This window comes from Rhyacophila brunnea, unplaced genomic scaffold (genome assembly GCF_057557595.1).
Source record: "Rhyacophila brunnea isolate RB1 unplaced genomic scaffold, BYU_Rbru_1.0 scaffold_23, whole genome shotgun sequence".
Lineage (NCBI taxonomy): Eukaryota > Metazoa > Arthropoda > Insecta > Trichoptera > Rhyacophilidae > Rhyacophila > Rhyacophila brunnea.
In genome coordinates, this window is record NW_028232893.1 from 25,776,361 (window position 1) to 25,848,449 (window position 72,089).

The window sequence follows — 72,089 nt, forward strand, 5'->3', positions numbered from 1 at the left end:
TCAATATATTTGCATTTTAGCAGCACATAACTTATAATTCATTTTCAAAAACGTAAACGAGTGTGCTTTCTTAATTTCGAAAATTCCGTTATTTTAGATTTTTAAAACCGGTATTTTGGTATTGATAAATACTGGAATACCGGTTTTGAAATACCGGTGTTGCAATCCGTAATATCTACTGATATTTTGAGTGAGAAATTTAACCACTGTTATAAGTATATCTAATAGTTTTCTATCCAATTATCGAGAATATTCAACGGTTCACGCCATATGACGACCGCAAGATGGACTATTAACAAAACGAGGACAATGTTTGAAACCCTTGTTATTAGATAATCCCTTTCATGTGTAATTTCTTGTATGGAACATAGCCAAAGCTTTCACGGGAGTAAAAACAAGACATTTCGGTTTTATGTTTTCTGATATTGAACCCTTATGGATAAGGGTCAATGACAAAAGTATTGAACTATTGCCAGGGATGTCAACCGCATCGATCGCAATATTGGAATTAAGCCGTGAGAATTAAAAAAATGTGTACATTCAGTTGTTGAATATACATAATTTTGAAAAACACTTACTGAGAAAATATAATAATTAAGTATAACCAATAGAAAAAATCTTTTTGAAAAAAGTAAGCCACCCCGGCAGAAAATTGAACTCTGCATCTCTTGATAAATTCACAAGATTTAAGAATGTACCATTCTAATTATTGAACATACATAATTAATATGTATGATTATGTATGTTATGTAATAATTATGTATGTTCAATAATTAGAATGGTACATTCTTAAATCTTGTGAATTATTCGTTGAATAAAAGAAATATATAATTAAATATTCAGTTGTTATTTCACTTTTGCGATGATCACACGCGACTATCGTACAAGTAAAATCACTGGCATTTGAATGTCTATACTTATTCAATTCAGTTTTCATGATCGCATAAGTACAATTATGCGAATAATACAAACAAGGTACTATACAAAATGGAAAATAGTAGACGAGGTGGACGGCGTAAATTTGTAAACGAAATTTTCAACAATAACAAAACACTAACCGCCAGGTGATATTTACAATATTCATACCCCATTTACACGTGCATGAATTTACTGCTGACAGTACGTATTATCGAGGCCATAATAAAAATGCACGTGTTCACACGTATTATTGTGCATATTGCAAGATTGCATGCATGAATCAAAACAGTTCGGAAGCTTCTGAATTTTTACGAGACAATTGGACCGTCCAATATCTGCGCCTGCGCAGTAGAACGATAGTAGCAAACCTGTTGATAAAAAAAAAAAACTACACCGTGCAGAGTCATTTTGAGGTTAACCGATTTTCATGACCTGTCAAATAGTAGGTACCATAAAATGACAACATCGCTTCTCACTTACTCTTGAAGAATGAGATTGTTGAGACAGTCAGCACTTTTAGGTGTAAAAAGTTATTATCGCGATAGTATAAATTACACCTAAATATAATTGTGATTTTAATTGTATTAATGTAAGGTGATTCCATTAATATTTTAAAAGGAAGAATTTACTATTCTCTATTTCATTACCCTAATCAGTTTAAGTTAGTAAGTAAGAAATTTGTTTTCATGAGGAAGCCTGCGTGACTTTGTCATATTGCATTACTCACAGCTTACCGCCGGAGTGAAACAAACATAATGTATTGTAAATCTCCTCGCGTTAAACTGAGGCGTAGTTTTCTCTTACAGACGCGCAGTAGGCTCTTTGCACTGTGTATAGAAGAATAGTTTGACGATGAGTGCTATGTGTGCCCATAAGAAGATGAACGTGATTGTCATTGTAAATATAAAGTCGTGACGTTTCTAAAGCTGTTTCCGCATGTCAGGCTCACCAGGCACCAATAGCGAGGTCAGTGCGGCTGATCAATGCAATCCCTAGAGTTGCAGACATTGTAGCGATGCATTTTGTATTTTGTTTTTAAAATTCTATTTTTTGTTTAAATTCTATTTTTTATTACAACGTTTTTCTTAGCTCGTATTCTTATTTGTCCGGAACAAATATTGCAATCGATTTTTAACTAACTTCCCGAATAGCTAGATATTTTAAACTTTTAGAATATATCAGAACACAATGCCAATGCATTTTTTTATTACTTTTAGCAATCTTTCAGTAGAATTTTATCAAATGACGACTTCTTCGTTGAACATTTCACCGTGGAATACATATCTTACAAAATGCAGCGATAGTTTTCAAATAGTACTGTTCCAATTAGATTAACCCTAACCTAACCTAACCTAACCTAGTAAAGACATCTCATAAAATTCGCCACATGTCGTAGCATACGTACAAATATACCTACTCCACGGTGAAATGTTCAACGAATAACTCGTCATTTGATTAAATGTTACACAAACTCATGTTTCACGTACTGTGGCGCACGAATAAGTGTCCTGTGGTGAACTGTTTACGTACAAATTTCCGGATACGGGCCTGTCCATTGGATATGCTCCATATTCAGATGTTAAGATAATTATTTGATAACACAATATTTATTATTCATGCATTTACGTTATCAAGTTAACATATTATATAATTTAGTTTGATAGATACAAACGTTTACTTTCCAGCTCATTAGTGCGACACTAAAATGTTGACGTTTATATAAAAAATAATCCTCAAACGTTCACCCAATATCCCATCGAGGGTTTGTTTTCCACGCGGCTGGCCACACCGCGGATTCAAATTCATATTTTAATTAAAAAAGTGAATAAAAAATATACTCCGCTGTTTTCACCAGAAGCACTTATTACACAACACCAATTTATATGTCGCAAATGAAACGAGGGTCATTTTGAGGGTTGACAATAATGTATGTTATTAATAATCGCGCGGTTCCTAAACTTTACAAAAAAAATTAATAACTTTTTTTATGATCATCATCATCATCAGCCTGAATCTATCCACTGCTGTATGAAGGCCTCTCCAAGCTGATTCCACTTCTCTCATTCCTGTGCATTGCGTTGCCACGTACTTCCGCAGAACTTTATCATTTCATCGATCCAGCGGCCTCTAGGTCTACCTTGCGGACGTTTTGTACTTCTTGGATACCACTGGATGACTATATCTGTCCAACGTTGTTGTTGCTTACTTCAGCGAGTTTGGCGAGCTGTATAATTAATATATATATATAATCACTTCATTGTCTTCAGTTTTATCATCATCAGAGATGAAGGCCTTCTCTCAGCTCCTTCCACTTTTATCAGCCTCTAGTTATTTTATGTTACGCACCTAGTCATTGAACTTGATTAGTTTGTCATTCAAGTTAATAGTCCCGCCACAACATACCCACACCGTACCTACCACACCCGGTCTTAATCTGGAAATCATGGGACTTTGCGTTTAGGGGTGAAGCATCAGTATTTTTTATGACTGAGCACGTCTCAGGAGCAGTTGAGGTCACCATGCACCTAATTGCGCTGGTTGGGCCAATTATCCAAATCTCCAATTATTGTCAAAGATCCAGGTATAACTCAGTTACGGGCCATAAGTCGACCGTGATTGTAGTTATATTCAGTTACCTCAAGTTACTTGAAGACTGTAGGCGTATCCGAGATTTGTTACAGCTAGACCGTCGCGATTTAAGCATAAAGCGCATACAGACTGATTCAGAAGTTATTCATGGACCACGGCCGGGTCAGTTTGATATAGTGTGACCGTCGTCCAAGCGATAATTATGAATATCTAGCAAGCCGTGATACCGGCTCTTGTCATTCATCAAAAGTGTACTATCAAATGCCGCGCGAGTGATAGTGCTCCAGACCACGGAGCCACCTTCAACAGCAATAAGGTTAGTGCCTGGCGTCCTAACATAACCCCCCTATCTCCCAGCAACAACTTCTACCATCACAAAGCCAATTACAGTCCACTAGGAAAATCGCAACCATGTGTTTTGACTGACGTAACATGTTTCCACGCTTATGGTGTGTAGACTGGAAGAATCTGTTTGGGGTAGCCAAGGTCCACCTTAGACTCTAACGTCAAAGAAGAATAAGAAATAATAAGATCGGCGATTATAAATTTTCTTAATTTCAAAACATCAGAAAATACATCCAATAAACCTCCCTGTCTTCATGCGGGACGTTATGCATATCTAGTAATACCAAATACAACCCCCCCAAGAAAAAAGTAAACTCCACCCGTCTCAATTTTATAAATCAGTATATTCCCTGCAGTGTCCCCGTGTTAATAAATAATCATATAACCCCTAGCACGCAAAAGTCTAATAAACAAAAGTGAATACTGTGAAATGTGAAAAAAATGAATCAACCCTTACATTTGCAGGTGAAAGTTCCCGGCGAACCGATTTAAAATCAATGTTTGTCCTAATGCAATAAAACCAATGTTTGCCCAATAATTGTAATAAAACATGATTCTGCGCGGAATTATAAAATAAACATCTGCCTTATCCATTTTTATACTTGTGCCCGTTATAATATCTCTCACTTCCCTATACATCGTAGTACCTACCCGAATGAAGGACTCCACAACACACACGTGAGTTCTAAACGGTTTTACTAGATAATAACAAAAATCGTATCTACCAACATAAGCATTTTATGTTAAATATAATATATTGAATTAATTAGACGAGTCTACCCCGTGGCACCACTGGGATAGCACAAAACTTTGTTAGAGATTAATATTACATTTAGCAATTCACGTTGCCAAGTTTCATACAGGGAGTATTGGCGGGCTACATTTCCAAAATGCTGCAATACTTAAAAAAACATTTTTGTTTATTATTAATTCTCAGTTTTATCACTTTCTTTGGTGACAAAGACATACATTAACGTAAGGATGCCATCACTGGCACAGAGGTCCGACGTACCTACTGCCTAATTTTCAGCTGGGCTCTAAATAGACCAGAGCACCGTTCCGGTTCATAACATCCCTAATATTATTGATCCGTCTCATTGTCATATTTTCGCTATGGGATTGGTTTGTCGAATATCCGTTTTTGTCGAAATCGAAATTTTAATGTAAAATATTTTTTTGTATCTAAACGACCAGAACCATTCTTTTCTTTAAATTGCTTTGTAATGAATACAGCATTCATATGCTGTAAAAACAACAATTTAAATATCTCCATGTATTTCAATATAGGATAATAAAATTTGTTTTTCGTCTCCAGAACTTTTGACATTTGGTCTATTCGACAAACCAATCCTACAGTGACGATATTAATTTGACCGTCTAAGCTAGATATACGGTTTAATAAAAAATCTAACACACATACTTTTATAAAATGCACATAGTATTAGATAACTATGTTAATATTTTTGTTAATTATTGAACGCTCCGGTTCGTAATATATTCAATTTCGAGCACTGATTTTGAGGCAATTTAGGAATCGAATTTTATTTTTTTAAATAAATCCAAGCATTTTAAAGATTTGCCTACTATTAATAATTTGATTTGTATAAATTTAATTATAAATAAAAGCTTGGTTAAATCGCATTTAATTTTCGCCGTTTATTTCCGTTTAACAGACTCCATTTTTTTAAATCACAAATACATAGGTACATTACATATGGCAGTACTTATACTTGCCATTAAATTTGTATCTTCAATACGCATTTTTATAGATTTCGAAGTCCTCTCTTAATTTATTTGACGATTCGGTTGCGTCATTTTCGTCAAAGAGAATCGCCTCTGGATGCCATATTGTGGAAAACGAATTTTTAATAAAAAATAAATCTATATTATATAACATGTCATATACCTACCTAAATTATTTTATTTTATTTGATTTTACTCATAAGTATCGGATTTTTTTAAATTTTAACTTGAATTGAAATCTTTTTCCTGGAATTATTTATCACCTTAAAATAAACACGCCTGTTTTACGGTTGATTGTTTTCGTTTTAAGATGTAAAATAATTTTGTGGCTTTGTCAAAAATTATTCAATAAGTTTCCTTGAAAAAAAATATAAAATTATATTAAACAGTAAATAACAGAATCATTTTTAGAGTTTAATAATGCTGGATAAACAACATCACGCTTATAACAAAGGAGTTCTAACAAAATGTGTTCCATTGTTTTCACATTGTTTGTAACAAACAAAAATGTATTTGAATGCGATATTTTTTTACGATTGATACCATAAAAAATCGCGAAAACTCTGCCGAAATAAACAAAATATTATAATGAAGTGAAAGAGAATGAAGTTTTCTGTTGAAATTTGTTATTTGGTTTGTGGGAATTGTAGCTTATTTATTGACAGAATACTAAATTCAATGGCTAAGAGAAAAAATAATGAGTTGGCAAATCAATGAAAAATGCCAAGTATTTTTTGTCGAAAAAGTTTAAACATGAGTAGGAGGTCATCGCTGTGGGAGTCATGGTGTGATGGATGAAGATGTTAGAAGGAGAGATGAGAAGTCGTGATGTGGTGGTTGTTCCGATAGTAGGAGGAGCGAGTTTTATTTGCAGCGTAAACAGTCGGTACAAGAGTATGTTTCAGTAGTTATGTTACAATACTTATGATACGGTTCCGAGGTCCAAATCTTGGTAGGATGAGATGTTTTGCGGAGCGATATAAAGACTGACATACCAACAGACCGGGAACGAGTGACATGTACTCACAATCAAAATATTTTCTTGAAAAGAATATTTAGGAAATAATTAATATAATTGAGTTTATAGAGATAACTAGGTACTATATAGAGTTTGCGTCATCGGTTATAGTTGACTATGTGGAAAAATGAATATCGCGGAAATAATAATTGCAAAAAGCTATTTACTGAGTTTACCATAATTGTAAAAGTTGTTAAAGAATCAATATGCGGCACGGATTGACTTGTTAACACCATAAACATAATAACAAAATACTTATTTATAGTTTTATACGGTATGTATGAAAATGTGTAAATTTATAGTATGTATGGTATAAAAAGTATTATTTTTACTTACAGTACTCTCTCAGTAATCCGCCACCCTAGAAACCAGACAAGTGTCAAATCAGTGAAAGCGGCGGATTATAGTGCATACATACAAAAAATGGTATAAATTAAAACAGGTATTTCCTAAAAATAGTTTTTTTTAAGAAATTTTTACAAGCAAATTACAGTTTTATTTATAATCAAAATCAAGTAAACTAAGTTTTATTAACTAAATATTAAACAGTAAATCACTTGACACTACCTGTTGTCCAGTGAGACAGATATTCTTGAATGGCTTAGGATTCCTGGCTTTCCCTATGACCAAAAGCTTCAGTTTGTGCGTCCCGGTTGCATTGGAGTACGGCATAATAATTGTGATGCGGTCCTTGGGCACTCTCCTCCCTGGTACATTACTTTCTTCGCGAACCCTTCTCATATGCGTTGTATACTTGTACGCGGCGGACTACTGAATTTGACAATCGAATAACGGCGAATTGTAGAGCTTGATTTTGTGCTTTCAACTAGTAAAACTAACGGCGGATTACTGAGAGTGTACCTACTGTATTTTTGAATATGCGACGTTTAAGGCGAAGTATTTAGTACCAGAGGCACCTAGCGGAAAATATGAAGTTTGCAATTTGAGACATTTTTTTGATAATTTACAATGTCAATATATTAATTATTAAATATATATCTGATAACAATAAAAAGAAAAATATTTTTTGTTTTAAGTCAAAGATAAACTTAAAATTTGAAAAAATGGTATAAGATGTGAATTTTGTTAAAGCGTCCCATTTTAATATTACATATTATTTTAAAGTCATATGCATCATTAAAATTTAGTTTATTACTTTATAAAAGAGGTTTTGACTAATTCGTAGTTTTAATATTTTTTTATATTTATTTCAAAAACATCGATTTTTATAAAAATATAAATGTGTATAACTTGAAATTCATTTTATTTATAATTAATTAATTATTTAGGTATGGTTCCAATACTTATGCTCGATTTGATGTAAATAAAAAGTACTCGAGTTGGTACTCTTATCCTATGAACTCCCAATGATCTTATATATTATGATCCATGGAAATTAATTAGCTCACTATTTTATGCTATCGCCGGTTTTTATTGAATTGCTAAATGATTGACTTGTTAGTCTTAGACAGAATGATGGTTAAGTGTTTTATTTACCAATCTATTTTGGTTTTGAAATTTTGTTTTGCAAAATTCGATATAAAAGTGTATCTACCAAATCTGTATAATAAATAATAATATGTGGTTTTCCATCAAAATTGTATTGCTTTTATCAAGAAACGAACCATAGATAATCATAAGAAAAAAAACAGACATCCAAAAATACGGATTTAAGTAAACAAATAAGTCAAATTTGTAGTCTTATATAAAAAACCTCCACCTAAGTAATCTGAATGCATAAAACCGAGTCGGTTTAAACGATGATGAGATTTTTTTACTGCCTTTTCAATAATAAACCTCCACCGCCGCTTTGCTCAAGATTGCATTCGTAAAACAAACCCGGGAAGAACTGTTAACTCAGACAATCAGAGATTTTTTTTCGGTACGCGAATTATTAGTGTCAGCTCGGAGTGGAGCGACGCGAAAACCGGAGAAGCAATTTTCATAACACTTGAATCACAAATTAGTACTTTTTTTCAATGAAGTGATCCTAGCGTATTTTCCATTTCCTTTCGTACAGAGACTTATAAATCTGTTAACACAATCACTGCCAACCTTGTAATTACCTTTCAGCTCATTCGCTGCTGACTATATAATGACTTTTAATTTACACCTTTAAAATGCACGTTAATTACATCGATCGGCTGCCCAGTCATTACGCGCCAGGTGCATCTTCAGCGTCCAAAGTATTAATTACCACATTTAAATGGCCAACGACGACTCCAAACGCGCCAGTCGCGGTGTTACCCATTCACGGCGGACCTTTTAATTAATATTTAATTACTACATTTAAATAACATGCTAATTATATCTAATGGCCACCTGATGGGCAGCGCACCATTTGCTTTGAACGCAATGAATGGGCTAAATTCATACATAATGATAATCTCTTTATGCTGTATCTGCATGTTCCTTATATCGGATGACCATGAATTTTTTTTTACCATAAAAAATTATATATAGCCACATAATCCTTTGTAACTTTAAATATATAAATTACCGACTTACCAACTTTTGGCAGCTACCCCACGGATGATGATAACACTACCTAATTAGTAATTTATTAACGCTTCGCTCTATACCGGAAGAACACTGACTTTTTGTACCCGAGTTATGTAAATTATGGAAAATTATTCCCGCCGCAGTGAGAAAAATCTATCAGTCGTAATAGATACTTGAAAGAAAATATCTTTTTAGTACTTACGAATACTTTTCTTTATTATTTCGCTGATTTTCTTAGATTTTCATAATAATGACGGAGAAAGATTTCATTTTTAAGTATCTCTGATATTAGTAGATCACAATGTCAGATGATGAGTGCTTAGCAGTTTTCTGCGATATTACTATCATAATCATCATCAGCCTGAATCTTTATTATATGTACCCACTGTGAGTTCAATATATAGTGCTATGATTTGCCAGCACATTGGTTACTACTCTCCAAGGCGCTGTCGTCGACTAAATGGGAGGAGCTTGTTAGTTAATAATGGAATTGCTGTTAAAAATTTACTATTTCGACCACTGCAACTTTTATGGTACCATCTTTGGAAAGTCGATGTTCTATATCTGATCAATATTTTCTTTTTAAAATTATCAATGGTTTTGTTGACTCGCCAAACCTACTCGAAAGGGTGGGTTTCAATTGTCCATCAAGATTTACGCGAAACCAAACTCTGTACCATATCAGTGGTAGCGGTTCTAATTATGCACAAAACTCTTTTATTCAGCGCTCTTGTTTAAATTTAAATATGTATTTCTCCACCGTTGATCCTTTTAATAATTCACCTGTTTCATTTAAACTCGCTGTCTCCAAAATTTTGTATAAATAGATATTTGTTACTTTTTTTTGTCCTTATATAAATTCAACTATTCATTATTATTCCTCGTTTTTCTCATGGAATTTCTTTATATTTATGTTATTCTTTCTCTCTATCTTGTTAAGCTTAACTATATTATAATTTATACATGGAAACTTTGCTGGTTGCAATAACTTTTCATTATTATATTTTAAATTTTTGTAATCAAATGTAACTGTTTGTTTCCTTAATAAATAAATTAAAAAATGTTGTTGATGTTGAGGGGCTTGTTAGTTCACAAATTTAGCACGTAGCCAAGAAGATGTTGTTCGACTATATAGGCTAGTATTTCCCAATCGGTGCCGGTCCGCAGAAATTTTCGACCGGTCCACAAATGGTGATCCTAGCCATTCCTCATTATAAAATGCATAATATGCTCAAAATTCCATGAAAATCCGCATTCGAAAAAAGTAATCCATGCATGTAATACGTCAAGCCATGAGACATATTATTATAATACAAACATTGTTAATAATATTAAAAGTTAATAATAATAATAAAGACTGATATCGTAGATAGGTATAATTCATTAGTTAACTCCATTAATTCCCAATACGTCACCATTGTTCCCAGAATGGACGATTTTATACCTCTTGAGTGTAGTATTTTTATTGTTTATAATTACCAATGATCTAATATTAGGTTTTGACGATTTATTTAATATGCTTATTCAGTGTATTATTATTGATAAGGTTAGAAGTTTTTTACAAACACTTCAACTTTTCGTAATTTTTTTGTTATATATTTTTTTATTCACTAAATAGGTAGGTAATAAAGTTTTACCTACTGTATTGTATTGATTTGTTGTATAAGTTAGAGTTAAATGTATTCGTTGTCAGTGTATATTTGCCTTTTGGTGAGTGTACATCAGTGGCGAAGACTCCATACTAGGCGATTATTTAAAGCCTACATTCCTAAGAAAAATATTTTTAAATTTTATATTGACATATTAAATAATATAATCACATATATTCAATATGCCCAACGACATCTATCGTATAATTGTCATAATAATTTTACGATCTTTTCCCCTATTTCAATAAGCACCATTTATTTATGGCATGTCTCGAAAGTTTAAAAAAATAAGTGACATCTCGTTTCGCTTCACATATTCTATGGTTTATGTTCGCGTGAATCGAACGTTTTTTTTTGTATGAAGTTTGTTTCTCATAATTTCAAGACGTCTGGGGCGGCCCACAGAAATCGGTAAGCTATTTAAGGAGCGCTTACGCTTACATATTACGAAAGTGCACATTTAAAATAATTAAAAAAAATTCTATGGGATTCAATCACATAAAAATCTAAATCGGTCTAAATAAAAATTCTATGATAGAATATCATAAAATATTGTTGTTAAAAATATAAAATAATTTATCTTCTGATTTTTATTTACCTGTTAGAGTTAGTTTATTCATAGACTAAGAGACAATATAGGTACCTAAGTCTGTATTTTAAATATAGAAGTATTTTAAAATGTCTAGTTTTACGGGTTAAATTAAAAATTGTTATGGAATAGATACACAACAACGGATTTTTTCAAAGATGACAATATATTTTGAGCATATCTTGCGTTTATAAATGTTAGGAAAATACATAATTCAAATTATTTGCTTAGTTTTATACCATCAGTGAGCTTTTACTTATTCATCAGTAGTAATGTCGGTTTATCTTCTTATTTCCCTTTAAATATATCTAACAAGTATGCTTTCTCTACAGCCTAATCCTTTCCAAAGGTCACTCTTCGCCACTGGTGTAAATACTACATGGTGCCTGAAGATGCCGAAAGGCGAAACCCGGGTCGCAAAAAACGACTCAAATGGAATAGTACAAAACTTGAATACAAACATTTTTGGTGACGGTTACATGTAAACTGTACGTAAAATATTTGATAGTGCCATAATTCGCCGATAGTTTTCTTATCGGAAAGAGATGACCGTATACTATACGGTCTCCAATTTATATTAAATTCAATATGAACATTATTTTAATTTTCATAGCTGATTTTGGCAAAATTCATGAATTTAAGAATGAAAACCTAACATAACTTAAGAAATTATACAGTATATCGGCTATTTCCAAAATTTGTTTGCTGCTGGCTTCATGTACAGTGTAAACCGATAAGAATCGTGTTTTATTTAGACATGAATTTTATGACAGTACTATACGACCCAAAGAGGTTGGACGGTCTTTAATATACGCTGATATATTTCCGATATAACATTTCACGGTGAAGTGTGATACGGTCTACTGCATACACACAAGTTTCCGGAAACGGTTAATGACAAAGACATTAAACTATCGTCCAAGACATTTTCAGCCTTGTCAGTAGTAAAAATGAAACAAAGAAATTTAATCGATGTCAATGCAGCGCTTAGTCTCTCTGAACCCTATTAACTAATTATTCTAGCAAAGATGCAGCACCAAATTTCAGACTATTTTTTTTTCAAATAGGTTTATGATTACCTATTTCAATCATATATAACAGTTGAATTTTTGTGATATAGGTATTTATTTATTTATTTATTGAATAAAAACAAAATATTGTAGACATAACCAATTAATCTAAATTCAAGACGTCCACAACATGAGATTTACATTATAGCAAATATTACCCTCACAAAAGAAAATAAGAAGAAAATAATAATATATAGAACTTCACTAAAAATGTAAATTTCTTTGGGGAGCATATTGACCAGTCTTACACCTTTCGCTAATGGTGTCTGATAGGCTTGACAATCGGAAACGGTTCCAACCCAGAATAGATCATGGCTGCGATAACGTAGATAATTGACAGGCGCATGTAAATTAAATTGTTTTAGGACACCATCGCATCTATTCTACACACGAGACTGCTTTCGGCCGCTATATTACCAAAATAGGGTAAGAAAGTATCAAAATATTAGCATTTTTGTAACAATTATAATAAGTGAGCCGTCTGAACTGCCAAACTGTCTATCTGGCTCTAAAATTTATCACAGCCAAGAGAGGTACTGTTAAAATATAGAACTTATTGTAACAATTACAACCAACTTATTGTAATTGTTACAATAAGTGCTAATAATTATGTACTTGGATACTTTTTTACCCTAGATAGCGGCTGAAAGCAGTCTTGTGTATAGAATAGGTCCACAAGATTAGAAACCATCCCTCGCGATGTTTTTTTTGTATTCGCAATCAACCTGTTATATTATACCTATGTGGTATTGTATAATTTTAAAACTAGTTAACAAAATCTGGATAAAAACTGTAGATACTTACTTCTACAGTTTTTTTAACTTTGATTATAAAAATCTCAATCCGGTAGAAACCTGTAAGCCTGTTTCATCTCACATAATGATATAACATCAGCCGCTCTAGAATAAAAAAAATCCAATTTCAAGTTTTTTTTTCACAGCGAAGTCGGATTATGCACGGGGAAATAAAAGTCACTTCAGTACGAAATGGTTGATTTATTATAAAATTCCTAGACGCAGAAACGGCATTAGTAACTATCTCAATAATGAGTTCTCTAGGGTGCAGAGCGTGGTTTGGAAATTATTCAGAGTCCTGGGTTATTTCAAAACGAAATTGCTTCTCAATGTGTTCTAAAACTGAAGCTTTTTTATTTCTTTTATTAAATATAACTTAACTTATATAATTTATTATATTTTGTAATACAAATTGTTATTATCATCCTAAATAATAAAGACATTAGCAATAATAAATAACATGTAAATGTTACAATTACAAGAGAATCATGTCTGCGAATAAATGATACTTTGGCCTGTGAAAATGACATTTTAAGTCCCGCATACTATCTCGCCAAACTAAAAGCACTCTTTACAAGACACTTGTGAAGCCAATGCTCACCTACGCATCGGAAACGTGAACATTAACTCTGCGAAATGGACGACCCCTGAACATTTTTGAAAGAAAAATTCTCCGCCGTATATATGGACCGATCAGAGACGGCACCAATTGGAGGAGAAGAAATAATGCTGAGCTCTACGGGCTGTACGAAGATTGCAGCGCAGTTCAATCAATCAAGATTGAGAGATTGCGATGGCTAGGTCACGTGCACCGTTTGAATGACAATGAACCGGCAAGGAGAGTGATGTCCAGCAATCCAGTAGGGCAAGAGGCAGACCAAAGATTAGCTGGTTGGATGGAACTGCTGACTGCCGTATTCTGGAAGTACCGAATTGGAGAGCAGCCACACTAGATAGGAACAGGTGGAGGGAGCTGTTAGAAGAGGCCAAGACCCACACCGGGTTGTCGCGCCCCTGATGATGATGATGAAATGTTACAATTTTAAACTCTAATTTGATTATGAAATTGGCAGGGGTTTTTAAAAAAGATATTTAAAATTAAATATCACAATTTTATGTACCTACGTAATATTATGTTTACGTATTTTATGATATATTCTTTTTAACACTACTGCAGACCATGAAGTACTGCTTGGGCCAAATATGGTGGCCGTCATTCCTTATTTCTCCACCTACCTCTCATCCTTATTTATTATTATCACAAGACCAGACATCCAGCAATTACGGGTCATGAGACGACCGTGATTGCGAACAACGTTTAGTTAGCTCAAGTTACTGCAAGACAGCCGACGCGCCCAGGCTTGTTGAAGCTATCGCGCTCTATCTGGTCTATGTGTAGCTTGGCGTAGACAAGATCGTACATGCGGCGGGCTCTTCCCATACTGCGCGCATAGAGATGTCCACACTGAATGGACGGGCGCCAATGCAGGAAACGAGCGAGTAGCGGGTGTCTCAAACCATCATGAGCGTAAGCTAACACGCGCGTCAGGTGCATTTGTGGTATTATCTTCGCAAAGCATAGATAGTGCGAAGTGATGTAAAATAGGTATACGTTTTATAATTTTGCACTTTTTACTATATAAATAATATTATATGTAAAAATAATATGTTTAAATTTCAATAATTCTTAACACACATACTTACTTATAATATTGTATACTTATCTTACTTATATTAATAAAGATACTTAAAAATTGTTTGTTTTTTGTATATAATTATTCAATATTCTTTCTCATTGATCTCTTTATCTAATTTCTCTGTATTTTATTTTCTTCTTGCTTTATAATATATTGTTATTCTTAACTATATTATTATTTATATGGAAACTTTGCTGGTTGCAATATCTTTTCTCTAGTCTATTTTATACATATTTGTAATCTATGTAAATGTTTGTTTTCCTTAATAAAAAAATATAAACATAATAAAAATAAAATAAAATAAGTAGGTGGGTCATTTCCATCCTAGAGCCGGGGTGCAAAGCTATGAAGCGTATACTCTACACCTACATTCACACCATATGAACCGAAAAGTCATTTTAAACTTAGTTTCCTTATATATTATCCAATATATTATCGACCAAGGGAACCTGATGGAATTTAAATTTAAATTATTAAATATAAATTTACAAATAAACAGGAATTAACTGTATTAGATGACAGTGTGTATTCACCATTGGTGGTGTTTGAAGATGCCGAAAGGCGATACTCGGATCACAAAAAAATACTCAAAAAGAATACGTTAAAGTGCCCACCACCACCCGTCATATATGCACAACCGTGGATATGCACGGCCGCTTTCTATGACGCTTTAAACGTGTCTGAAAGAAGTGATTTTAAGTGCTCATTCCGTCCCGAGACGGAGCCGCACGAGACTGATGCTGCAACCATGCACCGTAGTGCTGAAAGAAGAAAGTTAAGAAGAAAATGTTTGTTTTTGGACTGGCTCTGCTGTCCGCTGACGTTAAGAAGCGCTTTGTGTACCCGCATACTGAGTGTCACGAATTGAAATGGATGAGTCTACAAGAAGAGTCGGGACTATCCCGCTCCCATACGACGCTGCAAATTTCTCAAATGCCGCAAAGTTGGCCTCGGTTGCTACCAGATCTCCATGACCAATTGGGCCCGTGGTGAGGATGGACCCTGGCAAACAGCTCCGCTCGTTCGAATTCCAGAAGCGGACAATCCCAGAGGATGTGTTCAACATCTTGGTGGTCATGCCCGCAGGTACAACCCGGCCCATCTACTATCAAGCCAAACTCGTGGAGTCTGGCGGCGAAGTTGCCATGGCCGGTGAGGAACTGGCTAATCCAGTGCGAAGGTTGGAGTCTTCTAGTTTGGTGCCTGCAGAATACGTCTGGAAAAAAACGGTAAGTGTGCCGCCCCTTGGGGGAGGCGGTCCACCTCGCCTGCCATGCCGCAAATGCGGTCTTGTACACAATGTCACTTACAGTCTTCCTGTAAGGAACGTCCTCGGATCTCTGCGGTGGTGTCAGATGGACACCGGCGAGTATTGTGCTGATCCCCCTCAAGAGGAGGGTGATCGATCCTCTGACTTGGACGTGCAGATCGAGGGGTAGCACCCCCGCGAGTACGGCAAGCGCGTCAGTAGAAGTTGTGCGGTAGGCTTTGGTAAGCGAGATCAGCGCAAGTCGCTGCCCGCTTAATAGTGCGCGTCTCACGAGAGTTAAGGAGTTTACTCGAGAATGCCAAATGCTGGAGGCGTAACCGGCAATTCCCATGAAAATTGCGCCGTATGCAACCTTAAGGGCTCTAGGCTTAAGTCCCCAATTGCTGCCCGCCATTCGGGCCATTCTCTGATAGGCCGAATTGGCCTTAGAGACGGCCGTCTTGGCGTGGTGAACGAAAGACAGCTTGTCATCAAGAATTACTCCCAGATACGTAACCCTTTCGGAGAAACGCACTGAGGTCTGGCCAAAACGAACCGTGGGCGGCCGTCGAGTTATGTTGACCCGAGAACTACCCCTGAGGAGGACAGCTTCCGCTTTGCTCGGGGCAAAGGTCAGCTTGTTCAGCAACCCCCAATTAAGGATTCTGCCCAAGGCGTCCGTGGCTGCACGCTCAAGTGCCGGTCGGCTGGTCGCCCCAACAAGCAGGAGCAAGTCGTCGGCGTACGCAACGAGCGTGCAGCCCGGAGGCAGTGGCAGGGACAGAACGTCGTCAAACAGAATGTTCCACAGAAGGGGTCCCAGGACGGAGCCCTGGGGACACCCCATGGTGGTCCTCCTGTGAATCAGGCTGGGGCCGGAGTCGTAGGTTATCTCCCTATTGCTGAAGTAGCTTTGAACTAAGGCAAAGAGGTCCCCGGGGATCTGTTTCAGCCTAAGCTTTGCCAGAACCAAGGGCCACCACGCAGTATCAAACGCGCCCGCTATGTCGAGAAAAATCCCGGCAACGAGGTCCTTGCCAGAGCTCTCCACAGAATCGATCACAAAGCGAATCGCATCCTCGGTGGACTTTCCGGGTCTAAACCCAAATTGTCTTTGCGAGATTGGACAGTTTTCCGACAGGTGGGACTCAATCCTGCTGTTTATCAATCTTTCCAATATCTTCCCGAAGACGGGAAGGAGCGTAATCGGTCTATACGCTTTCGGGTCACAAGGAGGGCGACTGCCGGCTTAGGGGATCACCGTGAGATGACCCTTTTTCCAGCAGTCGGGGAATATGCCACTACTCATGCATTCTTTGTAGAGTTGCGTGATCTCGTGTGAGGCAAGAGACCACGCCCTTCTCGCTAGCGCGTTATCTATGCAGTCAAGCCCCGGGGCTTTGCCAATCGGGAGGCTGGCAAACAGGATCCCTAGCTCGGACATGGTAGTGGCTGCGGATCGCGGAGTGTTTAAGGGGAGCAGCGCATAGACGCAAAGCTGCTGAAATCGGTCGTTGTCAATGTCGAGCGACTCGTTGTCCTGCGGGATAAGAGCATCCAACAGGACTGTGGCGGACTCTTCAGAGCTATTGGTGAACGATCCGTCGGGGCGCCGTACTGCCGACATGACTTTTCCGGGCCGTAAGCCCAGCTTCATCACGCGGAAGGGGGGGCCCCACGGATCATTGCCACCCATTTCAGTGACGAACTCTCTCCAGTGCACCTTCTTAGCCTTACTGATTGCCTTTTTGAACTTGAGTCTAGTGGTCCTGTAGGTGACCGCAAGCGGATGGTCCGCGTGCAGCGGCCCCTCCAGCGATCTTCGCGCTGCTTGTAAGGCCCTTCTGGCCCTCCTCATCGTGTCTCTCAGTCTTGTCAGTCTCGGCTTCCACCAGGGTGCGAGGTTCGGCGGTCTCGGGGTCGTCCTTCCGATAGTGCCCTCCGCTTTTTCAATAATGAGATTCGTGAGGTCCTCAGCCGCAGCGTGCATGTCCTTTGGCGGAGGGCGCAAGGCCATCCTGTCCAGACCCTCAACAAACTCGCGGTCAAAACGTACCCAGTCGGTTCCCTTGGTCCTGAAACGCCTCGGCAGTGACTCGCTCACAAGTGGAGCGAGAGACGCGTGGCCCCTCTCGGTCCTGTAGGCGAACGTGATCAGACGGTGGTCGCTTGCTGACGCTTCCAAATGGACAGTCCAGTTCACGACGCGTCCGGCAGAACCATTGGATATCAAAGTGACATCAATATGAGATTCCCCATTGTTGGTAGAGAATGTGGCTGGACCATTAGAGTTATTCAGCACCGTCAGGTCGTGAGTTGCCACGAGTTCCTCGAGGGGCGCCGGATTGTCCCGGCCAGACCGCGGCCCCCGGGGGGCCCACAGCCATGATTGAACATTGACGTCCGCTCCCACTATAATCTGTTTGCCGCGGCATGCAACCAGAATTTTATCGAGCTGCTCGACGCATTTCAGGATGTTTACGCTGAATTTAAAGTAAGAAGAGACCACCACAATGGAATTCCCCGATCGGTCGGAGACCTCCGCTACGGCAAAGAGTTCGCTCGACAAGTGGGCAAGGTGTAGCACCACTAGGGTAGGATTCGCAACGAAGATGCAGGCCATGGACCCCAGGCCGTGGTGCATTACCCGACCCCCACTGAAACCCAGGTTGGGGCCGTAGGAGTAAGGCTCCTGCACCAGAACCAAATCGATGTCCATTTCCCGAACCGTCTTGATCAGCTCCGCCGTTATAGCCTTCCCTTTGCCCGCATTTAACTGACCGAACCGAATCATTGAATCGAATAATCCGTTCGGTTCCGCTCCTGTGCCATTGCGTACTTGCGCGCTGGGCAATCAGGGTCGATCGCTGCATGTTGATGCGGCTTCTTGTGCCTGGCGCAGGCCGGGCACTTTCCGGGGGCCTTAATATTAGGGCATTCAGCCCTATCGTGTCCTTCCTCGGTGCAATGGCCGCATGTGGCGCTTCTCGCCGAACAATTCTTTACCATGTGGCCGTATAAGTGACACCTTGTGCACTTGACGACGCCACAAAAGTCTTTGGTTGGGAAGGATTCCCATCCCATATATATGCGCCCGTCATTGATGAGCGCTTCCCTCACCTTTGCCGGGACCGATATCACCATGTGACATTTTCCGATTCTGGGGCCTGCCCTGTGGCTCAGTTTAACATGGCGGTATGCCTCCGAGGGGAGACCCGTGACCTCTTGAGTGTTGGCCTTAATGGCTTCCTTAAGGTCGTCCTCCGTCGTCTTGACCGGCACGTTGAATACAATTATCCGCGGGAGCCTTTTTCCTGCGATTTCAGCCCGGAGACCGGCCTCCTTTAGACCAGGAGCGGCGGCCAGTCGTTTGGCCTCTTCCTCGGTTCTGGGGTGAATGATTACCCCACCTCCACGTACCATTCTCAAGCCCGTTATTTGGACTTTTAGTTCCGCGGGCACGATGGCTTTCTTGACGACTTCTTTAGTGGCCGGAGACTCTATTCCTTCTTGTGTAGGAAAAAAGAACACGCCGGGCCTTGCGGCGGTTGTTGGTGGCACAATTGGCCATTCCGGAGAAGTCTGTCTGACCGGCTTGGCGCCTTTTCGAGTGACGTCGCTCCAAGAATACTTGGTTCCTTCACTGACTGCGTCACCAGTGGCAGCGGCAACCGCGTTTATGTAGGAGGCACGATCTTCCAGTATGGCTTTGCTGGATTCAAGCTTGATTGCGAGAGACCAAGTCTCCGCGACGACTGCCTCCAGTTCCATTGTTATCGCCTTTATTGTCGATGCGGGGATATTTCCGTCGCCGGAGAGTAATTCTTTCACTCTTTGGATTGCTTGAGCAACCTTAGTAGCCCCGTTTTGTGAGTCCGTAACATCCGAGTCGGCTATCCTATCCCCGGGAGGGGCAACGCTCTTTGGATTCTTGGCGTTTGGCCTCGGGGTTTCCTCGGAGTCCTGTGGTATTTCCTCAGCCAGGGAACGTCTTTCCTTCCTGACCTTTTTGACCTTCTTGTTGGCCTTGGTGGCTGCCGCCTCTTCCTTCTCTTTTCTTTCTGTGGCCGCTTGGCGTTCGGATGCTTTGGCTTTCACGGCAGCTTCCGCTAGGATTTTTTCCGCTTTCAGATCCGCAGCCTTTCGAGCAAGGATTTTCGCCTTTGTGGCAGCCTCCGCCCTAGTTCTCACCGTTTCCTTTTCGGATTTGGTGGTGTCAAGCACTGCATCTGTGTCAGAGTCCTCGGAGGAGGGGTCGGATTGCGTATTGTACCAGTCCTCGGGAACTATTGGCTTATCCCCTCCCGGGGGCGGATCGACTGCAGGTTTTCCCATGCCGTTGCTTTTCTTGCTGTGGAGAAGCTTATTATATAATATATATATATAAGATTAGTGGCATAAGTAAATGACTAAAGTAAAAGAAAAAGTAAAAAAAAAAAATTTAAAAATTAAAAAAAAATTTATATATTTTTTCAAATTATTGAAAAAAATATTTAAAAAAAAAAAAAATGTTATTTAAAAAAAATATTAAAAAACTATTTAAAAATCCTTTTTTAGAATTATAAAAAAAAATTAAAAAATATTTCTAAAAAATATATATAAAATATATATTCTTTATTAAAGAAACTAGGTAAATGATAATATTCAATTCAATAAAATAATCTAAATTAAATTTAAACTTAAAATATATATGCAAGTAATATTATTAATAAAAAAGTCCCTCGAAGTTTTCGATTTCCTCCAGTAGTTTCGAGAAACTTCTAGAAGGATTTGCAGTTAAGTGTAATTGCTATGCGGATTTCGAAATTCGATTCTTCCAGATCATTCGAGAAAGTTCTGGAAATCGTTCAAATCAAAACATGAATAATTTGCACGTGTTCGGGGAATGGTACAATACAAATTATGGTTTTTTAGAGCTAGAATCGGTTGGTCTGAACCGAATTTCTTCGGACAAACACCAAAACGTTGAGGGCACATACGCCTGTATTCCACAAACAATTTATCACTATAGCCCAAAGGGGGCCTTCACAATGTCACAAATAGCACAAAAAAGACAAAAAAAAATGGTTTTCACTCGATTCACGAAGAACCTTGAGATTTTCCGAAAATTTTCCGACGACTTCGAATGCAAGGGGGCTCCCGTCGACGCCTGGGAGCAAAAACCGACTTTTCTGAAACACTTTCTCGCGACACTTTATCAAAAAACTAACATTCAAAAAGATTTTCCGGCTTTACGGCTTTCCGGAGGAATCTCTCGGAAAAGTTTTGTATCACCAGGTTGACATTCATGAGCCAAAACAGAGAAACCTTTTTTTTTTCAAAATCGGATGACTTTTCGATTTTTAAAGCACAAAAGACCCGGGAGCTACACGATGTACGTCTTACTCGAGAGTTTAAAACCTTAAATCAATTAGAATATACTTAATCAAATATTTGCTCATGTTACTCTTATTCGAAAAAATTGTCTGGTTGTTCCCGCAGTTTCTTGTACAAGTTATAAAATTCTTCTGTTAAAGTGCTTTCTATATTGATTTAATTGTCCCCATATATTTTGCTGCATAGTTTTGCCATTTCAAATGGGAGTTTTCCAGCAAAAACTTTTCTGTGTTTATGGTTTCCTATCCCTGATTTGACACTGAACACGACCGGACGCGCGCGGGCTACTACGGACACTCTACCCGTGCCCGTCCCCGCGCCTATTCCGCGTCGTACACGCCCCATGACTATGGCCAAGCGCTTAGTGTCACTCGTGTCCATATGGACACGCAATTATTGTAGTACAGTTTACTTTGCCTAATTGTTATTTTAAAATAATAATTTGGTTTATAAACGTTAGTCAGTTGAAATACAAGTACACTGCTTCAATTGTTCGTCATTTGAATGATCTAGCTGACATATGAAATTAATATCAAGTGTCAAAGTGGCCATTCATTTTATAATTACAAAATGATGGACTTATGTTAAAGGTAACCGTGGTTTTCTGATTATATTGTTTCAAAGAATAATATTTCTGTCATTGAATGCATTATAAATGTGTTCAGTTTCATGATATGTAATTACGAAATGGAATTATTTTTGTTTATGTGGTGTTATTGCATAATGAATTAATGCGTGTCCATATGGACACCCGTGCCACTTAACACTACAAATTTTAATTATGGTTTGTTATCAGTGTTATCACTATATTTTTTATAAAATATATTATTCTCATTTTGTCAAATTATTTAGTTTCTGGGATATGTCTAAGATTGAAGAAAGAGAAATGCTGGTAAATAATGCATTGAATGCACTTTATGAAGCTAGTGATGATGATAATGTCAACGAATATAATATTATTATTTATCTCACCACCGACCAGATCCTGCGGTTTTAACAGATGAGGATGATGGTGGAACAATCGATGATTTAAATCATAGAAAATTAAAAGCAGATACACAAGTGAAATCTTGGAATGCAAGAACATAGATAGACCAATCTGATAGTTTATACTGCAACTGGAGATTCTACACGCAATTACACTTAGCTGCACAAAATATCAATTTTACGGGGAAAATGTGGAAAATAAGAACGCTGATGGATCTTGATATGATGGATATTCAAAACTGTGTACATCAAAATCAATGGTTCTAGCAGATATATGATTTAATGGGTTAAATTATTTTATTAAAAAATCGACGCTGTAACTGATTTTTTGAAAGAAAAAAAAATATCTGAAATCAGAACGCAGTGAAGAAAATGCAATATTAAACTATCATACTTTATAATAATTCTACTAATAAACCATACAATCCAAAAAAAAATTGATAATAAAAGTGTCACGCGTGTCCATATGGACACTGCTTTTATCTCAAAACTTAAAAACGATATGAAAATTTTATTTTCACTATTCATTCTCTGTTATATTACAGATACCTACCTACATAAAAAAATGTAAATAAACAGTTTTTAAAACAAATAAAAATTCATGTCACACCATCAACAAAATTGATGTGTCCATATGGACACCTGTGCCACTAATGAGTTAAGTTTATAGAAGGTTACTAAATATGTGGTTTGCGTTACATTGTACTTTTCTTAAAAGGACATAAAAAAATTTAAGTTGTCTGCAAGTTTAAGCTTAAGAAACGCTGCCAATTTCATATATTATATAAGATACATATATTTATATGTATATGAAAGGATAAGGAATCCCGAGTCACCGCTCAATCATCCTGCGGACTGGTGCAAAGTTAGACGCAAGATGAAGCGATGCAGTGGCGCACAGTTTCCCCTACGGCGACAAGTTACGATATGCACTGCCTGCAGTTCTCCTCTTTTTTTTTAAATTAACATATCGACGCCACTGAGTAATAAGACTCTGGCGAAGCTTGTTATATAAAAAATATTTGGATGTTATTTTTTTCGACAAAAGTTGTAATGATATAATTATGTTGTTAATTGCTGATAGTCGATATTTTAAATGAATACTTTATATCAGTGGTTATCATGTGTGGCCCTGGTGGCCGCATGCAGCCACAAGCGGATTTTGCTTCGGCCACCAGCGCTTTACATAATAATATTTCAATAATTTATGCATAAAATTATGAAATTGGTTGAATACACATGACTTATCTTAAAATTTCTTTCCACGCTCAAATGATCCAGAATGTGATGAGATCAATTGTGTGAAATAGTCCATTTCTGACTTTTTGAAATTTTCTGCCGATATACAATTTCACGCATTTGTTTAAATGAGGGACCAAATATGGAAAGAGTCGTCACCATTTTTTATTTAATACCTACTTATCGTATTAGAGAGAGAAATGAGGTAGGTAATACTATTTTCAAATTTGTTTTTGTTGGACTCTTCGGGCTGCAGTGCAATATTTCAGTCAGTTGCACGATAATCTACGCTCATTCATATTTTATTAAATGGATTTGTCTATAAATAAATTGATCCGTTTTTCAGTAAATAAAATTTAGCTTTAATTTTTTCAATCACAACAAAAGTGCAATTTGGTGCGGCCACCAGACGTTTCCATAGAATTGTCAATGTCAATCGTGCGGCCACAGTTAAATTTCACGTGAGAAACACTGCTTTATATCAATTTCACTTGATTTCCTTTGCCTCATTACTGAGAACGGTGACCACTAAAATTACTGCCATGCTATCGCGACCTCTTATTTTTATTGCCATCAGTAATAATTCTCCTATCCAAGCTACTTGGATTATATATCCATAAATTTAAAATTCGCTAAACAAACACTGACGCAGTAACAATACCTTCCAAATTTACTATTTTTTATTTGATACTTTGTAATATTAAATTTACACCCACGGTGGCCGCGCGGCTTAAGCGTTGGACTATCACGCCGTGGGTCCCAGGCTTTAATCCTGGGTCTGGCAAATACAAATATTGTTTTTCAATTTATGTGTGAGTCCAGGGTATGGACCTAATAGGTTGAGCAAGTGGCTGACAACCATTTCTCGTAAAAAAACAAAATCTGTTAATACAAACCTCTACTCTGTGGAGGCCCATATGATCCTATTAGGATCGGACATGGTCAGAAAAAAATATTTAGGAATATTGAATTAAAATAATTGAAAATATATTTCTTTTTAAATATCTCAGAAAACACAAAATTAAAAAAAACTCACCGGTCACATATCTTCAATATCTCTATTTATGATGGCTCTCTCAATTGAGCTATGCTTTGAACTTATGCCCTCCTAGTGTACCTTAAATGGAAAGTGTTCAACCAAAGTGTATTACCAACACTCACGTATGCATGTGAAACATGGACTCTTAGTGTACGGTACACTTATGAGTAACTAAAAAACTGTCATTAGGCCTCATGGCTTTTTGTCGTATTAAAAAGAATATCTATGTATGTCTAACTTGTACAACAAATGTCAATTGATGTAGATAATATATTATATACAAGGAGATTGTTTGCAGAACCAAACTGGTAAAGTATTCAATCGATATGTGCTACCAGTGCTCTCGTTTTCTTGTGAAACATGAATTTTTAATGTCAGAGATGTCCAAAAATTATGAGTAGCGCAAGATGCATATTTGACATAACACGGAAACGTCACAAAAGAAACCAATGAATAAGGAAGCAGACAATAGTACGTAATGTAATAGAGGTTGGTAAGTATATGGAATAGCAATGGGCTGGACAGGTTGTCCGGCGAGTAGACAACCGCTGGACAAATTCCAAGGGTCACTAAACGCCCATAGGGATCCCCTAAAACCCGCTGGATAGGCAAACTCATAAAGTTCGGTAGATGTACGTGACAGCGAAGAACTAGTGACTGATAAGAGTGTATGGAGCTAGGGAAGGCCTTCATTAAGCAGTGGATTGACTGCGGCTGATGATGATGATGACGAAATTACCTTGACTCCTTTACTTGAGGTTGTATGAATTCTATCCGTGGCTTTATCCAACTGACTTTCTCTTAAGCGTGCTTACATACTGCAGTCTGCAATTTAGAAGAAATCTTTATTTAGCTACGTATTTTTTTCGACTTATACGAGGTATAAATGAGAACTCTGCCATTCTGGGCAGTCTTGACTTGTGTGTCTCTGATTACTATCTTAGAAATAGAGACCATCAGTTGTTTATTCTCCCAAGGTGCAGAACCAACCTGCCACTGGTAATGCCAATTGGGAGGGCGATAACTATATTCAACGAAATTGCTTCGGGTGTTGATATATTCCACCTACGTGAGAATAAGTTTAGGTGGACGTTGTTTTATAAATTCTTAAAATAGGGCCTGCTTAACTCATCCGGTGTATTTCCTTGTACCTATCAAATTTATCTACTGATCTATCTCTTTTTTATGTAATACTGTTTTATATTTCTATGTTTCTAAATGTCATGTTGTGAACGTCTTAAACTTACAATTTTAAATGTCCACAATATGTTAAAAAATAAATAAATTGAAATTGAAATAAATAATAAACATTAACTATTAAAAATATTTCCATTGAAGCAGTGTCTTATTTCATACTATAAAGAAACGCTTTATTTTAAAGTAGACTAGATATAACGAAAAAACACTGAATAAATAAAAACAACGCCCGCGTAGACTCGACCTATGATCTACGCCATCTGTACTACCTACCTATAATCCACACTCTACGCCGACTCTACTAGCTGCTACGAGCGTAGCTGTTATCTATCTACGCCGTACAGTTTCTACAATAGATACGACATAATGTATGTATACTTACATTATATTATAGTGCTATGTAGTTAAGGGATATACAGGTAGCGAATGTGATAAGATAACGACATTTGAATGTACAAATAACACACAATCTAAGATGTTGTTTATTTGTATTACACCCTATCAAAATGAATTTAATAGATCTTATTTTTCTTTTGGTACCGTCTTCTATCGAAGGTTAGTTACCAACTTGCAGTACATCTTCCAATTCAAGCAAAAACGTTGTTTAAATTTAATCATCTATCTTTCAGCAATCACCTCAATATCAACTTACCCAATTATTCTTCCCAATTGGAATATTTCAAAATCCAATCTTTAGAAACACGACGTAATATTTCTGACCTTATGTTTTATCTTCAAATCAATTAACAACCATACAGATTCCCTTCAACTTACTGTCTTACATTAAATTAATATACCAAGAGTCAATATTCGTACTCACATTTTCTCACTTTTATACATTCATGTATATAAAACAAATGTAAGTTACAATAATTTTTGTTCTCTTGCCTCTTTCAAATTAAGTGGCTCCAAAATCCACGACTAATAATTGTATCTGGATATTCTTTTGGGGCGTTTGGTAGAGAGTGAACTTGAGAGCTGCGCGCGCACACCGTTACGAAAGTGCGCGACAGTATGAAGTTAGCTGCGAATCAGTCAGCTGTTCCTAAAAATTGTTCCTCTGTCTAGGCAATGAATTTATTATTGTCGGCCATTCGCAATTCCTTACGTAAATAAACGATTAAACGTCAGACTGACAGTTGCTACTTTAAAAATAAAAACAACGAGTAATAATTGTATAATTTAGTAATAAGTTAAAGTGTATAGAAATAAACCAACGGCGCTCAAATAAGCGGCCCTTTTTCTTGAGTGTGTAATTTAACAAAATTATTAAGATTTAGTCAATGAATCTAGGTTATCACACGTTTTGTTTGTGTTTTTTTACGCCAAAGAAGTATAACTTCTAATGCACGTACATAAGTAGCTACATACACCGATTTTTTTTAAATTGTATTTTTCTTTTCCTGTATCGCCTATTTTATCTCTGTAAGAACCTATTTAACGGCCCACATGCTCAGCGTACGTCAAAATGGAACTTTTATGCCATTTTCAAACCATGATCCTGGACATTCCTTTAACGTTGTAGATAATCTATTTAAATAATTTTGAAGCCTTATTATCTTTTATATTTATTTTAAATATTTGATGACTGCATAAAGTTTTTTTATTACATAAAATAGTATTATTTTAAACCTCTCGCTCTAATGTTTTAGGATATAGTCATATTTCAGTACGTCCATATGAAGTGGTATTAAGATTTTTTATATTTATTAATTTTTAAAGGCATTTATAAAACTATTCGTAAAATTTATGTCGACATTATTATAGTGAAATATTTACGATAAAAAATTATATTGATAAATTCTGTGATCCCAAATTTGACAAGAATTAGGCATTTTATTATTAGAAAAATGGGCAAGATTTACACATTTAAAGATAATTTTAAAGATACTGATTATAAGCTATGTTTTTTACCATTAAAATGTGATAAAAATTCTACGAATAATGTTTGCTTTATAATAATTATTGACTAAGAATAAGGTAGTATTTTTTTGAAATATGCCATTTCTATTGGCATTTCCCAGTGGCTAAGCTACAACATACGGCCGTAGCCATAAATTGACAAACGATAAATGAAGTAGGGAGTAAGATCATAGTAACGCGCGTTATTGAACATGCCACGTAGACTTGATATCAACCGAGGCCCACTCTGAGGCATTTAAGGAATTTTCAGTGTCGCGTGGTAGGTTAATTGAGTCAATCTTGATTCCTTTGTAGAGGTATCATCGAATTTAAATTTTGATATTCAGTATGCAAATAAAAAAGGACACTTAATGTCACGACTATTCACCAATCATCAGACCACCATGTCGAGACTAGCTGAGCCAGTCCAACCCTTTTCTTTTCTCTCTAATTTTTTTCTTTAAGCACCATGGTGCGTGGTTGTTACATCAGTCCCGTGCGGTTCCGTATCGGGATAGCAGAGTGACTCAAATTCTATGTATTGGTGATTATGTCAATTTAATAATACCTACAATAATGTTTCACTACACTATATACATTAATTGGGCCTCGTGGCATGTTGTATTCTTAAAAATAGTAGGTATATAATATTTCCCGACTAGTGGATAGCTTTAAGCGAAAGAGATATCACAATGAATAATGATAATCATGGATTGCAAAACTAATTACAGTGATTGCCAAGTGCTTGCCAAGTATTCACCGCTGTATCCACCAAATGGATGTAAACGGCGGAGCTGCTCCGTGTTAATCAAAAGACCGGTTGGTTTGAAACACTCGAAACAAGCAAATAAACAAATATACATAATGCTAGTCTAGACGGATAGAAACCTTAACAAGGAGATTCTAGACAGTCGTCGCTGGCCACAGGTTGGGAAACACTACACTTGATTGTATTACCGGCGCTTATTCAACCATATAACTAAATTTAGAATTGCGTAGAAAGGAAGATAATTTTATAATTCATTTAAATTTTCTCCTTAATAATATTATTGTACAGTTAAGTGCCAAGCTCCACTATATTATTATGTAGGCCGTCAGTAACGTTTCATGGGGATAGGCAGGCCATGTGTTGCAGTAGCGAAGCGTCGAGATAGGCTGTTATGATCCGCCATAAATAGTGGACATAAAATTTTGTTAGTTTTAAGAATTTTTTTCTATTGAACTAATACTACAATTTAAGGATGGTATCGGTTAGATTTTAAAAATAAATTAGGCCCTACCTCAACCAAACCATAATAGTTTTGGTATATTTTGGCCGATACGACAAAATTGTGCACACTTTTTCATTCATACTTATTTGTCTTCGTTGAAATAATTTGTTGGTTCACTTTTTTAAATTCATTAGCCCTGCCTAAACCAAACTATAGTATGTAGATAAAAAATATTGTTCTCTCTATAAAATATTCAAAGTTATGTATGATATTATTGCATAATTTTAGATAAGCATTTTATAGGTAGACAAGTATTTTTTGACCATTATCTATTATGGCTTGGTTTTGCAGGGCTTAATTGAATTTTAAAAACTAACCAACACTATCTATAAATTGCAGTCTTATTTCAATGAAAACAAATACGTATGACTGACAAAGTTTAGTGTGAACTATTAATTTATGGTGGATCTTAACAGCCTACCTCCACCCTTCGCTACTGATGTTGCATAGGAGCGGCATATTCAGATGATGCAGTTGCTTCATTAGAAAATATCGACATCTTTTTTTTTAAATAGTCGAAGCACAAAAATCTTTACAATATAACTATTTTGTTGTATCGTATTACCCATTATTATACATATTATTGTTGTAATGGAGGTTTATCGAACAGGATTTTTTTTTTACAAGGGTGCTTCCACATCTTGTCAGCGTCACAGGTATCCACGTACATGAAACCGTCACTAGTAAGTTTCTTGGAAATACTTTAATTATTATCAATACGTATATGGTGTGTATTTGTCTGCCTAAAATAAATAAAATAATAATAATAAAATGTAAAGGTAAGTACTAAGTAGATAATGACAATTTGAAACTAAAATGACAGAAGGCAGTATTTTAAGATTGCTTAAGTGCGGCACTTTGCCTAGAGACGTCACTGTAGTCCACGACAAGAATCTTTAAATTCCGATCTTACCGCTGCAGTGCGACTTTTATGTCAAGTCTTCTACCTCACTGCCACTACATTCCTCGCGCCCATTAATCAGTGTACGAGCACGCCATCACTTAACTCGTTCGTTCGTCAAGCGGCGATGCTAAGCTAATGGTTTCTCTCATTTCATTATGTGTCTTTTTTATTAATTGTGTATGTTGCTTAATGTTACAGTAGGCGACAGCACCCCATCTTTCAGATAAGATACTAATATTACTCAATATGTTATTAACGAATCATTCTCATTCATTCACGACCCGATTAAAATAATCGACTTATTCGATTTTTCAAATTTAGAATTTTTGTTTATATAATATTATGTTTAATACGTATTCTCCCTGTTTCATATAATCATTCAATAATAAAAAAAAAAAAAAAAAAAAATATAATATTTTCTGTCCTATAAATTATTATATCAGTAAAATTTGAAGATGGAACAAAATTCAAAATCAAGTTATGTAAATTCTGTACCTTAGAGCTAAAAGCCACATCATCAATATTTTGCAGAAGAGCAGTGTTAACATAGTTAAACTAATCTAGTTAAAATATTCACTCGCGTTCAGACTAAAACTCTGTATGTTGGACTTTTGCACTTTTGCAATTAATCTTTTTATAATATGTAGTATTTTTTGAAACAAGCCATTTATTTCTTTTGCCGGAATGAAATGACAATAGAAATGGCGTATTTCAAAAAAATACTACCCTATTCTTATGTCAATAATTATTATAAAACAATCATTACTCGTAAATTTATTTTATAACATTTGAATGATCAAAGACATAGCTTATAATAAGTATCTTTAGAATTATCTCCAAATGTGTTAATCGTGCCCATTTTTTAAATCATAAAATGCCTAATTCTTCTCAAATTTGGGATCACAGAGATTATAAATATAATTTTTTATCGTAAATATTTCACTATATAATGTTAAAAACAAATTTAATAATCGTTTTAAAAATGCGTTTAAAAAATAATAAATCTAAAAAATCATAACACCACTGCACATGAAAGTACTGAAATATGACTATATTCTAAAACATTAGATCGAAATGTTTAAAAGAATACTATTTAATGTAATAAAAATATTTATGCAGTCATCAAATGTTTAAAATAAATATAAATGATGATAAGGCTTCAAAATTATATAAATAGATTATCTACAACGTTTAAGAAATGTCCAGGCGTATGCTCTGAAAATACCAGAAAAATCTCCATTTTGACCTACGTGGCGCATGTGGGCCATTAAGAGAACGTGAACACACATTCAAATCTGCATACTTAACTCAAAAATGATAAAAATGTGACTTTCGCACTTTCAGCTCTAAGGTACAGATATTATAGTTGTCCTTTTTTTTCGGTTACCCACAACCTACCTTTTTTCAACAAGCACTACACAAGGAATAAGAAGAAATATAAGAACACCCTTAAATAATATATTATATATAAACAGTATTTGTTCTGGATCTACATAATAAATTAGAATTCCTTGTTGATTCTGTATTGTCAAACGCAAACATAACAATAAAATTGTAATAAATCTACTACATACATAAATTCTATGTCCATAAAATGCAATGCACATTGTAATAACTGCATCTCAAATCTTACATTGCAAGACGAAAACTTTTATTTATTCAAAAAGCGAATAAAGCTTTCAGCATTTTGATTAAATTCCTCCCTCAGATATTACATTATTATACTTGTATAGTGTAATGAAAAAGGAAAATTTTTATTTAGTCATATTATCATGGCTTGGACTTTGAAAGCTCCATGAAAGATTATTATTAAAATCTTGCAATATTTTAGGCATGCAAATGACACTTGTCAATATCGATTTGGTGGAATCTAATTTAAAAAAACAATTTACTTTTTAAATACGCTAAAAAACAAGGAATTTTTAAGTTTTACAAATTTTAATGCAATGTCTATTAATTAACAGCCATTAAATTCCAAGAAATTGAAGTTTAATTTAAATAATATTCTTTACAAAATACAGTTAATACAAAAAATTATATTTCAAATTTCGGAACCTATATCAAAAATGATCACATTTTTTTGATCACGTAGATTTTCAGATGACGAATGATTTACATTATATCCACATATATTTTATTTTTTTATTTATTTACAACATGTTTCTTAGGTCATATTCTTATTTGTCCGGTGGTTGTTTGTCCGTTAAAAATCTTGCAATCGATTTTTAACTAACTTCCCGACTAGCTAGACATTTAAAACTTTTAGAATATATCAGAACACGATGACAATGCATTGTTTTAATACTTTTAGCCATCTTTAAGTAGGATTGAATTCATTTTCAGTTTATCCTATTTGTATGAAAAGTTATTTCGATACCATTATTGGTTGCTAGGGGGTCCTAACAACTAAATTATTAAATAATATATACGTGCGTTACTATGGAAATCAATATGAAATGACATTTCATTATTCAGTATTTCTATCAAGTACAAATTTTCTTGATCGTTTAAGCTATTTAAGTCAAGTTTATATGATTCAACAGAAAATTTAAAAACGTTGTATATAAAAAGTTCTTTTTATCTTGTAAATATTTCACCCTAGGATGTCAGTAATAAGGAATATTTGCATAACTAAAACGATACAAGTATTATAGTAAGTCTTACTGTTAATGCATAAAAATCAAAGAACATGCTTGAACCTTTTCACATTAATTTACATCACAAAATCATTGTCAATTTTAACACTAACGAACAATTACTTAAACTACACAATTCTAGACAAAACCCTTATAAAACTAATTGTTGTATGTAATCATAAATATCTTTTAAACATATTTTTTTTTTCGACCATGTCCGATCCTAATAGGATCATATATGGCCCCCCACAGAGAAGAGGTATGTATTATCAGATTTTGTTTTTTTACGAGAAATGGATGTCAGCCACTTGCTCAACCTATTAGGTCCATACCCTGACTCACACACAAATTGAAAAACAATATGTGTACTTGCCAGACCCAGGATTCGAGCCTGGGACCCACGGCGTTATAGTCCAACGCTTAAGCCGCGCGGCCACCATGGGCGCTTATTATTACTTACTTACTATTTAATATTTTTATACTGTTGTAAATGATTCTTATATCATTCAAATTGTTCAAACTTAACTCAGCTCTGCTCACAGACTTGTTTCACTGCGGATATAACTCTCCTGAGTTCTTTCCCTTTTATTTATACAACGTGTAATAATTGTAAATTGAGATTTGATGAATAAATATCTCTGAAGATTAACATCCATTGAGTCTTTTTACTGACACACTTTCCACTGGACCACGTGTAGGATCGTGGCCTGTTGGTAAGAATTTCCGTTGCCGTAAACATAACACAGTAATGCAATATGAATACTTATTTCCAGAGCGTTGGAGCGGAGCTCGGAGCAGAAGTACGGCGCACTGGAGCAATGGGATTTTACCCAGAGTAGGAGCGGAGCCGGAGCGCCGAAAATTTGTAGTGCTCCACTGCTCCTGAGGCTTTTTTAATATTTAAATTTTTGTCCTAAAATCCAATAAAAATTGTATATTTTGACACTTAGCACTGGAATAATTTGAAATATGGCAACACTGCCGAGTGCTAAATGACCTCATTTTTTGATAGAAGAAGCAAATAATAAGAGACGATTTGCTGTCGGTTTGTTTAATATAATTGATGGGTAATGAAAATGGCGATTATTTGAAAACTACTTATTTTTTTTTTACAATTTATATATTATACTACTTACATATAATATTTATACAGGATTCGAACCTGAGACCCACGGCGTGATAGTCCAACGCTTTAGCCGCGCGGCCACCGTGGGTGCATATTTAAACAAACATATTTACAATATAATTAAAACGATTTCTGTATAATATTTGATGGTAAGACATATAATACGAATTTAATAATCTCGGGGATAAAGCTCGCGAAAAATATCATAACTCGCGTCACCATTCGCGGATTCGAACATGGGCTGATACCATGTTTGCTAATACTCGCCATTGACGTCCCGTAGGGGTAGCAGATTGAACGTCGCTTGGGGGCGGCAGTTACCCAAAGGGCGGTAAATCGAGGATAATCATTAGGTATAAATAGCTACCACTGGCGAAGGATGGAGGTAGGCTGTTAAGATCCGATATAATTAATACACACTAAACTTCATCAGTCATTTTTTTTGCTTTCATTGAACTAAAACTATAATGACGTGTAGATAGTGTTTGTTATTTTTTTTAAATTCAATAAACCCTGCCTTATCTAAACCATAGTAGATAATAGTCAAAAAATATTCGTTTATCTATAAAATATCTAAAATTATGCCTTTAAACTATACACCATTTCATATATTTTACAAATAGAAGAATATTTTTTATCGATTATGGTTTGGTTTAGGCAGGGCTTAATGAATTTTAAAAAACTAACTGACACCATCTGTAATATGTATTCTTAATTCAATGAAAACAAGTCAGTATGCCTGAAAAAGTGTGCACATATTTTGTCGGATTACCCAAAGCATATCTAAACTAGTATGGTTTAGTTTAGGCAGGGTTTAATTGAATTTTAAAACTAACCAGCACCATCTGTAAATCGTATTTTCAGTTCAATGAAAACAAATATGTATAATTGACAAAATTTAATGTACACTATTTATGTTAGATCTTAACAGCCTACCTCCACCCTTCGCCACTGTTAGCTACCTTAACTTTTTAATAACGGAAATATCTTTTCAATAAAAGATTCAGCTCACTGGTTGTATACAAAATGTATTAATTACTATAAAAGTTTTAACAGGGCTGTATTTTTGGTCGGGCTCGCAATGTCTAGTTAACTTCCGTTGTCCTTGAACGTCACGTTCTCGGTGAACAGCAATGACACGTATATGTCTAATTTAAGATTGATTCAAATATATTTGCCAGTCACTCGCTTGTTTTGGAAGTTGTCTGGTGTATTTTTAACTGTACCTATCTGAAACCGTAGACTCCAAATATTGTCTATTAAAGCAGAGATATATGTGTTGCTACATTTCAAAATCAGCCAAGTCCACCTTTAGGTATTTTTGACTTTTTTATGAATTGCTGAATAACTACTGCTTTTTAACATTTCTGCATTATCAAAATGTGGAATTTATTAATTTTAAATATTCTATACTCGAAATAATATAAACTTTCACCCTTGTCACTGTGTATTTGAGAAAACAAAAAGCTGTTTTTCTCCTATTCATCTATTATGGACTTGGCTGATTTTGAAATCTAGCGACACATATTATCTTGTTAGTAATGTATCCATACAATATATTGCTTAATTATTGGAGTTATGAAAGAATGATAAAAAGTACGGTATAAAAAAAAGTGGTGGCATTTTGGCACTGCCTAGAGGCGGCATTTTGTCTAGGGACGTCACTGATACTCGCAACAGCAAGATGACCCTCCAGGTGCCCTGACTTCCACCTCGATTGCAGACGAGACGTTTCATTTTTATTGTACTTATATAGATACAGTATATATTATTTGCTTTTAAAATAAATAAAGATCCAATACCAACAAAATGCGAACATGGAAAGTTTGCATAGTCGCTCAAGCGTAGAAATAAAATCTAAAAGACTCTATGTAAGAATTTTCTATATTATACATGTTGTTCAAAAAAGATATTCCATAGAATCTATCATAAATGACATTAAATATAACATAGTACACGTACATGGATTTACCGGCAGCAATAGTGGGTATTTTAAACTATCATGACCAGTGACGTCCCTAGACAAAATGCCGCCCCCAGGCAGTACCAAAATGCCGCCTCATTTTCTTATACAGTAGGACGTTTTATCATCTTTTCATGACTCTAATATCTAAGAAATGTGTTGTATGGATACATTACTAATAAAATATATAGGTACCACTAAATCTAATTTAAATGCCATCTCTGCTTCAAAAGACAATATTGCGAGTCATTTAAACATACACCTGACAACTTCCAAAACTCGCGAGTGGCATATTTGGATACATTTTAAATTAGGTATGCACGTGTCATTGCTGTTCACGAAAAACGTGACGTCCAATGACAGCGAAAGTAAACTAGACATCGTGAAATCGACAAAAAATAAAGTTGTCTTAAAACTTTTATATTACCTTTGTTTCCAACCAGAGAGCTTAGTTTTTTTTAATGGAAGGTTATTATTATTACTAAAGGTAGAAATTTCTATATATACCTAATGATTTTCCTCGATTTGCCGCCCTTTGGGTAACTGCCGCCCCCAAGCAACGCTCAATCTGCCTTCACCCCGGGAGACGTCACTTATCATGAAAATAACTGTTTGCACGTCAAACTGCTGACTGTCTCTCCAATCTCATTCTTCAAGAGTAAGCGAGACGCGATATTGTTATTTTATGATACTATTAATTAATTGACAGGTCATAAAAATCAGTTAACCTCAAAATGAGTCTTTCCGCGGTGTAGTTTGTTTTTTTTCGGCAGGTTTGCCACTATCGTTCTTCTGCGCAGGCGCAGATCGAAAAAATCTCAACTGTCGCAAAAAAAAATCAGAAGCTTCCAATTTTTTTTGATTCATGCATGCAATCTTACAACTGCAGGATAATACATATTTACACTTAGGTACATTTTCTTGTTATAGCCACGATAATACGTAGGTACTGTTAGCAGTAAATCTATGCACGTGTAAACGGCGTATAATATTGATGATTGGCATTAGAAAAAAATGTCTTAAATTGTAATATTGAATATTTTGTAAGCATCAGTGACGTTCCGTGGGGGTAGGCAGATTGAGCGTCGCTTGGGGGCGGCAGTTACTCGAAGGGCGGTAAATCGAGGAGAATCATTATGTATATATAGAAATAGCTTCCTAAACATAGTAATAACGGAAATATATTTCCATTCAAAAATTCAGCATACTGGTTTGGAAACAAAATGTATTAATTACCTACTATAAAATTTTTAACAGGACTTTATTTTTTGGTCGGGTTCGCGATGTCTTGTTTATTTCCGTTGTCCTTGAACGTCACTTCCATGGTGAACAGCAATGACACGTGCAGATTTGCAAATAATATTTGAATTATAGGTAGGTTCATACCTTTATAATTTAAAATTTATCCAAATAATATGTTTGCCAGTTACTCTCGAGTTTTGGAATTTGTCAGGCGTATTTTTAAATATACCTACCTATCTGAAATCGTAGACTCGCAACATTGTCTATTTGAAGCAGATATGGAATTCAAATTAGATTTATTGGTTTATATTATCTTGTTAGTAATATATCTATACAACACATTTATTAGATATTGGAGTCATAAAAGAATGATATAATATCTAATATATAAAAAATTATATTTGTTTGTGGGTTTGTTTGTTTGTTTGTTCGTTTTGAATGCACTGCCATACCGTTCATCCGATTGCAATAAAACTTTGTCAACTTATTGCTTGCACTTTTGCAAAGAGTATAGGCTATACTAATATATAAAAATGAATGTCTGTCTGTCTGTATGTCTGCCTGTCTGTGTGTCTGTCCCGTATGCGTTCCTATACCATTCATCCGATTGCGATGAAATTTTGGTAAGTGGTTGTATGCATACCCATGAAGGTTTCTAAATTAGAAAAATCATCATCTTCTTCTTCTTCTTCATTCTATTTTCTTTTATTCGTATGGTTCCTATACCATTCATTCGATTGCGATGAAATTTTGGTAAGTGGTTGTATGCACACCCATGAAGGTTTCTAAATTAGAAAAATCATTATTTTCTTCTTCTTCTTCATTCTATCTTCTTTTATTCGTATTGTTCCTATACCATTCATTCGATTGCGATGAAACTTTCATCGGTTGTTGTGGTAACACCCGTAAAGGTTTCTGAATGAGTACAACCATCTTCTTCTTTTTCTTCATTCTATCTTCTTTTATTCGTATGGTTCCTATATCATTCATTCGATTGCTATGAAACCTTCATAAGTTGTTGTGGTAACACCCGTAAAGGTTTCTGAATTAGTACAACCATCTTCTTCTTCTTCTTCTTCTTCATTATATCTTCTTTTATTCGTATGGTCCCTATATCATTCATCCGATTCCGATCGTCAGTGGTTGTGCCAACACCCGTGAAGGTTTCTGAATTTGTACAACCACCTTCTTCTTCTTCTTTATTATATATGTATTCTTTTATTCGTATGGTTCCTATATCATTCATCCGATTGCGATGAAACCTTCATCAGTTTTTGTGGTAACACCCGTAAAGGTTTCTGAATTAGTACAACCATCTTCTTCTTCTTCTTCTTCCTCTTCTTCTTCATTGTTTCTTCTTTTATTCGTATGGTCCCTATATCATTCATCCGATTGCGATGAAACTTTCGTCAGTGGTTGTGCTAACACCCGCAAAGGTTTATGAATTTGTACAAACATTTTCTTCGTCTTCTTCATTATATCTTCTTTTATTCGTATGGTTCCTATACCATTCATCCGATTGCGATGAAACCTTCGTCAGTTGTTGTGATAACACCCGCAAAGGTTTCTGAATTAGTACGACCATCTTTTTCTTCTATTCTATATTCTTCTATTTGTATGAGTTCCTATTCCATTCATCCGATTGCGATGAAACCTTTATCAGTTTTTGTGGTGACACCCGTAAAGGTTTCTGAATTAGTACAACCATCTTCTTCTTCTTCTTCTTCTTCATTATTTCTTCTTTTATTCGTATGGTCCCTATATCATTCATCCGATTGCGATGAAACTTTCGTCAGTAATTGTGCCAACACCCGCGAAGGTTTCTGAATTAGTACAACCATCTTCTTCTTATATTCTATCTTCTTCTATTCGTATGCGTTCCTATACCATTTATCTGATTGCAATGAAATTTTGATCAAGTGTTGTGCTCACGCCCGCAAATGTTAATGAATTGATAAAACTATTTTCTTCATCTTTTTCTTCAATTCTATCTTCTTCTATTCGTGTGCGTTCTTATACTATTCATCCGATTGCGATGACATTTTGACCAGTTGTTGTGCGCACGCCCGCAAGGGTTTTTGAATTAGTACAACCATCTTCTTCTTCTTCTATTCTTATGCGTTCCTATACCATTCATCCGATTGCAATGAAATTTTGATCAAGTATTGTGCTCACGCCCGCCAAGGTTTCTGAATTGAGGCAACCATTTCTTCTTCTTTTTCATCTATTCTATCTTCTTCTATTCGTATGCGTTCTTATACCATTCATCTGATTGCGATGAAATTTTTGTAAGTTATTGTGCGCACACCTGCAAAGGTTTCTAAATTAGTATTATATAAAATACAAAGTTCGTTTAATCCAATTTTGGTTTGTTAGTGCATATTAATAACATTAATAACGTTTGCGTATTTTGGATTCGATTTTAATTTAGTGTTCTTTTGTTTGACCTTTACTCCTATTAGAATTATTTTCATATTGATATATTGTATTACACAGATATTTTAATATTAAAAAAATAATTACCTCTTATTATTTTTTAAATATCTAAGATAAATATAACCACGAAGCGACCCTGTGCGAAGCCGGGTACTTCAGCTAGTACTGTATAAAAAATGGGGCGGCATTTTGGCACTGCCTAGTAGAGGTGAGTTGGAAATACTGTCATCAGTTTGTGTACTCATGTTTCGGATGAAACTTCCCATACTCAGTACGTGTGGCCCAATAAACTTATTCCAAAAAACTTGTGATGATGTCATCGCGAGTCGCTGTTCTGTGCACTCGCTAGTTGGTAGAATTTCAACAATATTGACACTAAATGCGCGCGAATGAAATAGCTCTTGAATATAGGTATATTTTAATTTATTAGTCTATTGCGTTCGAATGTTTGAATAATAAATAGGTCATAAATTATGTGTCGCAGCACAGTAATGAGATGACGCACAGGCTTAGGCTTGTTATACGACCGCTCAAAACATGTTTAAAAATTTTAAAAAATCACTGTTATTCATTTTTGTTAATAAGAATGTTGTAACCTAACAGAAAAATAACTCATAAATTTAAAATGTGTTTAAAATTTAATAATAAATGGGACATTTTGACAAACAGAGCTCTGCGTATTTTTAGCGATTCTATTGAAGCCGATACATAGTCTGAGTTCCCTGAGCCGATACGTATTTCAAATACTAATATGGAGTTGGTTTTAGTTTCATTTGAGTATGTAACTTTTGTCGCATATGCACGCCAAATGCTCTATATAGTATTCAAATTAATACTAGTAAGTATTTTGGAACAAGTTTATATACTAAGTATTTTTTATACTGGTAGTTAGTATACGCCCACGGTGGCCGCGCGGCATAAGCGTTGGACTACAAAGCCGTGGGTCCCAGGTTCGAATCCTGGGTCTGGCAAGTACAAAAATTGTTTTTCAATTTGTGTGTGTCAGGGTATGGACCTAATAGGTTGAGCAAGTGGCTGACATCCATTTCTCGTAAAAAACAAAATCTGTCAATACAAACCTCCACTCTGTGGAGGCCCATATGATCCTATCAGGATTGGACATGGTCGAAAAAAAAAAAAAAAAAAAAAAAAAGTTAGTATACTTAGTCCTCAAAATCTAACTTTACCTAACCGATTTATTTTTTTTTTTTTTTTAACGGTACATGTTCAAACACGCGCGTTAATATCATTTTACTCCCTACTTCAATTATAGTTTGTCGATTTATGGCTACGGCCGTATGTTGTAGCTTAACCACTGGGGAATGACAAAAGAAATGGCGTATTTCAAAAAAACACTACCTTATTCTTAGGTCAATAATTATTGTAAAGCAATCATTATTCATAAAATGTCTATGACACTTGAATGGTCAAAAACATAGCTTATAATAAATATCTTTAGAATCATCTTCAAATTTGTTAATCTTGCCGATTTTTTGAATAATAAAATGCCTAATTCTTGTCAAATTTGGGATTAGAGATTATTAAAATATTTTTTTATCGTGAATATTTTACAAAAATTATCTCGTCATAAATTATACTAATAGTTTTATAAATGAGTTTAAAAATTAATAAATGTAAAAAATGTTAACACCATTGCACATTCATCTACTGAAATATGACTATATTCTAAAACATTAGAGCGAGAGGTTTAAAAGAATATTATTTTATGCAACAAAAATACTTTATGCAGTCATTAAATGTTTAAAATAACTATAAAGGATAATAAGGCTTCATAATTACAACGTTTAAGGAGTGTCTAGGATCATGGTTTGAAAATACAATAAAAACTCAATTTTGACCTACGACGAGCATGTGGGCCGTTAATACGTTACTCAATAACGTTCGATTTGTTTAATTCAAACTTGTAAATTGACTTTTGGTGTATTTTACAACGTTACCACGTTTTTTTAGCTCGTATTCTTGTTTATCCGGTGGTTTTTTATCCAGTTCAAATCTTGCAATCAATTTTAACTAACTTCCCGACTAGCTAGACATTTGAAACGTTTAGAATATATCAGAACACGATGCCAATGCATTCTTTTAATACTTTTAGCTATCTTTACAAAGAATTGAATTCATTTTCAGTTAATTCTGTTTTGTATAAAAAGTTATTTCGGAAAAAAACCGTAATCCAAGTCACTATTATTGGTTGCTAAAGGGGTGGTCCTAGCAACTAAATTATTAATATATACGTGCGTTACTGTGGAAATCAAAATGACATTTCAGTATTCTATATTTGTTTGTTTGTTACAAAATAGCAAAAAAATGATTTGTTGACAATTGCTTTATTTGTCCTAAATTATTAATACATAGAATTGTCAAGTTTATATGATTCAACAGAAAATTTAAAAACGTGCTATATAAAGTTCTTTTTATCTTGTAATTATTTTTAATAAAGTTACCTTGGATTATTAGAATGGGTTATACTTATTTATAGCCCTTGTTATAATATAAACTTATATTAATTTCTCTGTATTTTTTATAATTTAAAAATCGCAATCATAGGAATTCATTCGTTTACATGCCACACCGATGCATAATCATAATTGTTATAATTATTACGAGATTATATTGTATAAATAGCAAAAAATAATATCAAATTAAAGTCACATGTACCTTTTGGGCCCCTATCCTCTTTAGAATTATTACATAGCTTTGCATTTCTCCTATTTGAACACCTTGTATTACAACTATGCACTATGTTTCACAATTCATGCTCCAAGAATGCATACCGAGAAATATTTTTACGTTGCCCGTTCAAATACTACATTATAATAACGTCATAATGTTTGTATAATTTATATGGGATATATGGTGAAATATTTTATTGGAAATTGGTCATATATTATAGATATATGAAATACGTAACCGAGGATATTAAATTTGCTTATTCTGCATTGTTTGTATACTGTATTACTATGCATAATATCTTATCATCGTGTACTTGGGTGGTAACCGCAAGACAAAGACATACTATATTTTTTATAAAGATGATACTCATAAAGAAAGATAAAACAATAGAGAAGATAATATAAGTGAAATTTACGTTATATATTAATTTGAAATGAATCTGAGTTTTAAAGATAGGCAAAAATTATTTACAACATAATAACATATCGACTGTAGAAAGGAAAAAGAACTTAATTATTACGTTTTTGTTATGGTTTTCATTCAAAGTTAAAATACAAAATAGATATAACCGTGAAGTGCATGATAATTAATAATTATTATCATATATAATAAATATATATTTAGATGATTTTTCCCATGATTTAAGAAATATTACCGTTTGAAAAATAAGCCAATGTTAATTGTAATATCAGAAAATATTATTAACATTACAAAACGACGAATCAACATACATAGTTAATAAAAACATTTATATCTCTCATAAAAACATAATAAAATAACCTGTCTTATTCTATTCATTCCTAATAAATATATTGAAGAGTAATTTTTTGAAATACCAACATAGTAGGAGTTTGTAGGTATTTATAGTTTGATTCCGGGTATATTTATACATTATTTTCTACACATAGAGTAGACCTATTAATATCTTTTTTTCATATAAACCTGACAAGAACTTTTGTCTAAGAAAAAGAGAATTATTAAATTACAGTAGCGCCTGAAAACTTTTATAGTTTTAATATTCCTAATTTGGTATTAATTATTGAGTTAATTAAAGAAAAACTAACAAAAATGATGGTTAAGTCGTTTTTCCCCCTTCATTTTCCTTCTTGTTTTAAAAATTATAAGCTAAATTTAGATAATAAATCGGCATTTTCAACTTACATCCTTTGGACAAAACGTGTATAACATTATTATCAAATAAAACCTATTTTGAAAAAATTGAGGGTTATGTCATTTTCCTTTCTAAATGATCTGACATCTTTAAATGATTTCGGTCATTATGACCAATTTTGGGCCCATTTTTCAAACACTCCTGGCCGTATACGTATTCTGGCTTGGCTTCCAAAGTGTCAATATTGCTGATATATAGGCATAAACTAGTAACTTTACGTAGCCTCACAGCAATAATCTAGAGTTGTCAGATCGCACAATCTTGGAGGCTAATTGACAGGTTCATTTATTCATATCACTTATAGCTAAATTTTGATTTCAATAAGTCGATGGTTGCGGTCGCCATGTGGCACACAGTGACGTCCCGTGGGGATAGGCAGATTGAGCGTCGCTTGGAGGCGGCAGTTATTCGAAGGGCAGCAAATCGAAGAGAATCATTAGTTATCTATAATGGAGAAACAAACTTAGTAATAAATAACGGAAATATTTTTCCATTAAAAAATTCAGCTCATTGATTGGAAACAAAATGTATTAATTAACATAAAAGGTTTAAGGACTGTATTTTTCGTCGGGTTTGCGATGTCTAGTCTACTTCAGTTTTTCTTGGACGTCACGACTCCTTGATGGCCAACAATAACACAGTCTTGCAGATTTGCGAATTATATTTTAATTATAGGTACCTAGGTACATACTTAGGTACCTAATTAAAAATTTGTTCAAAAAAACATTTGCCAGTCACTCACGAGTTTTGCAAGTTGTTATGTGTATTTTTAAATGTATCTGAAACTGTGGACTCGCAATATTGTCTATTAATTGAAGTAGAGATGGCATTTAAATAAAATTAGATTTAGTGGTAATTATATTTTGTTATCCATACAATACATTTCTTGAATATTCGAGTCATGAACAAATGGTAAAAAATACTGTTTAAAAAAAATACGGCGGCATTTTGGCCCTGTTTAGGGCTGGCATTTTGTCTAGGAACGTCAATGATGGAACATAGCGCCATCCTGTTGAAACAGCACTTTTACAACAAACTACTTACAATAATGTGTATATCTGGGTTACAGGAATCCGATGATAGCCATATTACCTACCGGAAAACAATACCAAACCCGGGATCAAACATTTGGCTTGAGATTGGATTCTCTAGATAAATAAATGAATCCACAGTTTCAAAATCATCCCACCAATGATAAAACTGCGTGCAATACACACGTTCTTAAATTTTGCTTAGCGTTATAATTCTAACGATTATTGAACTTTTAAATTTTATGAAATTCGACTTGAATAAGTGGGCGTTGCCTGCACTAATAATGAATTATTATTCAAATTCATTCAATTCGGCGCCGCCGGTTTTGTGCGTCGAGCGAAATTCAAAGCAATCTTTTAATTGCTGATCAAAGAAAAGTTTGGGAGACGGCCTTTGAAAAGTTTCGCGAAAATGCTGGAAAAATATTCATGTTCAACTCGAGGAAAAGTTCATTTTGAAGTGGGTACCTATTATTTAAAACATGGTCAAACGCAGTCAGCGCCGCATTTAAGTATATTATACACATCTCAGTACAGTATTAATTCAGTGTCCGTTCAGAAGTTTCTAGACGTGCGTTATTAAAATTTGTCAAATATGCCCAGAATGCAAACCATGTTCTGCAGGAATGTCTTTAAACGTATACCAAAAGATAATAGATACTCTACTTCTAGGGGTCAACCAAAAATAAAAGCTTAGAACTCACAGAGTACAATCTCTTTATTTTACAAACTTACGAAACACCACCTACCTCCAAAGACCCGCGTGAATCAGTACCCTGATTTTGACTACTCCGCTACATGGAAGTACATTGGAATGTGGATATGTGTCTTCAATTGCTTCAGACATATACATGTTCCAATGTAATTCCGTGTAGCGGATGTACAGGCAACTGGTGCATTTTACCATTTTTTTTAAAAATATAAATATGTCATAAAATATACTAGTGTGTAAATACAATAAATATTATTCAATTTTTTTTATAATGTTTGTACTGATTTCCACCCAAAACCTCGAAATGCTCGAAAGTTTGAATTGAAATGTCAAACATAACATAATCTTTAATTTTATTAGCCATTATAGCATATAGAACAAAATTAAACACGTTACATAGATACTTAACAGATTTTGTTTTTTTTATGAGAATGGATGTCGGCCACTTGCTCAACTTATTAGTTCCATACTCTGACTCATACACAAATTGAAAAACAATATGTGTACTTGCTACACCCTGGATTCTAACCTGAGACCCACAATGCTATAGACCAACTTTTAAGCCGAGGGGCCATCTCAATCCATCCCCCATCCTCAACTTTCAATATATATTTGACGTACTCTATCTCCCTCTAAAAATTAACACAGCCAATAGAGGGACTGTTAAAAGATAGCATTTTTGACAGTTCAGACGGCTAACTTATATTACGGGTACTGTTCGGTTATTAGGAATACAGCGGAAAACACATTTTGAAAATACCCGATAAACTGGATTATTTGTTAGTTTGGGTTAGTTTAGGTTAGGTTAGGTTAAGTTAGGTTTGGTTAAGTTAACCTAACAAATAAACCAGTTTATCGGGTATTTTCAAAATGTGTTTTCCGCTGTATTCCTGATAACCAAACAGTAGGGTCTAGGACGATTTGGCACCGCAAACTGGCCTCCGGCGATTGGCCTCTGGTAATTGGCCGCCGGTACAATCGGACGCCGGCCCAATTGGACGCCGACCCAATTCGACACCGACCCAATTGGCCGTCGGGAGATTGGACGCCGCACAGTTGAATTAAATGCGCAAAGGAATAGACGTACGTTACGATTTGTAGGAGTGAATAAGCAAGCCAGTTTAATATGATTCCATCTTCTCAGTAGTTGTACCTTATACATTTCGCGCTTGGCACATTTTTAATATGGATTGAGAATAATTATTATGCCTTATGATGATTATTAAAAGAAAATAATTCTTCCTTTGTTAGAACTTTAAGATGTGCATAATCAATTAATTTATTGTGTATCCTATATGGGTACTTATTTATATTTACAACAAATATTAAAAATAGTGTTAGATGTTAGAATGAAAATAACATTATATTTCAGCGTTTTATCGACATAATATTATAATAAAGCTTAACATGTTTATTATTATGCATAAATGCGTATTTTAAGATAGTATGAAATTACAAACAAAATATTAAGTAAGTTATCTGCCAAGTATAAATGTTTCAGTAGCTTGATTGATAAACTACTTAGGTACTTACTTGACAGGTACCTACCTACCCAATTTTTATAATATTGATTTAGATTGAGAATTATCATGCCTAACAATATTTATGAAAATAAAGGAAGTTTTTAGTCGTTAGGTATAATTAAATATATTTTACAAATCAATCAATATTTGCTTGATTTTATATTAAATTTACAACAATTATTTGATTCTTTCAGCGTCTTCTAGGCTTAAAACAGTTTAATTAAACGTATGTATTAACATAAATAAAAAAGTATCTTTAATATTATATTTATTTATTTAAAATAACAGAACATTGTGGACATAAAAAATCTAAATTCAAGACGTTCACAACATGAGATTTATATAATAATAATAATAAACATAAGTATAGTTTTATACTGAAAAATAAATCTTAATATTATTAAATTACGAATAGTAAGTAATATATTGTACCTACTTTCAATGCATCAGTCGGTTGATTAATTATCAACGTGTAAATATAATTCATTTAATATGTAAGGTAGGTTTCCAGGTATAATTTTATAACAATATCGGCATATTATTGTTTATTGGCGATAAAAATGTTAAATATCAATTTATGTTGGAAAAACATTGTTTTAAATTCAATATAACTCAATAGGTATGTATTACTTAAGTCAAAATATTGAATAATTTATGATTTTTATGTTTTCTGCTGAAGTGAAGACAATATTGTTTTTCTTCGTTAGGACTTCATGACTGAGGATCGTGACCCGAACGATTTAACCGTTTATTGTACCTATACTTATTAAAGAATAGATGATATTTTGTATTATACTTAACATTATTTTATACAGGTGAATAGATAGATGCTTTGAAGTTGGTTCATATTTTTATTCTAATGTAGAGGGGGTCAAACTGCGGCCCACGGGCCGCATGTGGCCCACCGGGTATTTTTTTGCGGCCCGCCATCATTAATTGTACTTCTGATTACGAATAATTTTTTTATAATCTAACGAAGAAAAACGATATTGTCTTCACTTCAGCAGAAAACATAAAAATCAGAAATTATTCAATATTTTGACGTACCTAAGTACTACATACCTATTGAGTTTTATTGAATTTAAAACAATGTATTTCCACCATAAATTGATATTTAATATGTTTATCACCAATAAAAAAAATAATATGCCGATATTATTATAAAATTATACCTGGATACCTACTTTACATATTAAATGAATTATATTTTTTTCCCGACCATGTCCGATCCTAATAGGATCATATGGGCCTCCACAGAGTAGAGTTTTGTATTAACGTATTTTGTTTTTTACGAGAAATGAATGTCAGCCACTTGCTCTTATATTTACATTTAAATAATTAATCAAGCCACTGATGCATTGAAAGTAGGTACAATATATTACTTACTATTCGTAATTTAATAATATTTAGTTTTATTCTTCTGTATAAACCTATACTTGTGTTTATTTTTATTATTATATAAATCTCATGTTGTGAACGTCTTGAATTTAGATTTGTTATGTCCACAATGTTGTGTTTTCTTTAATAAATAAATATAATATTGAAGATACTTTTTTATTTATTATAATACATACGTTTAATTGTACTGTTTTGTACTGAAGACGCTGAAAGAATCAAATAAATGTTTTAAATTTAATATAAAATCACGCAAATATTGATTGATTTATAAACTATATTTAATTATACCTAACGACTAAAAACTTCCTTTATTTTAATAAACATCATAAGGCATGATAATTCTCAATCTAAATCAATATTATAAAAATTGGATAGGTAGGTACCTGTCAAGTAATATACCTAAGTAGTTTATCAATCAAACTACTGAAACATTTATACTTAGCAGATAATTTACTTAATACTTTGTTTAAAATTTCATACTATCTTAAAATACGCATTTATGCATAATAATATACATGTTTAAGCTTTATTATAATATTATGTCGATAAAACGCTGAAATATAATGTTATTTTCATTCTAACATCTAACACTATTTTTAATATTTGTTGTAAATATAAATAAGTACCCATGTAGGATACACAATAAATTAATTGATTATGCACATCTTAAAGTTCTAACAAAGGAAGAATTATCCTTAATAAAGAATCTTTATTAAAAATGTGTCAAGCGCAAAATGTATAAGGTAAAACTACTGAGAAGATGGAAGCATATTAAACTGATTTGCTTATTTACTCCAACAAATCGTAACGTATGTCTATTCCTTTGCGCATTTAATTCAACTGTGCGGCGTCCAATCTCCCGGCGGCCAATTGGATCGGCGTCGAATTGGGTCGGCGTCCAATTGGGTCGGCGTTGAATTGGGTCAGCGTCCAATTGGGCCGGCGTCCGATGTACCGGTGGCTAATTACTGGAGGCCAATTGCCGGAGGCCAGTTCGCGGTGCCAAATCGTCCCATTCCCGAACAGTACCACTTATTGTAATAATTAACTGCCTGAATACATAAAGTCAAAATGTGCTATATTTATCACATTTTTAGCTCTTTTTGATGTTAAGTGATAATATGTTAGAATAGCCTTGGTTGAATAGTTACAGTTAACACAGTGATAGTAGGATTTGTTTATCGATGTTGTTTTTACTAATCTTTATAATAGTATTATTATCCATTTTATGATACTGACTGACTTATTATATATTATATTCATATTTCTTGAACACAAAAAGCAAAATTATTGTTTATGATCTTGCCTACCTTTCAAAATGACGGTTTTTTTAAGATATTAACATTCTTACTCGCATTGTCTAGTTTGAAATGTTTTTATAAAGCCATATTTACACTTGTCAAAACATTACTTTGAAACTCGCTTTTTTTAAATAAACAAGCAAAATATTATTATTCCAAAGATATTATTTCCATATTGTGTCTTTCAAATGGAAAGCCTAGAAAGTGTCCTTTGTTTACTATATGGCGATGTGCAAGAGATGAGTTAAATTATACCAAGAGATTGTCCGTATTGTAATAACTACGCTGCTTGCTGGCCGTATCTATAATCTGGTAAGACACGATCCACAATCCGTATAGTACAATGTGGTCATCATCATCATCATCAGCCTGAATCTATCCACTGCTGGATGAAGGCCTCTTCAAGTTGCTTCCACTTCTCTCGGTCCTGTGCATTGCGTTGCCACGTACTTCCGCAGAACTTTATCATTTCATCGATCCAGCGGCCTCTAGGTCTACCTTGTGGACGTTTTGTACTTCTTGGATACCACTGGATGACTAGATTTGTCCAACGATTGTCTCTTCTTCGAGCTATGTGTCCAGCCCATCTCCATTTAAGGCTTTTAATAAACTCTATTACATCGCAAACCCTTGTCTGCTTCCTTATCCACTCATTCCTCTTTTTGTCCTTTCGCGTTATGCCCAGCATGCACCTCTCCATACCACGTTGTGCTACTCTAAGTTTCTGGATCTCTCTTTTACTTAGGGTCCATGTTTCACACGCATATGTCATCACGGGAAGCACACACTGGTTGAACACTTTGCGCTTTAGGCACAGTGGAAGGTCACTTTTGAAGACATTATTCAGGCGGCCAAAAGCACTCCAGCCTAGCTTTACTCTGCGAACAATTTCATCAAATATACATCCATCTATAGATACTTGTTGTCCCAGATAGATGTAGCTTTTCACCTGTTCGAGCTGAGTGCCATTGATGAGGATCTCTTTTTGGCCTGCAAAGCAGTTGAACATGACTTTCGTCTTTGTTACATTTATTTTCAAACCTACTTTGTTGCTTACTTCAGCGAGTTCCTGCATTCTGCTTTGGAGGTCTTCTGAGTCTTGCGAGAAAATTACTTTATTACTTAAAATTACACAATGTGGTACTTAAGTAAAAATCTTAATGGAACTCGCATTTATTTATTGAGTGTATCCGGCATAGGCTCTGCAAACAAGGCCGGTCCTAATAAGTAGGGTTTGCAATACCGGTATTTGAAAACCGGTATTCTAGTATTTATCAATACCGAAATACCGGTTTTAAATTTTTTAAATACCGGAATTTTCGGTATTAAGGGCGGACATGCTCAGCGTAGGTCAAAATGGAGCTTTTATTGTATTTTCAAAGCATGATCCTGGACATTCCTTAAACGTTGTAGATAATCTATTTATATAATTTTGAAGCCTTAATATCCTTTATATTTATTTTAATGACTGACATTTGATGACTACATTAAGTATTTTTACTATATAAAATAGTATTCTTTTAAGCCTCTCGCTCTAATGTTTTAGAATATAGTCATATTTCAGTACATCCATGTGCAGTGGTGTTACGATTTTTTATATTTATCAATTTTTAAATGCATTTATAAAACCATTAGTAAAATTTATGTCGACATTATTATACTGAAATATTTACGATAAAAAATTATATTGATAATCTCTATGATCCCAAATTTAACAAGAATTAGGCATTTTACTATTCAAAAAATGGACAAGATTTACACATTTAAAGATAATTCTAAAGATACTCATCATAAGCTATGTCTTTTAACATTCAAATGTCATAAAGATTCTACAAATAATGTTTGCTTTATAATAATTATTGACCTAAGAATAAGGTAGTATTTTTTTTAAATACGCCATTTCTATTGGCATTCCCCAGTTGTTAAGCTATAACATACGGCCGTAGTCATAAATTTACAAACGATAAGTGAAGTAGGGAGTAAGATTATGGTACTGCGCGTGTTTTAACATGTACCGTTAAAAAAAAAATCGGTTAGGTACGCGTACGTTTTCATCAACCTAATCCACTGTAATATTAATAGACTCAAGTAACGGCTTATTTTGTCTTGTAACGCCGAAGAAGTATAATTTCTATCGTGCGTACATAAGTACACACACCGATTTTTTTTATTTAAACATGCTTTTTAGATCATATTATGTATTCTGACAAATTACTCATTTCCTAATTAATAAAATCATATTATTATAAGTGACTTAGTAGGTATGTATATTTAATAATTATTAATGACTTAACCCCACCATCTAGAAAATCATTGAGCGACCACTGATAACTTCAATAGAAGCAAGTCGTTTTCGATAAGTCAATTTTCGTCAAAAGTCATAAAATCTGTGAATTTGATCCTATACCTAATTACAGCAATACAATCATATTTTTATCCAGTATCTACAGCAAACATCTGTTTTCAAAGCTTAATACTTTGGACGCGGAAGACGCACCCGGCGCGTAATGACCAGGCGGCCTATCGATGTAATTAACGTGCATTTTAAAAGTGCTAATTAAAAAATCATTATCTACTCAGCAGCTTTATATATTATATATGCAGTATTTTACAACGTTTTTCTTAGGTCGTAGTCTTATTTGTCCGGTGTTTGTTTTTTCGGTACAAATCTTGCAATTTATTTTTAACTAACTTCCCGACTAGATAGACATTTGAAACTTTAAGAATATATCAGAACACGATGCCAATGCATTTTTTAAATGCTTTTAGCCATCTTTAAGTGGAATTTATTTCATTTTCAGTTAATTCTGTTTTGTTTAAAAAGTTATTTCGATACCATTATTGGTTGCTAGGGGGTCCTAGCAACTAAATTATTAAACAATATATACGTGCGTTACTATGGAAATCAATATGAAATGACATTTCATTATTCAGTATTTCTATCAAGTACAATTTTTTTTGATCGTTTAAGCTAGTCAAGTTAAGTTTATATGATTCAACAGAAAATTTAAAAACGTTGTATTTAAAAATTTCTTTTTATTTTGTAATTATTTATTTTTATAGCTCGCCTCACCTGAACGTCGTAGGATGTTTCCACATTGAGATGAGAAATGTTTTCTTGCAAAAACCTCACCATCATATTATATACCATCGACGTAATATTTTTTGTATTAACAATATGTTTCAATGGAATAAAAAGAACACGAAGCCACGCGCCCTGTTTACCAATCATATATAAAATATAAGTTCCATATATAACAATATGATACTTGTAAAACATTTTCATAAAAGTAATAATATGGCTTCTCAATTTCGCATGTTAGTGCGATGATAATAAATACAGGTGCTGTTGGGATTTTTTTGTTTACCTTGCTAAATATTATTATGTCATAGAATAATATTATATATAAATATCTTTCTCATAAAAAAACATCTTTAAAGCAAAACATAATGAAAATATTGTGATGTCCTTGAAAAAATATCGCCAAAAGATGTAAACAACAAACAATCTGAGTGTCAATTTGTATATTTCTATATAGATATATAGTATGAATAGAGCGATACGTCTAAAATTTAATGAAATAAGAAGAGCGTTGGAGTAGACCCTTTTTTGAGTTGCTCCGCTACGGGACCTAATACTTTCTCCGGCTCCGCTCCGGGTAAAAAGTTTTAATAAATAATATATGTAAGTAGTATAATATATAAATTGTAAAAAAAATAAGTAGTTTTCAAATAATCGTCATTTTCATTACCTATTAATTCTATTAAACAAAACCGACAGCAAATCGTCTTTTATTAATTGCTTCTTCTATCAAAAAAGTGAGGTCATTTAGCACTTGGCAGTGTTGCCATATTTCAAATAATTCCAGTGCTAAGCGTCAAAATATACAATTTTTATTGGATTTTAGGACACAAATTTAAATATTTAAAAAGCCTCAGGAGCAGTGGAGCACTACAAATTTTCGGTGCTCCGGCTCCGCTCCTGCTCTGGGTAAAATCCCATTGCTCCAGTGGTCCGTACTCCTGCTCCGATCTCCGCTCCAACGCTCTGGAAATAAGTATTCATATTGCATTACTGTGTCATGTTTTCGGCAACGGAAATTCTTACAAACGGGCCACGATCCTTCACGTGATCCAGTGGAAAGTGTGTCAGTATAAAGACTTGATAGATGTTAATCTTCAGAGATATTTATTCGTGAATTCTCAATTTACAATTATTACACATTGTATAAATAAAAGGGATAAAACTCAAGAGAGTTCTATCCGCTGTGAAACAAGTCGGTGAACAGAGCTGAGTTAAATTTGAACAAGTTGAATGGCCCGAGCTGAATGATATTAGAATCATTTACAACAGTATACAAATATTAAATAGTAAGTAAGTAATAATAAACGCCCATGGTGGCCGCGCGGCTTAAGTGTTGGATTATAATGCTGTGGGTCCCAGGTTCGAATCCTGGGTCTGGCAAGTATACATATTGTTTTTTTAATTTGTGTGTGTCACGGTATGGGCCTAATAGGTTGAACAAGTGGCTGACATCCATTTCTCGTAAAAATCAAAATCTGTCAATACAAATCTCTACCTAATCTGTGGAGGCCCATAGATCCTATAAGGATCGGACATGGTCGAAAAAAAAGGATTATTAGTGACACTTAGTTCATGTACAAGGGTTTATATGTGTGTAGTAATACAGCTAAATAGGGTGGATAAATTGAGGTTGATAAATAGTATAATATTGATTAGGTACATTGCAATAGTCGAAATCACACTGATCGAATATTCTTGACAATGGTACATAATTAGTAACTAAGGGTGTCGATGAATTAAACAAAAAATAATTTACAGTCATTGGGGAGATTTATCATAGAGAGGGGGGTTACACTGAGGGTTACAGATACATAACAACTGCATAAAAAAAGAATGAGTCAAATCAATCTTGTTAGTGGTTAACAGAACAATTATTGTTAGTACTATTATAGGACTAATAATTATTAGTACAATTATAGTACTAATAATTAGTCTTTTGGGGGGACATGCTCAGCATAGGTACGTCAAAATGGAGCTTTTATGCTATTTTCAAAGCATGATCCTGGACATTCCTTAAACGTTGTAGATAATCTATTTACATAATTTTGAAGCCCTATTATCCTTTATATTTATTTTAAACATTTGATGACTGCATAAAGTATTTTATTACATTACCGTTTTAAAAAAAATAAAAATTCGGTTAGGTACATGTTCAAGCACGCGCGTTAACATGGTCTTACTCCTTATTTCATTTATCATTTTGGCAATTTATGGCTACGGCCGTATGTTTTAGCTCAGCCACTGGGAAATGCCAAATAGAAATGGCGTATTTCAAAAAAATACTTCCTTATTCTTAGGTCAATAATTATTATAAAGCAAACATTATTCGTAGACTGTTTATCACATTTGAATGGTCAAAGACAAAGCTTATAATCAATTTCTTTAAAAGTATCTTTAAATGTGTAAATCTTGCCCAATTTTTTAATAATAAAATGCCTAATTCTTGTCAAATTTGGGATCACAGAGATTATCAATATAATTTTTAATTGTAAATATTTCACTATAATAATGTCGACGTAAATTTTAATGATGGTTTTAAAAATGCTTTTAAAACACCACTTCACATGGACGTACTGAAATATGACTATATTCTAAAACATTAGAGCAAGACGTTTAAAAGAATACTATTTTATGTAATAAAAATACTTTAGGCAGTCATCAAATTAATATTTTTAAGGAATGTCTAGGATCATGCTTTGAAAATAGCATAAAAGCTCCATTTTGACGTACGCTGAGCATGTGGGCCGTTAAAGAGGTGTTATCCAGCTATATGTTGTTATAATACACAGTAGAAGATCGATTCTATATTATTAACTTACCTATAAAACAGTACTGTCATCTTGCTTCCAGTACGGCTACTTCATTTAAATGCTACGAAAAAAAAACATTTTTCCAACACTATCACAACACCGAATATGTCAGTAGGTACTATGTAGCAGTGGCAAGGGACGGAAGTAGGCTGTTAATATTCGACATAACGTCGCTATAGGATTTGTTTCCCGAATATCCATTTTTGTCGACATCGACATTTTAATGCACTTAAATTTCTCTTATCGAACTCTACCGAAATCATTTATAAAAACAATATATTTTTATCTAGGAACAGAGATATTTAAAAAAAAAAACCCGAATACGCCATGTTAAGTTAAAATTACTTCGTGGTGTTCTCCCAAATGTCCAACTATTCGTACCTGAATATCCAAAATAAATTCGGTCGAAATAGATCTCTGGCTGAGTTTTTATTTCCCGAATATGACCTTTAGCCAATCAAACTGCAAATCACGCCCACTTTCATATTTTTCGGCCATCCGAAGTCCTCTTTTAAATTTCGTCTTATTGATATTGTTTTTAAAGTTTCTATAGTTTTAATAGTGAATTCATCAAATTTGAAGAGATCATTCATAGCTGATATGTTATGGTATGCTATGGGCGATCCGGCAAAACTAGTGCAAGCTTTTTCAGTCATAATTATTTATTTTCGTCGAATACGTAAGAATACATAATTATTATTATTACAAATGGCAAATGTTATTTTTTTAATTAGTTAAACCCTGCCTAAACCAAACCATAATCGATAAAAAATATTCTTGTATCTATAAAATATCTAAAATTATGCATGGTTTCATGACTATTTTTTTTTTACTATTATCTACAATAATGATGGCATGGATTAGGCAGGGTAAAAAACTAACACTATCTATACAATGGAAGTCTTATTTTAATGAAAACAAATACGTTTGACTGATAAAGTTTGGTGTGCATTATTTATGTCAGAATCTACCAGCATACCTCTACTCTTCATCACGTCTATGTTGATTATAGCGAATTCTGTACTAATAATTGCATTTTTTGTTCTATTCACTAATTAAATATGAGATAATTCACTTCATAACTCAACTGAAATGTTTTCCCAACTTGTAAATACGGGTTGGATAAAGGCATATTAGCAGAGACTGAATAAGTCTTTGGGCAATATTAACGACAATCTATTATTGGATTATTTTATTTAAGTTATACTACTTTTTGCGCGTTTGGGAAATCAGATCAGAGTGTATTTTCGGCGTGTGACATGTAACACATAATTTATTTTTTCACACGAAAAAAAACGCACTCGATTGGATTCGAACCACTGATTGTTCGGTTATCAGTCGAACGCACAACCTTTGCGCCACGATATGGTACTGCAATCGTAACGATTATACAGTATAATATTATAGTTTAGAATTGCTCCGTTGCCTAGGCAGCGAATTTATTATTGTCGGCCATTTGCAATTCCTTACGTAAACAAACGTCACATAAACAGTTAGTACTTTAAAAATAAAGACAACGAGAAACCATTATAGAAGTTAGTAATATAAGTTAAAGTGTATAGAAATAAACCAGCGGCGTTCCAATAAGTGGTCCTTTTTCTTGAGTGTGTAATTTAACAAGATAATTAGGAGCTACCAAGTCAAAAAAATCTAGTTTATCACAAGTTTTGTTTTTTTTTTACGCCAAAGAAGTACATATAACTTCTAAAGCGCGTACGTAAGTACACACACCGTTTTTTTTTCATGATCAGATGGTGTGATTTTCATTTGGATAATTTATGACTTTTGACTATAAAATTTGAATGTAATTTAGTTTTTTTTCTCGTATTAACCCAATGCTTTACGGGTCATTTTTTAATTAACGTGTTTTTTTTACTTTTATAATGTCGTACAGCCTTTTTCAAATCAGCACGAGTCTCGTGATCTATAATCAGCCTCCATCAGTCACGGACATTTGAAACATTTTCTGGTGTCCTTCAGGGCTCAAACTCAGGTCCATTGCTGTTCACGATTTTTAAAAATGACAGTATTGGTTATTAAAAATGCTATATTTTTGTTGTTCACTGATGACTTAAAACTCCTCTTGGAAATTGTCTATTTGGAAGATTGTCATCAACTCCAGCTTGATATAGAGTTGTGAGTAGTATATTATATAGTATTGTGAGTGTATACGACCAATAAAGTTATCTTTAAACTAATCCATAAACCAAAAAGAAAACAAAAAATGTAAATGATTAACACATAATAAATATAGTAATAATATGGGGTAATAATATATCCATTACCGTATCCATTAAGCCGAGGTTATTTTACTGCATGTTCGGAAACTTCTACGTATGCACTTCGCCGAATTACACTTCACCGTGAAATGTTGTATCGGAAATACGTGGCCGTATATTAAAGACCGTCCTACCTCTTTGGGCCGTATAGTACTGACATACAATATTCGTGTCTAAATAAAACATGGTTCTTTTTGGTTTACATTTTACAAGAAGCCAGCAGCACACAAATTTTGAAAATAGACGATATACTGGATTATTCGTTCGGTTAGGCTTTCATTTTTGAATTCATGAATTTTGCCAAAATCAGCTATGACAATTAAATGAATGTTCATAATGAATCTAATAAAATTGGAGACCGTACAGTATGCGTCATACGGTCATCTCTTTCCGATAAGAAAGCTCTGTCTCTGACCGAGCGGAGCTGTTTGCCAGGGTCCGTCCACACAAGGGCCCGATTGGCCACGCCAACACGATATCAACCAAGGCCAACTTTGAGGCATTTGAAATTGAACTTCCGTAGATTCATCACTTTCAATTTCTGATTCCTCTGTTTCGGCAGAGTTTCAGTACACGGGTACAGGGGACACGTCTTCATGTCATTAAATTTAAGAACATACATAATTCTGAAAACACTCCTGTGCATTACTACTCGTACTATGCTACGACTGCCATGCTTAATTGCGACAAATTTTAACTGTTACCCTTTTAAATACCTGCGCATAAGCGAACCCAAGAGACGCAGGTTCGATTCCTGCCGGGTGTCTTACTTTTTTCAAAAAAGATTTTTTCTGTTGGCTATATTTTCTCATGAGTGTTTTCAGAATTATGTATGTTCAATAATTATAATGGTACCTACATTTTTAAATATTGTGAATCATTCGTTGAATAAAAGAAATAGTTTCTTTATTTAAGCACTAAGGTGCATGGTTGTTACATCTAAAGAGAATTCAGTCCCGTGCAGCATCGCTTCGGGACAAGGAAGTATGGCACTAAAAATTTTCATTCTTACACGTTTATAGCGTCGTGGAAGACGGCCGTGCACAAAACGCGGCTGCATATAGATGGCGGGTGGAGATGGGGTAACTCAAATCATTGCTTGTAATCAAAGGTTTTAATTATCTACTGCATTCACCTCTGAACGAGAGCATACAATTACATTCTACCACTACTAGGTAGATACAATGCATAGAGTGGTCAGGTAGCATTAATTGCCGCGAGACCGCTCTTATAATTACTGTGCTTTTACATCGAGCCGCTGCGAATGGAGAGCTTTTGTGGTTCTTGCTTATGCGTTAATATCCAAACACGCATACAAACTTACAAATTCAAAATAATATTAATACATTGGTTCTCAATCCTATTGGTTTCGAATTTTCATAAATTAATCATAGTCTGAATGGCATTTAAATAGATTTTAGTTTTTACCATTCTTTTAAATAGGTTCAGATTTCCCTCTGATTAGCGACGGACAAAACATCGAGAGCGTCGACAGCTTCAAGTACCTGGGGGTACACATCACGGAAGATGGCATTTTGCAGAAAGAGCTTGCTATCCGAATGGGAATGGCTGGAGCGACATTCAACTCGATGCGGAATGTCTGGGATTCACGATTGTACTCGGTCAAAACCAAATACCGCCTGTTCGACGCTTGCATTCTGACGGTGCTGCTTTACGGTAGTGAATCATGCCACCTTACCAAGGCTCAGAGCAACCGTATACTGAGCTTTGAAAACAGATGTTTGCGACGAATACCGGGTGTGCGGTGGTATGACTTTAGGAGCAACGAGGAGATAAGAGAACGCACCAAGCAGCCTCTCATCACGCTGAAAGTGAAGAGGCGACGTTGGATCTGGCTCGGCCACGTGCTGCGGATGCCAGAAGAGAACTTCAACCTGGCTTGCCTGTTCTTCAAGCCGACCGGATTCCGGCGTCCTGGAAGGCGCTAAATACAATCTACAGAGTGTATACGGCGGAACTACGGAATGTTGGTTTGACCTGGAACAAAGCAAGAAGACTGGCGAGCGATAGGGATTCTTGGAGGCGCCGCGTGGTGGGTTACCCCGACGAACTCTCTTGCGAGGGAACGATTTTTAAGTTTGGCACTCTTGACGGTTTGCGAACGAAGTACGAGACCGCTTAAAGCGAGACATGCGTCAGTTAAGGGGCGGATATGGCAAAAGAAGAAAAAGAAGAAGAATTTGCAGGATGTTTCAACGTTCTTACAGTGAATTATTATTTATGGTGACGTGCTTTCTCCTTTCGTCATAACACTACATCATTGATGTGTTTAATATAGAAAACACTTACTTTCTTTTTCATAAATTCAGGAATCTCTTGTTCCGCATTTCAGACTTTGACAATCACCAGGGGGGATAAATAATTCATCGTAATCACTATAGCAAAATACCTAATACTTGTATCTTTTATTACGTCATCTGATTGAATAAACAAAGGCGACGCGACCAAATGTCATGTTTTCACTTTATAATAACTCATACATTTAAAACATTTGCCAACTGTGTTAGCGAAGAGGCATCACCACTTTCTCTCTTTTAAACACTTTCAGAGAGGGTCTGAGAGCTATCAATAGTGAATTATTAAAATAAATATAAAAAAAACATTTTATTATGTCGTTTGACGTAGCTACATAGATTTAAAAAGCCACCTAAAAATATATCATAACATAAGTATCAGTCAGGGTCACCAATATAGTTGGGAGAGTGTGAGAAGAGGTATGGTTGCTTGACTCCAATGAATAAATAGATTGGCGTGTGAAATACAATACCCTGAATTTATTTACTCTCTTCTATTAATTTTTTTTACAATTTTACAGGACAATTAGTATTTAATGTAAGGTACTAATTCTAAATTATAATAATTGATAATTACGAAGATCGTGTCTGAGATAAATGACGTCTCGATGGACGTTATTGCGTTGCAAGAGATTTGAATTGACTGTTTATGCTGAGTGATAATAAGGTAGAAATACCTACTTTATATACTGATCGAATGCAATGGCATATATTGAGGCGACACTGTTGTCAGCAAATTCTTTTTGTTGCCCGGAACCAACTTGTCAGAGGTCGGAGTCCAGACAGCCTCTTCACATTGCTTTCGAAAGAATTTGTTCACGAGGTGACATTTGATTTGTTCAATTGTTTTAAATTCAGATTTGTTTCAAAAATACATTGTGATAGGAAGTCGCGAATTAAGCGACTGGATAAAAATGTGCAGGCTTGCGTCTGAAGCAAAGGTTACTTTGTCTAGATGACGACAAAGGTGACTTCTGGCGTACGTGTTAAAACATGATTTGATGAAAGGTACATAAATTAAATAGTTTACATTGTAAGTTAAAGACCATTGCTATGTAGGTATTACTTAAATAAATAAGGCATGTTTGAGTTTCACGATGGCCAACCACATATATATAAATGGAAAAAAAATATTATCTGTTCTTGGAGATGATAGCAATATAATAAATTATAATATCCACGAACATTCAACACTATTTCTATTAGGGAAACATCTCAAAATATCTAGTTCTAAGATAATAACGTTTGAAAATTTTACTCAGATTCTCATTTCAACGTTAAAGTCTATATTTTTGAAGTAAATGTATGTATGTTTTATGTTGTTCAAATGAACTTAGCAACACATAATGAAATTTTATAGTTTATCATATATTCAACTCATATATTTCCGTTTATAATTGAATTAATGATTAATACCATAAAAGGTTATTCGATTTTGTGACCCGTTGAAGAAATTTTTAACTATTTTTTTTGTTGAATTATGATGAAAAAAACTTTTCTTTATCGAATGGCATTATTAACTAAAAACCTTAAAATTTTGAGTTGTTTCCTTATAGAACTAGGGTATCGAATTATTGATAGGTATATCTATCTTTCAAAAAAAAACATTATTTGTTTTATTCATTAGATATTTTATATAATATAAGCTGAAGTACCCGGCTTCGCACAGGGTCGCTTCGTGGATACATTTATCTTAGATAATATTTAAAAAAAAAAATAAGAAATTATCTTTTTAATATTAAAATATCTGTATAATACAATATGGCAATATGAAAATAATTCTTATAGGAGTAAAGGTCAAACAAAAGAACACTAAATTAAAATCAAATCCAAAAGATAAAAATGAATCTGGTTTATCTAATTAAACCTTTGAGGGTGTGCGCACAACAGCTCACCAAAGTTTCATCGCAATCGGATGAATATTACAGGAACACATACGGGACAGACAGACAGACATTCATTTTTATATATACGACCTACTGTAATTTACTATGCCTATAACCTTCGCGCAAGTGCCAGCAATAAGTTGATAAAGTTTTATCGTAATCGGATGAACGGTATGGCAGCGCATAAAATACGAACAAACAAACAAACATTGATTTTTATATATTAGATGTAACGTGTATCAAAGTCCCGCGATTTTACACATTTCAATGCCGTCCCACTTTCAATTGAAATTAAATAATAATATTTTATTCAGATACCCAAAGTTGAAAAATCACTGTTCGGTGATAATAACACAAATTGTGAAAGCACTAGTAAATATTCATAGTATTTGTTGCGGTAAACAGTGTTTTCTATTAGCAGGTAGAACAGGTAAATGAAACTGTGCAAATAAGCGAGCGCATACAATCATAGCCATGGATATAATGTTAATTATGAACAGCATAATACTACTGTGAAATTTTGTTAGTGGTAAAATAATTAATTAATGATCGCATCGAAATGATAATATTATTTTACAGAATGAAAAATAATATACTTAATTCCTTTACCAGTTTTGATAAATTTGATTACAAAATTATTATGGACCGCATATTTGATATTATTAAATAATATATTTACATAATTTGTTTCAATCACTTTGTTATTATAAATATATGATATTTATATAATCTATATTAAATACTATGTAGCTATTGAAAATCCAGAGGGAATGAATCACTGGAGTTTTATAATTTTATTCTGTGTAATATTTTGACTATTAAATACAGTATATGAAATTTGGACAGTTCTACTTTTCTTTATTATTTAAATATAGTTCCCATACTGTGAACGGGTTATTGGGGAACAATCGGACAGTTTTCCGTTTCGTTGTGGATATAACAAATCATAAATCAGGACGTTCACAACATAAAAAGAACTATTTCCAATCAAACGAGATAAATAAAAATACATACTTATTTACATTTTTATATTACCTATATATGTTCTGATATTTTTTTATTTCTATATGTACCTATATACCAGTGGCGAAGGGTGGAGGTAGGCTGTTGAAATCCGCCATAAATAATGCACACTAAACTTTGTCAGTCAAACGTGTATGTTTTTATTGAAATAAGACTACAATTTACAGATGGTATTGGTTAGTTTTCAAAATTCAATTAAACCCTGCGAAACCAAGACATAATAGATAATAGTCAAAAAAATACTCATCTATCTATAAAATATCTAAAATTATGCAATTCAATCATACATAACTTTGGATATTTTATAGATATAATAATAATTCTTATCTATTATAGTTTGGCGTAGGCATGGCTTAATGGATTAAAAAAATGATCCAACAATATGTGTAATATGTATTCTTAATCCAACGAAAACAAATAAGTATGAATGAAAAAGTGTGCACAATTTTGTCGTATCGCCCAAAATATACAAAAACTATTATGGTTTGGTTTAGGCAGGGTTTAATTTATTTTTAAAAACTAACCAATTCCATCTGTAAATTGTAGTCTTATTTCAATAAAAACATACACGTTTGACTGACTAAGCTTAAGGAACACTATTTATGGCGGATCTTAACAGCCTACCTCCACCCTTCGCCACTGCTATATACATATTATATATTTCTTCTTTCTTTCACCTTGTCGCGTTCCAGCATTGGGGTTTAGGGCAAGCACTAGTTTGCGCCACTTCCATCGCCAACTCTCGCGCGTCCCGCCATGCCAGACCTGCAGCGCGGAGATCATCTTTGTAGCACCGCTACAGGTTGAGGGAGGGCCGGCCATGGCGACGGGTGGTACATGAAGTGTCACACTCTTTGGCGGCATCCAGGACACATGTTCCAGCCACGTAAAGCGTCTCTTCATGATTACCTCAATCAACAAGGGCTGCTGTGTCTTCTCACGAACACGAGTTTTATTTAGAAAAGCAGAGACCTTTGAAGCTTAGTAAGACGCCATGTCTCATGTCAACAGAATACAACCTTGACCTCGATGCGACTCCAAGTTGGCTAAAAGCAGCCCGCCATCCCCATGCGGATTCCAAGCTCACTGAAATTACCACCATCGTCGGTAACCGTGGCACCTAAGTATTTGAATCTGGTCATCAGCTCAACGGGCAGACCGGAAACCCGCAGAGGAGTGTCGGCGTCAATGCATGCAGCACTGCTCATGGATTTGGTCTTAGCCGCATTCAGATGAAGACCCACACGTTTCGACTTTGCGGCGAGCCTGTTTGCGGTTACAAGTCACAGAGAAACAAAATAAAAAAGAAATAGATAACACATCATTGAAAATATAATTTATGTATCTAAGGAGCAATTTGATTGGTCTCGTAACCCCTCGGTAATAGTACCTGAAACACTTTAGGACGTCAATATTGGAAAACATCCCTTGTGAAAGCAGACAAAAATATCTTAGCAAATTGATATATTATAATATTCTGTTGACCTTTTTAAAAGTCTTTATTTAAATCAATTAAATCCAAAAAGATAAATACTGCGTTACTCTATAACGTTATATTTTCTTTACATTTTTGATAGAATTAATAATATGATTGAATTATATTGTGGTGATCCCAGTATAATAGGTGGATACAGCAAACATCAATTATTAATATTTAAGTAAACATAACTATTGAGATTTTTTCTCTCTTCTTGGTCGTGCACTCGTGGCTGAGGATCGTGACCACATTTAAATTTTGCCATCCTTTGAGCGACCAAGACTTTACATCCTTCTCGATTTTCCACTTCTCTCAGGGCAGAATGGATGGTGTTAGCTCTTTCACTCGGTCGCTCCATCGCGCAGACGCTCTTCCTCTGCTTCGCAAAAAAACTGCAGAATCCTTCTCAGACATATCGTCGAGAGCCGTTCTTTTATTTTCAGTCTCTGGATGATTGACTGAATATAGTATATATAGTATTATAGGAATGTTCTAATGACATTCGAGGAAGGCTCAAAGCAAACGTATACTGAGCTTCGAGAACACATGTTTGTTAGAAATACTGGGTGTGCAGTGGTATGAATTTAGGAGTGACGAAGAGATAAGAGACCGTACCTAGCAGCCTCTCATCATGTTGAGAGTGAAGAGGCGACGTTGAACCTGGCTCCTTTCAATTTTATATGGGAACCTACTGCAAAGAATCGACTGTTAAAGATTTAAGATTGATAGAATCAATACAAATACATATATTTTAGACTGTTAAGTCGTATTACAGGAAGCCACCTACTCGTCGAGAGCTGTTCCTTTACATTCAGTCTCTGGACGATTGACTGGTTTGTCCTGTGCTCCGTCCAAGAAATGCGAAGCATTCGGCGCCAACACCACATCTCAAAGGCATCAATTGCCTTCCGTTCTCTTGCCTTTAGCCTTCAGGACTCGACTCCGTATAGAAATATTGAGAACACTAATGTTTGCACAATAAGATTTGTTCTATATTGACAATAAATATTTTAGAAAAACTTGTTTCCATAGAAACTTGAATGTTTGAAATTGTATTTAGTTATTATTTATTTTCCATAGTTGAATAATCAGAATCGGGCAATCGTACACAAAGCTTTTGTAAAATACGAGCATATATGGAAATCTCAAGAGGAATATCCACTAGGGAAATTAAGCATTTCACAATATGTGCCATAGGGTTGACCTGCGAGTATAGTCTCACCGAAACCATATTTTAATACCTCAAAACGATTGAGTAAATTGGACCAAGTAAAACATTACGCAAGTGGATGTTTTAATTTATGTTTATTACAATTATTACCTGATGGCAACATTGACGTCAAATTATTATCTGGACGAAGTGCGTCAAAAATAAAATCACTACAAAAAAAAATCTAAAAGTTTAGTCTGACAGTCATTTTGTTTTTTTTTATTGTTTCATAATGGTATATCAATAAATACAGTGTTGAAAGTGTTATACTGTAATAACACTCAATTTTAAATGTGCGTCAATATAATATTATATTGGTATATTATTTTTTTTTTTTTTTTAGAATTATTAATAACCATGTCCTTGCTTTTTCGTACAAGGTGGTTGTTAGTAATTTTGAACAATCACAAATACCCAGGCTTTGGGAAAAACACATTAATATTGTGTTGTCCTGACCGGGAATCGAACCCAGGAACTCTCGGGTGGAAGGCAAGCGCCTTACGCACTGCACCACGAGAGCCGCCTTTGTATATTATTGAACTGCATTGGTATATTATTGAACATACACCATTTTAAAGCATCCCATGCACGATGACCGCGCGACTTAAGCGGTGCTCTATAGCGTCGTGGGTCCCAGGTTCGAATCCTTGGTCTGACAAGTTACATATATTGTTTTTCAAATTGTATATGAGGTAGAGTATGGACCTAATAGGTTTAGAAAATGGCTGATATCTATGCCTCGTAAAAACAAAACCTGTTAATACAAATTTCAACTCTGTGCACCATATTATGATCTTATTAGGATCGGACATGATCGGAAAAAATATCTATAAATACAATGTTGAAAGTATCGTATTGTAATAATGCTCAAATTGCGTAATATGTGTTGGTATATTATTGAATATACATCATTTGAAAACATCTCATGCATATACCCATTATAAAAAATCTTTTTTAGAGAAAAAATACGACACCCGATGGGACATGAACCTATAACCGTTGGATTTGCGCCAGTGTGCTTTTCCAATTAAGTTACGGTCATTCCACTTAATTACGACGATTTTAACTAGTAGTTCTTACATGAAATGCTCATCAAAAAAGATTTTTTCAAGTGGATATTATATGCATGAGATATTTTCAAATTATGTATGTTCAATATACAGATTGTTAGATTCTCAAAACTTGTGAATCGTTCGTTGAATAAAAGAAATAGTTTAATAAATTATATTATTATTTTAATGTTAATTAACCAATTTGTAGGAAAACATTTACCTAAAATACTACCTGATGCGATATTTTTAAAGAAAAAATGTTGTATACAAAAATATACACTAATTTTATAGGAAAACAACTCAAAATTTGAAGGTTTTCAGTTAACAATACAATTCGGCAAAGAAAGGTCTTTTTTTTTATAATTCAGCAAAAAAATAGTCTAAAATTTCTTCAGTGAGCTATAAAATCAAATAACTATTTTTATGAGATTAATCATTAATTCAATTATGTACGAAAATTTTACGGTTTATTCTTTATTTAACTGTAAGATTTTACTGTGCTTTGTTAAATTCTTAAAAAAATACATCTCTCTTAAAAATCAATGCTTTAAAATTCTAATTAGAATTTGTGCACATTTTATAAGAACAATGTTTTTAGATCCGTTGTGATATTGTCACTTGGCGAATGGACAACCGCTGGACAAATCCCGTCGGCCGTCACCCAGGGGACACAAGCCGTTCACAGAGATGCAATAAAACCCACTGGATAAATGCACTCGTAAAGTTCGGTGGTCAAAGAACTAAGGACCCAAAAGAGTGGATGGAGCTAGGGGAGGCTTTTATCCAGCAGTAGATTGACCCCGGCTGATAGGGTTTAGGACAATTCGGCGCCGGGACAACTGGGTGCCACGCAATCGAATAAAATTCGAAAATAAATAGACGTTCGTAAATTATATGTACTTTTAAATTATATATTTACTATTATTGTTTATATTTAAATTATTATCATTATTTAATACTTGGTGAAAATTTAAATATGCACACGTAAATAATGATTTAGGGCTTGAACAGATAGAGAGCGGTCAGGCGTTCAGCGTTCTTTGTAGTGTATGGACCGGCGTGTGCACAGTTTTGATGAAGTCCATACACTACAAAGAACACTCAACTCTGAACGCGGAACGCAGAACGCCTGACCGCTCTCTGTTTGTTCAAACCCATAATTATGCATATATTTAAGTTCCCACAAGAAGAAAGTTCTTTTATATTTTTTATAATTCCTCAGGCATGATAATTATCAATCCGAAATAAAAACATTCTGTTAAAAGCAAAATGAATTAAAACTACTAATTAGTAGATAGAAACTGATTAAAATTCCTCGACTACTTTGTATATAAAATCGTAATAAACATTATTATTTATTTCATTTGACAGTGCGGAGCCCAATTGTCCTGGCACCTAGTTGTCCCATTTCCGGATGATGATGATGTTGATATTATTTCCATGTTTGACTGTTAATTAAATTCCTATTACCCTCAGTCAAAAGTAATAATTTAAATGGTAAGTAGAGATTGTTATTCTGAATCCTGCGTACGCATTGTTAATCATCTGCCAAAGTGGAATCAATAATAGCATCGTAGAGCTTATTCCGGTAAGTGAACTTTTTGCTACGAGCGAATGTCTACGGCGTAGCATTAGTATTCATTTAGCGTCTACGATTGGAAACTTGGGCGATAAGTTAAGATTAGTCAATTCGCCTAGCTACGTATATCTCCCGAACGACTGCACTCTGAGTGCAACTTACTCTCATCGAAGTGGCATAGAGCTAGTTGAATCAATTGCAGAGATTGGATAACATAAACTTTCATTACTTGGTTTTGAAACAAAGTATTTTGTTATTTCTACATTTTTTAAGATATTTATATTAACACCGAATATTTTGAGAATACAAATGCTATATTGAAAAAAAATTACGATAACTGTAGATGGGTTTGAAGCCCAAAAAGGCTGTCAACACTAATAATTGAAAATTCTAATGGATTTTAGCTTTGTACATACATGTATACACTTGAGTTGTTTTTTGCTACCCGGGTTTTGCCTTTCGGCATCTTCAGACAATATGTACACTCACCAAAAGGTAAATACACACTGACAACGAATGTAATTAATTCTAACCAGGGAACTCAATGGGAACTGAAATACACAACGGGTAAGGCGATAGCAGGTAACCGACTCGAGTAAGGAAGAATCCGGGTTAAACTTACACACGTGTTAAGAATACGTTTTACGTCGAATACTAAAAACTGCTCTCGGTTTATGCATTTACGCTCATTTAATGTTGGTGTATTACACACACTATTACACGTGCATAATGCGTGCTTCATTTTCGTAGGACACTCACACATTCATAAGCCTGCTTCACCATGCGGCGTATTGAATATTGCCTATCGGTATTCTATTTATTATCTGTTCTGTGATTCTTACTTACATAAAAAATAATTACAAGATAAAAAGAACTTTTTATATACCACGTTTTTAAATTTTCTGTTGAATCATATAAACTTGACTTGACTAGCTTAAACGATCAAAAAAATGTACTTGATAGAAATAATACTGAATATCATATTGATTTCCATAGTAACGCACGTATATATTATTATTAATAATTTAGTTGCTAGGACCCACCAATAATAGTTCTACTTTTTACGGATTTCTTCCCAAATAACTTTTCATACAAAACAGAATTAACTTAAAATGAATACAATTCTACTTAAAGATTACTTAAAGTATTAAAAGAATGCATTGGCATTGTGTTCTGATATATTCTAAAAGTTTCAAATGTCTAGCTAGTCGGGAAGTAAGTTAACAATCGATTGCAAGATTTGTACCAGACAAACAACCACCGAACTATGGAAATGGAATATGGAATAGTAACTATGGAAATCAATGTGACATTTCAGTATTATTTCTATCAAGTACAATTTTTTTTGATCGCTTAAGCTATTCAAGTCAAGTTTATATGATTCAACAGAAAATTTAAAAACGTGGTATATAAAAAGTTCTTTTTATCTTGTAATTATTTTCATTGTGTCTGTAAAATAGTTTTTGTTGAATTTAAAAAAAAACCACGACGACACTGGTTTGACGAAATTTTCCATCTGGAGAGCAATTCATTTTCAATACGTCATTCTTAAAAATGTATCCAAAAATAATCAATCATCAACGCTTGTGCAGAGTCTTTGTTAAGTTCATCCAACTCGCTTAGATCTGCGTAATCGATAACTTCTTCAAATACAATTATTTTTGATGACATGGAATAAGTTGTTTTCTCATTGCTATATCAAAATACTCGTATCTGAAAGTGTACGATTCAGATAAATGTCATTGAAGTTAATGGCCCCACCAAACCCCATCTGCCCCGCACCACACCCGGTCTTAATCAGACGTATCACGGGATCCTACGTTTGGTGTGAAGCACCATTTTTATGACTGTTAATGTCTCAGGAGCAGTTACCCAAGACTAATGTCGCCATGCACTCAAATGTGCTTTGACTGAATTTACATGACTTTAAGTTGAGGTACCCATAGGAGAGATTAGAACGTAGAGGCAATATTAAAAATTGTAGTTAGTAACAAATTAAAACTAATACAGAACTGCCGAACATTCTAAGAGAAGACTTCTTCACATTGGCAGTATGACACCTCAAACTTTCTAAATGCAATAAAATTGGCCTTTGTGGCGACCAGTTCGGATGGTCAGATGGGCCCAACAGCTGGTTAAAACGATTTGAGCAGCCTTTTCTGTACATATTTTACGACATTCCCAGGTGATGTAGTTTGTATCCTGTATTTCTCCGCCACATGGACATGTCGAACGGGTAACAAGACCAAGGTGAAAGAACCAGCCAGCAAAGCCACCATGTCCAGTCAAGAATTGACTGGTGTACTGATCTGGAATCAAAGCGGTTATCTCCATTCGCCATTTAAATTTCGAAAAAGAAATATATGTGCCCGCCTTTGGTGGAGGCATCCCATTTTTCTTCGAGGTCTTTAACACCGCATCCAGCGTCATTAGACTGATAACTAACGTCACCTATACGTCGGATCTATTATCAAATTTTAACAGAAGTCTTTTGAAGAATAAAATTTGTGACGCCATCCCATAAAAAACTTCACAAACTTTTGTCCTAGTAGATGGGTTTTAATCAAGTCACTGTTATCTATACAGTATCACTACCATCCTACAATAAAATCTGAATTGTTCAACTAATTACCAATGTAAAAAGTTAAGAAAACAAAATAATCTTATTATTAAACCAAAATATACCGCTGAAACAAGAGTAACGATTCGGCGGTGTAATTTGATAACGCTCGAGGGCCCCAATGGGCGAGAATCTTTGGTGAATGCCTGTTCCACTGCATAATGCACTTAGTATGCACTTAGACCTCAACAATGGACAGCGGCTGCAAATCCGTTTGGAATCTCTAGCACAGTAAAGTAAGTATTACTTACTACTTAGATAGTCACTTAGCAAGTTAGAGATGACTCATTCTAGACAGAAAAAAATCACTATTCAATACTAAAGAGTCATTCTCTTTCGAATAGGTATTCTATTGACATGTTCAATACCTCCCATTCATCCACTTAAACACCGCAGTAAAATAATTTGTTTTCATTGTTGTGTAATAAACATTCAACATGTGTTTCATAATAGTATAATATTAGCTAATTGTACTATGCCGGTATTTCAAAACCGGTATTCCAGTATTTTATCAATAATGAAATACCGGTTTTAAAAATCCAAAATACCGGAATTTTCGGTATTATGAAAGCACACTCGTTTACGTTTTTGGAAATGATTTATAAGTTATGTGCTGCTAGTGCAAATGCAACTACTAATGCAAATATATTGAGTGAATCCAACAGAGGTGAAAAAATAATAAAACAAATTTCATCAAATATGTTTATATAAGTACAAGCGTTGAATTTAAGAAGCTTCTCCTGCAGCCGGACTTATTTGCACTTGATGAACTTTTGAGGGCTTTTGTTAAAATTATCAATATAATTATTCAAATTATTTGTAAAATATTACTAGTCCCACAAGTATTATGAATATTATGATTAATACATATTTTTAAATGGCAACATAATAAATGTAGGTATGTAGGTTTTTGCTATAAAATAATATTTTTTAACAATTTTAATTGCTATATTTTTATTGATAAGCACCTACTTCTATTTTTTATGTTTAAGAAATACCATTGACATTTTCATTCGGTATTGCAATCCTTACATTGTAAGTACTTTCAGCTTTAAGCTTTCAAGGCGTTAAATTTATCCCCCCCCCCAGCTACCTTTCCGAGGCAGTTATCACCCCATCATTCCTGTTGTCAAAACTCACCCTCCAATTATGGCCTAATCGAAATTCTCATAACATAGCACACGACCAAACATATTCATACGCGAGCTATTGGATGCCCACTGGCCTAGAATGCACTTAGCACAGAACACAAGCCAGTATGCAAATTCAATCGGTCGCATTAAATTGGCTAGGATTATGGTACTTATTCTCACGATCGGGTGTTATGAAGTGCTGTTTATTGTAACAGCTCATAATTAAAATTTTCAAAAATAATACAAGGACCACACATAAATTTGAAACACATCATCTTTTCTGCATTAATTGAACAAACATAATTTTGAAAA